Source organism: Magnolia sinica, chromosome 6 (assembly GCF_029962835.1).
Source record: "Magnolia sinica isolate HGM2019 chromosome 6, MsV1, whole genome shotgun sequence".
In the NCBI taxonomy this organism is placed as follows: domain Eukaryota; kingdom Viridiplantae; phylum Streptophyta; class Magnoliopsida; order Magnoliales; family Magnoliaceae; genus Magnolia; species Magnolia sinica.
The window spans coordinates 87950761-88022849 of NC_080578.1; the positions used below are offsets into that span (position 1 = coordinate 87950761).

General features: G+C 39.3%; 1 protein-coding gene and 1 long non-coding RNA gene across 2 annotated transcripts; one reads left to right on the plus strand and one right to left on the minus strand.

Moving 5' to 3' along the window:
- The first annotated feature begins 20744 nt into the window (after positions 1-20744).
- Positions 20745-22394, plus strand: LOC131250107 (protein HIGH CHLOROPHYLL FLUORESCENCE PHENOTYPE 173, chloroplastic-like). The gene is made up of 4 exons (XM_058250752.1): positions 20745-20763; positions 20885-21008; positions 21794-21907; positions 22123-22394. Exons 3-4 carry the CDS (start codon positions 21806-21808, stop codon positions 22276-22278), a joined length of 258 nt encoding a protein of 85 aa, XP_058106735.1. The 5' UTR covers positions 20745-20763; positions 20885-21008; positions 21794-21805; the 3' UTR covers positions 22279-22394.
- A 10346-nt stretch (positions 22395-32740) lies between these two features.
- On the minus strand, positions 32741-34153 carry LOC131250108 (uncharacterized). The gene is made up of 2 exons (XR_009173066.1): positions 34119-34153; positions 32741-32991 (listed from the first exon to the last, which is right to left on the minus strand). It is a non-coding gene; the product is annotated as an uncharacterized LOC131250108 (long non-coding RNA).
- Between the last annotated feature and the right edge of the window lie 37936 nt (positions 34154-72089).

A 72089-nucleotide genomic window follows, 5' to 3' on the forward strand; every position in this document is an offset into this window, starting at 1 on the left:
CCCCACCATGATGTGTGCTACACATCAACACTGTGCATTTGATGGGTCCCCTTTACATATGGGGTGTCGCCAAATATTAGCCATATACACAGCTCAGGTGGCCCACGCCACAGGAAATAGTGGGATTGAACACCTACCATTGAAACCCTTTTGGGTTGTCACAGAAGTTTTGGATCATTATGAAGTTTGTTTTTCCTCTTTATGCAGGTCCATGTGACCTTCTCAACAGTTGGATGACAGATAAACGTTATGGTGGGCCCCATGTGGGACCCACTGATGTAAGTGTTTTACGCACACTGTCCCCACATTTGGGAGTGGGAAGGCTGGTGTACCTCACTCCAGCCACATAGCTGCTGTAGTGGCGTCACCAAGTTCCATGGGTCCCACCTGTTTCATCCATGCCGTCCATCTATAAGACCCACCATGATGCATGTGTTGCATCCAAGCCGTCCAACCATTTTGAAAGCTCATTATAAGGCTTGAGACAAAAATAAGACATATCTATTTATCAAGTGGACCACACCTCTTAATTCAGGACTGTGTGACCATATGATTCGATTGGTTGGGAAATAAATGTTATGGTGGGCCTTGGGAATTTTGATGGTAGAAATCATTATCACCACTTATATTTGGGTGTGGCCCATTTGATGTACATGGGCCTAGTAGTGTATCCCATTTGATGTACATATGGCCCATGTGATGTGGCCCACTTGCCATATGAAGGCTCATTGTGATGTATTCAAGGCCCATGGGTTATGGCCCATTGCAATATACATAAGGCCCATTGATGCAGCCCACTTGATGAATATAAGGCCCATGTGATGCGACCCATTTGATGTATTTAAGGCCCAATGGGATGTATTTAGGTCCATTGCAATGTGTGATTTCACAGTGGTGTATATAATGATGTTTATAAAGGGTCGTGCCCTGGGAGTAATGATGGTTTAACATCCACATTGTAAGGATAATGTTAGTTAAATATCCACATTATGACTCTCCCTAGGGCCCATTGATAGGCCCATCTTCGTTATGAACAGAGTCTATCGCTATATAACATGTTTAGTATAATTCTATGATTCATACTCATACGCATCATATGTATGCTTGATATGAGAAGTGACTGATCATAGCATATGCCTTCGGGTAGATTGTTTATGGGCTCCCTGATAGGTGGAGTTGCCCTACATGAGCGTGCGGTCCGTACAGGATTTGCTGCATGATTAGAAGTGTGATTCATACACTTTGCATTTGTATGACATGATTATTGCACGCCCTATCGACATCAGGGTTGTGGCCTCCACAAGCACATTGTGGATGGCAGGTTCGAACATTGAAAATACTGTTTCTAGCATCGGAGCGCCATAGATGTCCCGAGGTGAAAATCCCTAAACCCAATGGTACCAGAGGATGGCTCCAACATCAAGACTGAGTGGATACATGAGCACGCGAGGGCCGTATACCAGTAGGTTGTGTCTCCCACTCTGTCGTGGTCAGTTGGAAAGGAGTATGACCTTACTCGCCTGAGTGAGGGGGTAATTTCTAGGTTGAGTTTAACCATCTTGAGGAATGGGTCCGCTATCGACGAGTCGGGCCCTATATTGGCAGGTGGATAGTGAGGTCTCTTCCACTCTCCCAATTGTGCATTCGGATAGGGGCGATAAGCTGACGTAGAGTGTACTAGCCCCCGGTGATTATCCCGAATGAGAACTGTACCGATATTTGCTGAGTTGTATGAGGATTTGGATGAGAATTGGCATGCTTGAGTTGCATCTCACATCGTATGGTCTCGATATGGCCGATAGCATTCATATCTTTCATCGCATAGCTTTGGTACGGCTGATTGCATTCATGTACCCATCAGCATGATTCCGCATTACTCTAGCATTGCATTCTAAGCACGTTCATACTACGCACACACTTACACCACCCTCTAAGCTTTCTATAAACTTATGCACGATTGATGGGTGCAGGTGACGCTAGGACGCAGCCGTAGCTTCGCCGCAGTAGGAGTGTGCAGACGAGCTTTGGGAGTTTCCGTTATTATCATTATCTTGTATTTCTCTTCATACACATTGTACTCAAAGTTTTTTATCATAATGGATTTTTTGAAGATGTTCTTGTGGTTATTGTTTGTGTGTTATGCTTTTGGTTATGCTCATTACGGATCAAATTGATGTTAAAAATCCTCCTTGTAGGATCCTAAGATCGGAACCTGGTGTATGGGTGCCGGGAGCCGAGAATGGGGTACTATGGAGGCTATCAACGTTGGATTCGGCGATCGAAAATTTTGTGAGCTCGATTTTCAAGTCTGGGGCGTGACAGGATACAACTCAGGGTCACACGCAACTGTCATCTACGCATCGTGAGTCATCGAAATTTGACTGAGAGGACCGCAGAAGCCTACGGAATGGTATGGGCTAGGATACGGGTCTCACAGTGGGTCAAGGTAACGAACTGATTTACTTGGAGAAATCGTTGCAAGGGCTCGAATTGATTTCAGGGCACTTATGTCTGTTCCGTGCTACCCATTTGGTAACCATTTTTCTTAAGCCAGAAAAATATTTCTTTGAGTAACTTCCAGACAATTTGGATGTGTCTTTGAGATTTGTTTTGGAAGTATCTTGAGGATTCTTGGATATATGACATTCCCATTTGTAGCGTCCTATCTTTCCACAATGATGGCATGACAATTTGATTGAATTTTTTTGGTTTGGAGTAGTTGAATTTGTCATCTCTGATGAGGTAGAGGAAGAGTCTGATTTATATCGTAGGCCTGTCATATTTTTGGAGTTTCTTCGCATGCCTTGAAGTTTCTCAAACTTTTCATTGCATTGAGTGAATTTTCAGGTGAGTTCTACTGTACAATCATAATTTTTTACTTCTAGTTTTAATTTTGTGTTTTCTCTTTTTAATTTCTCAACTTTTAGTTCTAGAAGTTCAAATTTCTTGATCAGATTATCAAAGGTTATACTTCTAACAGTGGTTCCTCTCCCATTTTTAATTCTCTCAAGATCAAGTTCATCTTCCTCATTCGGTTTCTTGGGAATGAATGCAGTGGTGGAGGCCATGAGTATCTTCAATGATTTTTTGTCTCCATCACTTTCTAACTCACTTGAATCTAAATTTGAGTTGTCAATATCATCCCAAGTGACTACCATAGCTTTCCCTTTAGACTTCTTTGTAGGACATTCCGTAGAGATGTGACCATATTTTCTATAGTTGTAGAATAGGAGCTCTTTGGACTTGTTGAAAGTTTTACTGTTTTGGTGCTTGTGGTCTAGTTGAACTCCTTTGTTATTGTATGGTCTCCCACTGCTCCTATTAAAGAATCTTTTAAACTTTTTTGTTATAAGGGCAACCTCCTCATCTCCATCTTCATTCTCACTATGTTCTTCCTCTATTGTAATCATGTTTTTAGAGGTTTTGAGAACATTATTTTTGAATTTTACAGGTGTTTTAAGATGTAGTTCAAATGTTTGTAGAGAACCAACCAGTTCTTCTACTTTCATCTCATCAATGTTCTTACATTCTTCTATGGTGGTTACTTTAGAGTTGAACCGTTCCAGAAGCGATCTTAGGATTTTCCTACAGATTTTAGGTACAGGAACTATTTCTCCAAGTCCACCGATGGAGTTGTATATGATATTCAGTTTTGCAAAGAACTCCATGAAGGTCTCATCTTCCTCCATTTTCAACTGTTCAAAGTGAGTTGTCAAGAATTGCAACCTTGATTTTTTCACTGTGCCGGTTCCTTCATCGGTTGTTTCCAATAGATCCCATGCTTCTTTTGAGGTTTTACTCATACTGATTTGATTGAATACCTCAGATACCGCACAGTAAATAACATTCATATCTCTTACTTTATATGTTTTAGTTTCTTTTTCAAAAACTATCCATTTCTCTTTTGGTTTGGGTTTGGTGATAGTTGTGCCATTATCTAGTACAATTTGTTCAGTTAGTGGTACATATCCATTCTCAACTATTTTCCAAACTTCTTGATCAAAGGATTGCAGAAAGTAACTCATTCTTTCCTTCCAATAAGCATACTTTGAACCATTGAAGATAAAAGGATGAGAAACTTTTGTTCCCTCTCCTTTAGCCATAATTCTATCTTCAGTTTAAAGATCTCCTCTAGGTTGTTAAACCCTTCAAGAGGAACTCGCTCCTATTAATTAAAATTGTAGTAGAACCGCTAGTACCGAAGTATGAAGTATGACTAATTGTCCTAGAGGGGAGTGAATAAGACTTTTTCAAAATTTGTTATCTATTAATAATAACATATGCCTAACTTTTACAAACAGAGAAGTAAGGCAAACTTTATGGCTTTCAAGCCAATAGAGGGTCCAATTCATATAGACTTATATAAGATGCATATGTAAAATCAAAGTCTATAAGGATAGTGTGTATCATGTGTGGGATGTGGCTTCTATCAATACTTATATATAAACTAAATCATGCATCAATGTGAACATATGATGAACATAAGTATAATTAGGTAAATGTACTCAAAACAATCCCAAACACAATCATGTATAGTGGCTCAGCTACTTGCCTACTTCACTCCCGGCGGACGCACTCTCTCCTAGAGTGTACTAGATTTCACTATTAAATGGTTTTAAATCAGGTTAACCGTGAACCTTCACAACCTACACAAGGTTAAACTGGGACACCTACATAAGATTCCTGGATGCCTACACAAGGCGACACGTCTTATCTAAGGACTCAACACTGGGAGCCTATATAAGGCAACCCAAGCCTACACAAGGCACAGCCTATGCAAGTCCACACGTCCTACACAAGGACACAACGTATTCTCCCATTGGAGGCCTACAACTAGGACTTAACGAGTTTGACACTCAAACTCTGAATCTCAATCCTACACAAGGAAATGGCTTCAAACACTTTAGACTCTTAGTACTTACAAAGTAAGGTCGTGAGTCCCATTCTCGCGCGCACAGTGTGAAGATCTTCAATGATGATGAAGAAACTTCAGCTCCCTTGCCGCTACCTGCTAATAATGCTTTCACGAAGTCTCTTAGGTTATGAGGTTTAAGGTGTTTGATCTTCTTTATTTAAATGATGGAATTTAAATAAGTAGAGAAGGTTCTCATGAGCTAGTCATTCAGAAGTTCTAAAGATAGTAGGATTAGTTGGAAACTTCAGGAATACTGGAGTTCATAATTCAATCAAAGCATATATGATATGAGTTAATGCTTAAGCAAGGGATTGAATGATGAACTCTAATGGGAAGGAGAGAGTGAGTAAGAGGGCAGATAGATCTTGGAATAATAAGCTCAAACTCTCTTAGATTCTAGCTCATTTTATCAAGAGCAACACTTGTGTATTTATAGAGTAAAATCCCAACGGTAAAAAAATGGGCAGAATTTTGAAATCGTCAATGTTATCGAAGAAAGTTCGATGATACCATCGAAGCATCTTCGATTACATCGACTCTCTACTTAATATATTCATTTGAGAGTAAAATAAATTCTAACTATTTTTAATCAAGTATCTTTCGATGATATCGATGTGCACTTCGATTCATTGAGGGACACTCGATCCCATCGAGAGTTTCTTTTGTTTATACACAAAGGTTGCTGGACAGTTTTGTCACATGTTCGATTCCATCGAGGAGCTCTTTGATCTATCGAAGTTTGAATTTTGATGATATCGAATGGTCTTTGATGAACTTGAACAAAATAGATTTTTCTTTGAAAAACTTGCTGGATAAAACTAAGTAAGTTTCGATTTTATCGAATGAACTTCGATGTTATTGATAGCTTACTCTTGATAACATCGAGGAGGCTTCAGTGTCATTGAGGAACACTTAGAGTATTTTCCGTTTCTTGGAAAAATTTCATGGTCCAAGTAATTGAGGGTCATTCGATATTATTGAAGAATGGACTTCGATGATATCGAATAGTAGTCGATGCTATTGAGATCTACAACATATCTTTTATTTTAATACTGGACAGAATGGGTGATCATTCGATGCTATCGAGTGATGTTCGGTGGATCGAAGACTCCCTCGATTGCAGTTCGATGCACTCGACCATGACTTGTGTTTTTTTAGGTTTTATTCCTTTCTTCCCTTTATACTCATGGTGTTATTTATACCAACTTTACCAGAAGATGTTTTAATTCATTTTAAAGGGTAAGTTGGGATTATGTGGGGTCATATACCTATTAGGGTTTGCTTGTGGGATGATGAGGCTATGGCTGACAGGTTTGATATTGAACATGGCTTTCATCTTTTGTTGAGGCTTGGTCATAATGTCATCTTCAAAGAGTTCACTTGAACTAACCAACTCAACATTCACGTACATTGACAAACAAAGGCACTTTCATTATCTGTGTCTATGATCGAACATTTACACGACGATCATAGAGATGAGTGGATCCTTAACATAGGATCTACATATCACATGACTCCTCATCGGAGTTGGTTCGTTAGTTATAGAGAGTGCAATGGTGGACAGGTCTTTATGGGCAATGACAATGCCTGTAATGTTGTGGCTATTGTACGGTGTGCATCAAAATTTTTGATGGGATGGAGCATACCTTGACTGATGTCAGGCACATTCCTGATATGAAGAAAACTTTGATTTCTCTCGGTGCACTCGAAGCTATAGGGTGCAAGTTTACCGGCATCAATGGTATCTTTAAAGTATCAAAAGGGGTACTTGTGGTTATGAGAGAGTAGAGGCACGGAAACCTTTAGGGGTTGATCGGAAGCACTTCAGTAGGTGGAGCGACAACAACTGTTGTGGATTCCACATCTACACGTATGTGGCATGCTCGTCTAGGCCACATGAGCGAGCGGGGCATGAAGGTACTCTTTAATCGATATTTGATTCTAGCTTTTAAGTATTCTTATTTAAATATATGCGAGCACTACCAAAAAATAGGGTAAAACCGACGGTTCGGTGATGGTTTCGCCGACGGCTAAAATCCATCAGTGAAACAAAATAATCCATCGCCAAAACAAGGTTTTTTAATGGTGGACAATCACTACTGTTTTCCTGTGGTGTGGACCACCTGAGATCTATATCAAGCTTGTTTTTAGGTATCAACCCTAAAATGATGTTGGGAAATGGATGAACGGCTGGGATAAAACATAAACATCATGGTGGGGCCCATAGAGCCTACCAGATCCAAAGCTCAAGAGGATATTTTTTATTTATTATACAATGATTGTGTGAGTTTTATATTTGATGTAAAATAGTGGTGACTTATTTACAACAATAGTGACAATGAGATGGTGTTATCCACACCATCTAAATAATGGGTCTACTTGTAAATGTCTAAAATTTATACTTTTTTCCTATATGATACTATCTTAATTATCTAGTGAATGGATATATATATATATATACATATATATATATATATATATATATATATATATATATATGGGGTTGTTAGTGTAGTTTATACATAAATGATGGAAAACTCACAATTGTCAGATTTGAAAGTAACATTTCATTTTAGAAGAGAATTTCCAAATCCATCTTTTGTGTAGAGGACGCTGCGTCTTCATTCAAACAAAAGCCGTTGGAGTTCCTCTTTTAACATTCATTTACGTTGCCACGAAGTTGCGATCGGGAGATTTTCAGGTACCTCGTTTCAAATTCCTCCTCTTTTTCTTTCTATAATTTATCATAGTAGAAGAAAATATCTGCGTTTTGGTGTAAATTTCCCGGAGATCAGTGATTTTTAGCGTTTCATATATGCCATTTGATTTTTTCATGGTTTTTGCATTTTCTTTCTTCCGAATTTTTTGGTTATCTCGAGTTCTTTTTTTTTTTTCTAGTAGATCATTGATGATTATAACGTTTCAGAAATTTTGGGGGTTCTGCTTGAAAATTTTCTACTTGAAAATTTTCTAAGTTAGGATCTTTTGCAGGAAGTTCCACGGATTTTCTACAATTTTCATGAAATTCATTTTTTTTTTTTTGTAGTTTCTTGGGTGATTCCTTGGGAAGATTGCTTCCTTAAGCATGTGTAGATCGAATTTTATGGTTTTTTTTTTTGCCTACAGGAAGGCAATTTCCTCTCTCTCTCTCTCTCTCTCTCTCTCTCTCTCTCTCTCTCTCTCTCTATATATATATATATATATATATATGAAAAAGGTACTATGCGCTCGACCTCACGATTAGCTCCCGTGAGGTTGAGCTGTGTGGGCCCCACCGTGATGCGTGTCGACCATCAACACTGTGCATTTGATGGGTACCCTCTAAATTAAGTATATGGAACTCAGGTGGGCCATACCATATAAAATCATGTGAAGACATATAAAAGTACTTGGTGGGGCCCATCTGAAATTTGGATGCATCTGAAACTTGGTCTGACCCCTCATCCAAGTGGGACACATAATGGATGGTCTGGATTTGTGAACCACATATCCGTGGGCCCAACAAATGATTATGAATGTTTTAATGGAGGGTAACCCCTCTCAACTTTTGTATGTGGTGTTGTCCACACAAGTCACTAATTGACTTGATTTTTAAGACCCAGGCCCACCTTGGTATGGTGCATCTGACTGATGGGGTTGATGGTCGACATACACACACACACACACACACACACACACACACACACACAGAATAAATTATTCGAATTCTGAGGTGATTTCTGTTTTTCATTTGAGGATAGATTATTAAGGAATGGGGGATCATCGAGTTTTGTGCGTTGACCGTCTCATAACACCTTCAACCTTAGAATCCATACTAGGGGCAGAAGTTCGGGAATCCTCTGGAGAAAGCTCTCGTGAGTGTGTGCCAAAATGGTTACATATCGGCCGATACATAACGGTAACGATGAGAACCGTTACCCATTTCAGGGCCGTCCGTTACGGGCGTAACGGCCGTTACTGATCCGTAACGGCTAGCCTGTAACGGTAAAAAACGGTAACTTTTTTTTTTACAATTTAAGCTCTGTTTTTGCTATTTTTTTGAAACTTCTTACTTCCAAACTATTTCTCACTCCTTTTACTACTAATTTCGACCAACCTTGGCTGGATATTTAAGGAAAAAACACATTATATTGTTGATTTTGTTGAATCAAAGCTTGGTGGGCCATTTTTCAGAAATTTGTCAAAAATATGTATTTATACTTTTTTTAATATGTTTTGTTGTTTTAATCATCTAATATGATGTGTTAATCATAGTAGAACATGTTAATATGCATTTTACATATTTGGGGTGCCATGTAATATTTTTTTAATATTTTTTCTATTTACGCATGAATTTTGACCCTTTTTTTAAAATTCAAAAAATCAATTTTTAATAGTTGTTTTGTTATTTTAATCATGTCATATGATGTGTTAATAATATTAGAACATTTTAATGTACATTCTACAGATTTGGGGTGCCATTTTATATATTTTTTATATTTTTTCTATTTACGCATTAATTTTGGCCCTTTTTTAAAAAATTCGAAAAATTAATTTTTAATGATTGTTTTGCTGTTTTAATCATGTCATATGATGTGTTAATCATATTAAAACATGTTAATGTGCATTTTACATATTTGGGGTACCATTTTATATTTTTTAAATATTTTTTTCTATTTACACATGAATTTTGCCCCTTTTTTAAAAAAATTCAAAAAATCAATTTTTAATGATTGTTTTGCTGTTTTAATCATGCCATTTGATGTGTTAATCATAGTAGAATATGTTAATGTATATTTTATAGATTTTGGGTGCCATTTTATATTTTTTAAATATTTTTTTCTATTTACGCATGAATTTTGGTCATTTTTTTTAAAATTCAAAAAATCAATTTTTAATGGTTGTATTACTGTTTTAATCATGCCATATGATGTGTTAATCATAGTAGAATATGTTAATATGCATTTTATAGATTTTGGGTTCCATTTTTTATATTTTTTATATTTTTTTCTATTTACGCATGAATTTTGGCCATTTTTTTAAATTCAAAAAATCAATTTTTAATGGTTGTTTTGCTGTTTTAATCATGTCATATGATGTGTTAATCATATTAGAACATGTTAATGTGTATTTTACAGATTTGGGGTGCCATTTTATAATTTTTTAATATTTTTTCTATTTACGCATTAATTATGGCCCTTTTTTTTTAATTCGAAAAATAATTTTTTAACGATTGTTTTACTGTTTTAATCATGCCATGTGATGTGTTAATCATAGTAGAACATGTTAATATGTATTTTACAGATTTGGGGTGTCATTTTATAATTTTTTTCTATTTTTGAATTAATAACTTTATGTTTTTATTTACTTATATTGGACAGGTTTTGCCTTGGAGCTTCTTAGGGTTTAGTTAGAATATAAACTCATTTTTATTAACATAGGTCATACACTCATACTCATATCTAATTATCTAGTATCTACCTAAACCTAAAGAAATGTCTAGGTCTGGCCAACAACAAGTAAGTGATGATATTGGATGGAAAAATTAAGAGAGGGTTGGTGGTACTAGGCACCAAATGAAGTGCAAGTATTGTGATAGACTAGTGACTGGTGGAATTACCCATCTCAAACAACATTTGGCAAATCGAAAGGGTCAAGTTGCGCCATGTAGTAGAGTACCGAAAGAGATAATGCTTTTAATGCAAGCTAGTCCGGATGAGTCGAAGGGTAAACGTGCTGCTATACAAAAGAAGAAAGATGATATTTTGGATGCAGCTCGACAAAAAGTGTTTGGTCCTAAATATATGGGCATTCGTGATGAAGATATTATTGATTTTGATGAAGATTCGGATCGAGAATTTACTATAACTAGGAGAGAGAGCTTGCGTCTAGGTCGTGAAGAGGAAGAACGTTGCCACATGTTTGGCACGCATGGGTCAGTGCGTGATACAGGGGGGTTAGTGGGAGTGGGAGTGGGAGTGCAACTGGAAGTGCAACTGCTTCTGCAGGTGGAGGTGGGGGGGTAGGTTTGGTGGGTTACGACGTATGTTTGGGAGCCGACGACAGACATCTTCACGTGATGCCCCTATACGTTTGGATGAAGAAGTAAATGAGCCTAGGAGACCCTCTATTGATCCAATCCTATTTAGGAAAGAATCAACTAAACAAAAGAAGATAAAACAAACGTGGAGTAGAACTTCTGTTGAGAAATTAGGTAGAGCAGCAGCAAAGTTATTTATATATGCCAACATACCTCTTAACCCAGCCAATTCTCCATATTGGCAGGTGGTAATTGATGTAGCAGCAGAAGCAGGTGAAGGAATAAAAGCTCCCACGGCTAAGGAGATTAGGGGAAATGGACAGATGCAGAGTATACGGATGTGAAAGCATACGTGGCTACCTTTAAACCTGTATGGCAAGTCAGAGGATGCACAATCATGTGTGATGGTTGGACTCGCCCAACCAGACGCAGCATGATTAACTTCATGGTATACTGCCACTTAGGAACTATATACCACAAGTCAATTGATGCCTCAGAGGCAACAAAAAATTCTACTTATATTAATGGACTAATGGATAAAGTTGTGGACGAGATTGAAAAGGAGAATATAGTGTAGATTGTGACAGATAATGAAACAACATATAAGCTTGTAGGACATATGTTGATAGATAAGAGAAAACATCTTTTTTGGTCACCATGTGCTACCCATTGTATTGATCTTATATTGGAAGATATTGGGAAGAAGAAGAATGTTAAGGAAATGGTTGAAAGGGCAAGGGAAGTGATGACATTTATTTACAACCATAATCAAGTAGTTACAATAATGAGAAAGTTCACGAAAGGACGAGAATTGTTGAGGCCTGCGGCGACTAAATTTGCAACAAACTTTATAGGATTAGAGAGTTTATTCCAACATAGGGAAGAGTTGAGTGAGATGTTCGCTTCCCGAGAATGGCTCAACACAACATGAGAAGAAGACATCAGGGACACTAGTCAAAGTTGCGAACACCATACAGGACAACAAATATTGAAAGAAGGTCAAGGCGATCCTAAAGGTGATGGAGCCACTAATGAGGGTACTCCGCCTTGTTGAATCCGATGAAGCACTTACCATGCCGATCCTGGGATGCTACAAGGAGGATTTTGTACATCAGTTTGATTCGTAATAAGCATAACCAAAGGCATAACCCACAAACAACAACCAAAAACTCCATCACATTTCCACTATAATCAAAAACTTTACAAGTACAATGAGCATAAGGGAAATACAATGAATATAGACAAAAAGAGCTCCAAAAGATCAGCCACGCGTCCAAGCCTCAGCGCTGCTGCGATCCAACGTCACCTGCACGCAACGGTCGTGCATAAGCTTATAGAAAGCTTAGAGGGTGGTGAAAGTGTATGCTCAAGGTGATAATGTAGTTATGCAGTATCAGAGTAATGCGGAACATGCTGATGAATGCTAAGAATCCCATTAGCCGTACCAAGGCCATGCAATGCAAAATGCAAGTCAAGCATACAAATCCTCATCTAAGTCCACATGTCAATACGGCTCAAATCTGGAATATCACCGGGGTCTAGTACACTCCAAGCCAGATTGCCGCCCCATCGCGCGCAATAAGGTGAGTAGAAAAGACCTCACTATCCGCTGCCAAAATCGGGCTCGGCTCGTCAATAGCGGACCCATTCCTCGAGCTGGTCAGACTCAGCCTAACATTGCCCCCTCCTCTCGGGCAGGCAAGGCCGCACCCCCTTCCAACCGACCACGACACAGTGGAAAGCGCAACTGTCTGGTAATCAGCACTCGGCGCTCATACACCCACTCGATCTAAACGTTGGAGCAACCTCCTGGTACCATAAGGGTTTAAGGACTTTCACCTGTGGATATCTATCGCACCCCATGTAAAATAATATTTTCGGTATCCAATCCTGCCAACTACGATATGTCTGTGGAGGCTACAGCCCTGATGTCGCTGGGGCGTACAGTAACCATATCACACAATGTGAATGCATGGATCACACTATCCAGTCATGCAATAATCCTGCGCGTATCGTGCGCTCATGTAGGGCAACCCCCCTGTACGGGAGCCCCTAAATAATCTGCCCAAAGGCATATGCTATGATCAGTCATTTCTCATATCAAGCATACGTATGATACATATGATCGTGAATCATGGGATTAAACATGTTATATGGGATGGATGATGTTCATAATGGAGGCGGGCCTAGACGGCCTACACATTACACATAGGGGCCTAACAATGGGCCCTCGGGAAAGGCATAATGCGGTCATTGAACCAACACTATGCTTACAATGTGGACGTCAAACCAACATTGCTCCCAAGGCACGACTGCCACAATTATCATTATATAAATCATATTGGGACTGCACATTGCAATGAACCTTAGGTATATCTCATTGGGCCTTCAATACATCAAATGGGCCGTATCACATGGGCCTTATATTCATTAAGTGGGCCACATTAATGGGCCACACCAATGGGCCTTATGTGCATTGCAATGGGCTATAACCGGTGGGCCTTAGAGTGCATCAAATGGGCCTGCTCACATGGGCCTTATATGTATTAAATGGGCCTCGCCAATTGGGCCCCATACATGCATCGAATGGGCCTACTCACATGGGCCTTATATGTATCAAATGGGCCTTGCCAGTTGGGCCCCATACATGCATCAAATGGGCCTCAACCCATTAGCCTCATTGCATCTTAATGGGCCTCGATCCATGGGCCCCTAATACATTAAAAGGGCCTCGACCCATGGGCCTTATATATACATCAAAGTGGGCCTCAACCATGGGTCACAAGTACTGAGGTGGGCCTCCCACCATCAATAAATTATATATAATATAATATATATACACATATATATATATATATATATATATATATATATATATATAACATATAATGTTATATATGATTTAATATTATATATATACATATAACATATAATATTATATATAATATAATATTATATATAAACATATATACACACACCAGCACACACACGCACCCACACACACACGCGCACACACACGCACAGTGGGCTCCACCGTCCAGGCGGACGGTGGAGATAAAACACATACATCTGTGTGGGCTCCATGTGGGGCCCACCGTAATGTTTATATTCCATCCAAACCCTTAATAAGGTCAAGCAGACCTAGATGAAGGGTGATAAAAATTTTCACCTTGATCCAAGACTTCTGTGGGCCCAAAAAGGGTTTCAAAGGTAAATGTTCAATCCCACTGTTTCATACGGTGTGGGCCACCTGCGTCTTAGATCAAGCTGATTTTTGGGGTGGGCCCACGTCAGGTAGGGGCCCACCATATGAACGGTTTAGATAGCATATGGCTGTACGGCGGCCAGTCCGCCCGCCCGCTGAGCGCAGGCAGCGCCTGCTGCGGCTCTGACACAGCAGCAGCAGCTGCTGTGTTCAATTTTTTTTTTTTTTATTTCTATTTTTTTTTGAGGATTTTCCTGGTGGGGTCCATATCCAAGCCATCCACTCCATCCAATGGCCTTCCATGGCCCTAGAAAAGTTAAACGAGCCCAATATTGGACCTGTTTCGGCGCATAAAAACAATAGGGAAGGTTTTAATGGTAAAGACCACCCTTTGCTACGGTATGGCCCGCCCGAAGGCCTGATTGGTCCCATATTTCGGCTCAACGCCTAAAAGGTGGTTGGGAAGGGAATGGATGGTATGGATTGAAAACATGCATCAAGGTGGGGCCTATATGAGTGGACCACCCCAAGGCTTGGGAAAAAGCTGATTTTTTTGTGTTTTCTTTCCAGCAACGTCCAGCGTCCCTGGACGCTGGACTTGCCATATAGCTAGGAGGTGGGCCTGCTTAGGTGGGCCACCAAGGGATGGATGGCAGGGTACTACACATATAAAGTGGGCCCCACTTTTAAATGGTTTGGATAAGGTACCTACCTCATGGTGGGGTCCATTCAAGTGGGCCACATAACCTCATCATCATAACAACAAAATAAAATAAAATAAAATAAATAAAAAGAAATAAAATAAAAGGGAGAGAGATAGAGAGTGGGACCGTTTGATGGAGGGACCCCGGCACTATGGGCCCTCCCTTGCACTAAATCATACATCAAGTGGGTCCCATTACATGTGGGGTCCATGGAATTGAAATCCAACGGTGGAGATCCTTTCTCCACTAAAATAGATGGTCTAGATGACCCTAAGCATACAAGAAAATAAACATCATGATGGGGTCCATGGAGAATGGCCCCATCATGGAATGATCATGATGATCCAAGTGGGCCATCGGCCACATCTTAGGGTCCAAAGTGAGATCCAAACCATTGATCGGTTGGCCTCACTTGGCCCATCAAGAAAAATATGAAAATCTACCCTATCAAGGCACCCACCACTTGATCTTCTTGCTCCCTTGGCTTCCTTAGCTCCTTGTGCTTCTCTTTGATGGAGGAAGATGAAAAATGGATGGTTGAGATGAGAGATGAAGGGGTAGGAAAGGTGGACCTCACAAATGAAGTTTTCTCACCATGGGGGACTCATACGTATGGTGCTCTCTCTTGGATTTGGATTTTTGAAAAAATGAATAAGAGAGATAGTTGTAAAGGGAGAGAGAGAGAGAGAGAAAGAGATGGGTGATGGAGTGATGGGGGATGGTTTGGGTTGAAAATTGTAAAAGGAGGTATGGTTGATGTTGAAAATGGGAAAAAGAGGAGTGGTGAGGTGGAAAGAGGGTAGACTTTTGTAAAAGGTGGAGATGGGTTGTTGTACTTGAGGTATGGGATGCTTTAATGGTTGATTGATGGGACTAATTGTAGAGATTCCCTCGAAATCCGCAACGCGCGGTGTTTCTTCGGAATAAACGCTGATCGGCATCTTCTTACCTGGGTATCGGTTCGGTGCGCAAGTCACGGCGTTGGAACCGCGGCGACGACGCGGTCGCTATGATATAACTTTCGGACCAAGCCGACGTCGGTGCGCGGGACCTGGCTTAGGATCGTGCGCAAACACCAAATACGGCTCAACACAAAACATGGGAAGAAGACATCAGGAACACCGGTTGAAGTTGCGAACACCATACGGGATAACAAATATTGGAAGAAGGTCAAGGCGATCCTAAAGGTGATGGAGCCACTAATGAGGGTACTCCGTCTTGTTGAATCCGATGAAGCACCTACCATGGGCTTCCTATATGATGCCATGGATAAGGCAAAGTTTGCAATTCAACGTGATTGTAGAAGTTGGGAGACTTATTGGAAGATGATCGACAAGAGATGGACAAAACAACTCCATCACGATCTTCATGCAGCAGGTTACTACCTAAATCCTAGGTATAGATATGCCCAATCATTTGTTGCGGATGATGAAGTTCGTGTCGGGCTAAAAAATGTGATAAAGAAATTAGAGCCTGACTTAGATCTGCAAATAAAGGCATTAAATGAATTAGATACATTTGAAAATCGCCTTGGTAGCTTTGGAGATGCTCTTGCACAACATGCAGTATCTAGATTGCAACCGGCCGAATGGTGGATTAATTTCGGAGAGAGTACGAAGGCTCTCCAAAAAATTACAGTAAAAGTTTTGAGCCAGACAACATCTTCCTCTAGCTGCGAAAGGAATTGGAGTTGTTTTGCGCTCATTCATTCAAAGAATAAGAATAGATTGCAGACTAGAACATTAGATAGACTTGTCTTCATGCACTACAATATAAAACTAAGAATGCGACGACATCATAAGAGCATTACAGCTACTGATGACGGAAACTACTGTCTAATAAACTTGGACAATATTTATGATGAGGATGACCCACTTCTACCTTGGTTGAAAATAAGGAAAAAGCAAATTGAAGAGGATAGTGAAGAATTGGAAATTGATGACCCAGAAATACGCAGAGTGCAACAAGAAAGTCGTGCAGATGTGTTGGACTCAGTAAGAGGGGCAGCGTTTATGCCACGTACGGATACGGCTCAAGATTAACAAAAGAGTATGAGCAGTGGTAGCGTGACCGTGTCGGATGATGACGATGACCCTCTGCCCCTGGTGCTGGCACTTCTGGTGTTGCTCAGCTCCCTATACAGCCGTTTACAGATCACGATGTCGATGAACATCGATGAGGCGGTACACAAGGTCGGACTTATGAGTGTACCGAGTCACGATACGGCCAGCAGGAGGTGGGTACATCTAGTGGTGCACCGGGTCCGGGAGGTCCGGAACATCAGTAGGCTCATAGTCTTAGTTATTATGATGGATATTCTTATGGTCAATTGGATTATGATGGTTATACTGAGCCTGTTCCATCACATTCATGTTGGAGTAGCCCTCCCGATCAATATCCATATGATTATAGATATCCAAATCCAAATCTAAGTTACTCATCACAGCAGACGCACTCTCAATCTCAAGATTCTCAACTGCCTGAGTATGGCTATTCGACGGGCACTGGTGGATATCCTTACTCGGGGTCGAAGTCGTTGCCTAATCAGGATCGGTCATCCTCTGGTTTCGTTGATCTAGTATTTCCTTCTGGCACTGGATATTATGAATATGCAACACCTACACCTATTGGACAACCTCAGCCTGATGATGACGATGATGATGACGATGACGATGATGTGGAGGTCGAGCAACCACAAAAAAGCAGATTGCATTTTGGTGGTGACTTGTGATTGTAAGTATATATTTGTATTAAGGTAAGTATTTGCAGCAGACAGCTCACAACAATATTATTGCAAGAAGCCAAGCACACACTTGACACTGCCGAACTTGTATTTAAAATAGCTCCCCTGACAACCAATCAAGTAATCCTTAATCAAGTTGCAGGGGAGTATATCAGACACTACTAAATTTTTTTTTTAATATTCTTGACTTGAGGTTGACAGGTCCTAGACAGGAATCACAGTCATATCCACATGTATGTTTGAGAAATTCCTCAAAAATAATTGCAAACACCTAATGTAAGATATTTTCATATTACATTCATTCTAATATATCTATCATTGATAGTAGACAATTAGAAAATTAAATATATGAATTTTGTAGTCAAATTCAGGTTATCTGGTTCATAAATTCATCAGACATTCCGATACAACTTCTCACCAAAGCGTGGACCGTTACACCATCATAAACATGTTCCAATTTATAAATGAATGCATATTTGGAATGCTTAGAATATTCTGGATTTAATCCATATTTTTTCATATTTTTTGGCAAAAAAAAAAAATTTGCGCCGTTACAGGCCGTTACGCCCCCATATCACCGTCACGCCCCCGTATTCGTATTGGTTTTGGAGGACACCGTTATGCCAACCGATACCGATACGAGACACCTTGCGTGAGAATGGTCCAGTCCCTTCAGGTTCTTCTATGCCAGGGGTATCTTGGAGATGATAAGAATGTGGAGGAACGTGATGTCTCTGAGGAAGAAGAGCCACTTATTCAGACCACGGAATGCCTCATTTGCCAAGAGGACCATGTCAAGAACTTGGAGACCCCTTGTGCATGTAGTGACAGTTTGAAGGTCCATTTCTCTTAACATTCTTTACTGCAGTGACATTGCATTGTATGGGCATTCATATCTTTTCATTATCTTCGGTGTCATCGGTCATTGCTAGATTGTTGAATAAAACTTTTGTAATTCAGGAAATGATTGTCGCAACTTCTAAATCTGGGATTTGTGCATTGAAAGAAACAAGCTTTGTTCTATTTGTTGGATAACGGCATTCATATGCTCAACTATGTTTTTTTCTTTTTAAAACCATTGGTCATATATCCCAATCATTTGTTAGGAAATTCAGCTAGAAGGTGCTAGTGTGCCATTTGGATTGATATTCTAAGCATTGCAACTTGTAAGCTTGCGCTCGCACATTTGGTTTTAGACCTGGGTTAATGTTCTGCATGCTTGATGTTTTAACGGCTGCGGATAAAGGGTCCCTTGTTATTAAAAAAAAACATAAAGCCGTATCTCCCTCTCTCTCTGCCTCTCCCTCTCGCCGTATCTCCCTCTCCACTGCATCTCGCTCGCCTTCCCTCTCCCTCTCCCTATCGCACGCTCTCCTTCTCCCTCTCTCTCTCTCCCTCTCCCTCTCACTCTCGCGTGCTCTCCCTCTCCATCTCCCTCCTTCTCTCTGCCTCTCCGGCCCTCTCCCTCTTGCGCGCTCTCCCTCTCCCTCTCCCTCTCCGCTCGCTGTCCTCTCACTCTTTGAAGTTTCAAGTGTTCCTTCATCTCCATGGCGGAGATCGGAGGAGTTGGTAAAAAATAAAAAAAAACCCTAGATCTCTTTTGCTCGCTTTTTGTGAGATCTCGATCTTCCTTCGATTCCATCATAAGCAGGTGATTTTCCCATCTATGCCCTAATTTTTCTATTTTCTGCACTGGATCTTCTGTAGATGCGTTTTCTTGATGCGATTTCCAACTTGAGGCTATTTTCTATGCACTGAGGGTTTCTGTATTTGATTTTGCAGAATTGACAACTGGAAACGTGAACATATACGGCAGTTCCTGAGAGAGAAGGTGAAGCTGGTGCATCAGCAAGCTAAGATTTGAATCTCAGGTTCCGTTTCTCCTCTCTTAATTGCTATATAGGAGTCTCTATCCTATTTGATTTAGTTTCAATAATTAGATTTACTCAAATTTTCAAATTTGCAATTATGATGTTGGGGTGTAGCATCTTAGCTTTCCATTTCATTATGGAATATAATTGCGTAGATTTTCTACTTGGGATGATGCCACTCTTGCTTCAAACCGCTGTGATTTCTCCAAGGTCGTTAATGTCTTTTCTTGTTTCCTACTTCTCCAAGGTCAAACTGTTGTGATTTTCCTGTTACCTTGACATATTGGTTGACGAGACTTGAGACTTGAGAGAGGGAAAATGCTAAATCGGTGGTTTGGAAGAAGGCTTTAGAATCTAGAGGCTTAAAAATTAGTAGAAGTAAGATTGATTAATTGGAATGCAACTTCATTAGGAGTTATAGAGGGGCAGGTTTGGTTAAAAATGATGACCATGAAATTCCTCAAACTGACCTGATTTGTTACCTTGGTTCTATTATTAAAAAAATGGAGAGATTGATGAGCATGCTCCCACTGGAATTCAAGTTGGTGGTGGGAGAAGTGGGGACATACCCATGGATTGCTGCGTGACTGCCACATGACCATGGTGTGAAAAATTGTCCCATGCAACAAGATGTCCCCTGACCAGTTTCAATTGGAAGCCTAGGAACCAGTCTGAGGTGGATGTCTGCTATGCATAATGTATGCGACTCGGTCCGACTTGTTCCGAATCAGAATGAGTTTTTCCTTATCTGGACGTGTTGGTTCTAAGTCTGGTGAGCCATAATTGATTTTGGTCCAATTGTTGAGTGTCCATGAGTACTATAGATAAGGCAAAATGAGTAGAGTATGAGTGTTATGGATAAGGGAATGTTGAGAATGAAATGGATGTGTGAGAAAATTGGGAAGGATAGAATTAAGAATAGAGTCATCGAAAGTAGCGTAGGAGTAGTCTCAATAGAGATAAGTAGATGGAGAGTAGATTGAGACAACTTCTATAAGGAGAGAACCTCAATTATGGTTGAAGGGCCTGGATACAGATGAGAGGAACGCCTAGAAGGACTTGGATTGAGCTAGTGAGAAGAAATACAAATGCTTGCTCACGCACTGAGAATAGGGCCTTGATATGTTGGCGACACATGATTTGTAAAGTTGATCCCAAATATTTGGGACAAGGCTGTGGTTGTGTTCGTGGTGGTGATATAATGATGACTTGATAGAACCTTGTCCTAACTATTTGGTGTCAACACCGTGAACACGACAATAGTGGTGATGATGGTGGTTAATATAAATGACCCAGTCACTCCCAGGTTTCATTTGTGCACTAATACTTCTCATGAACTTAAATGTTTCTCTTTAAGTGTAAATGCTTGAAACTGATATGCCATACTACATTGTCGCCCTTTCATATTATTGTTTCATCGATTTCAGGTTCATACATGTGAGCTCTGCGGGAGTTACTCAGCCTGACAGGCCTGGACTTGATTTAAGCAAACAACCTCCCGCCGTCCGCTTGAATAAGGAGTTGGACTTCATTCTCACATTCAAATTGAAGGTTTTGAACTGTCACCATGCTACACTTCTTTTTATCCATTAGCATGTGAAATGTGTTGCTTATGCCTGATGAAGAGTAAAATTGTAGCATTTTGAATTCAGAGTTTGTTAACAGATACACAAACAAGTTCATTGGAACTAATTGAGTGCCTTTCTTTACCCTAGATCTTGCATTTGTGGACTAACTGAATAAAAATTGAGCTAACTTGACTAAATTTTACTTCCCAAATAATAGCCTAAAGAATTAACTCCATTTCTCTCTAAAGAGGATGTTTATTAATTTACAGATGTATCATGTTACACGCAGTAGAGATTGCATTGAGTGTTAACTCCACTTTTATAGGTAATGACCCCATTTTTCGAATTGGGACCCAATATGATATTTAAGACTTGTCCTCTATGGAGAATTTTGGAATAGCTCCATCCACTATTGGATGCACCATAGGAATGATTTTGATGACCAAAAGGTTACCCCCAATATTGACATTGCAGTTTATTGGGCCATGCAAATGCCAATCAGACATAGGCGTAGATTTCCTCAAATTTACATTGGTTTTGCTTTTACTTAGATGTCAACTATTGTATGCATATAAACTTCATAATGAGATGGGAACAAAGGTATGTGATGAAATGAATTTGAAGGAGATCAAGAAACATCTGACTGAACGAACATCAATTAAGTGAGCAGTTTTAATAGAAAAACTAGTGCATTTTGTAAAGCATATATATTGTTAGATTTGATGGGATAGCTAGGCTAGGCGTGACCCTGTGCTTCAACTTCTTCAGAGGGAGGATTTGATGCGGGAAAGTAGAATTCCATATACAATTGTAAGGCCTTGTGCGCTTACTGAAGAGCCTGCTGGAGCCGATCTCATTTTTGACAAGGGAGATAATATAACGGTATTCATTCTCATCTCAGTTTTTTTTTTCTCATTCGTCTTATAGTTTTCTGGTGGTTATTGACTGTTCTTTCCTATATGTGGTGAAGTCAAGTTATCAATTACTTTCCATATATTCTCAATAGCATGCTTGAACAGATTTGTCACTTGCAGCAATCATAGGTCTATACCCAGCGGTTTCTGACCAGAGCATTCCTAATCATGTGATGAATACAGGGGAAGATATCGAGGGAAGAAGTTGCTCGTATATGTATTGCTGCTCTTGAAAGCCCATATGCACGCAACAAGACATTCGAGGTTATAAATTCGTCCACTTTTGGCAATTTTTGTCATGAGATATGGAGTATCATGTGCATTATTTGTTGGTTTTAGCAAAATAGATGCCATCTATCTCTCTAACAAAATTAAACTAACTTTATTAACTCTTGTAACTTAAACATGGTCATTTATTGGTGCTAGACTTGGATACAAGGTGTTGGACACGGGCATCCTAGAATGCCTGACATATTAACACATCCATGCAGTTATATGTTGAATGTTTGTTGTTATTTGAATTACTCATGAAACTGGGTCCTTACTCATGCCTCAGTGGTAGACTCACAAGAGTTTCAACACGAGGTCATGGGTTCGAGTACCCATTTTTGCAGCATTTAAACTCTTTTATTCTCTTTGAATAAAGCTCTTTATTGATAAAATGTTTAGAGATTCAAGAAAGAGAGATTGATCAGGATCCAAGAATCAAGTGGGCCCCACTAAAGGAAAAGGTGAGTAGAGAAATTCAAGCATGTATGCAAGTCAGTGGTTTATAACTGTTTTCTCATACTCTTTCCCTTTCCCCTTGGCTCTTCGAATTTGGGACCTCTTTCTTTATGAGGTTAGTGTCTAATTGTTCATCTTATATGATTTTTTGTTCCCTGTTTTATCTTCCACAATGCCATTTTAGGGTCTGAAGTAAGACTGATATTAAAGGGGCATGGAATTGCCCCCCCTTTTTTTTTCCTTTCAAACCGTAGGTTCCTTATAAATACCAAAATGTCACTAAGACCATATTCAATGGAAAAATAATAATAATAATAACATTAAGGTAATTTAAATGATGATTGCAATGCGCCATTTGGTCCCCAACATGGGTAGAGAGATAATGTCAGGTAGGCAGCCAATTGTTGAACTTTTGCTAGTCATGAGAATTCCTGTTTTGATAATATAAAATGTTGTTGAAGTGCTATAGTCTCTGCACCTCTTGTTGTGTCTGTGTTACACGTTCTAGTACGTGTCAACATGTGTGTGCTAGTGGTTGACATGTCTATGCCCCTTACTGATCTATATGCATGCAGATATTAGTGTATGCAGTGTTTTAACACCCAGATCAGATTGGACAGTTGAGCTGGTTTGGACTGGACCTGACCACTAAAATAGGCCTTGTCACTAAAATTCTGTTTTGGGAAAGAAACCATTCAAAGTTCAAACTGTCTGGATGAAACAGCCAAACTCTATTAATTTATGATGTGATGGTGTCATGGGTTGGACTAGCAGTTGTACCCAGCTTTGCAAGAGGTTCGGGTAAAATCCTTTTCCTATATTTTACTTTACGCTCCACATTCATTCAACTCTCCCTACATTTCTGCTTCCACTATTTTGGTTAGTAACTTGATATTTGGCCACCGGCTGATTGTTTTGTAATTGAAGAGGATTACAAGAAACTTAAAATCTGGCACAAAGGAACATTACCCCATCAAACGGATTGATACTGCTTACAAATGTTCTGGTAGGGTTTCTATCTCATGTCAAAATGGATACGAAAATTTCTATCTTATGTCAAAATGGATACGAACATTACCCAATGCAAATATCACTATTATAACACTTGGCCTAAAAAAATCATTGTAAAAACCAACATGAACATTATAATAGTACAGTGGTGCAATGTCTGCCACGAGTAGATCCCAGTTGAGTTGCATGCAGATACAAATGCAAATGTATATGCATTCAAGGCCCTTGTGTATGAGATCTGTACCAATCATCGGGTAAGCTATAACTTCGGGTATAGCAACAAGAAGATTTTACGAGAAAGAAAACTAAAGATTGCAGTAGAGGCTATACTGAGAAATTTCAAAGATCTGATCATAATCTCATTAATTATAGAGGTCCTGCAAAAACTTGTTAATGCATATTGCAACATCTGCTAGCCCCAAAACCCAGGGAAGGCAACTGCATGTACCCAGGGAGTGGTTTTAGCACATCTGCAGAGGCATCCCCAATCTAGAAATGGGATACATCTGCTAGCCCCAAAACCCAGGGAAGGCAACTGCATGTACCATATTGCCTTCAGAGATAGAGCGCTATTACGCCCATCAAAATTGCAACATGCACCTGCATGCGTCATTGCCTGTCCAAAAGCAGAAAATCTTGCCCTAACCAAACCTGCAGTATGCTCCTGTGCTCTCCACATGGACATGTGTTTGACTTTTGGTCTGTTTTTCTGAGGGTGGAAGCTGTGATCACCCGATAGAGGATTCTCGTGTTTTTCCACACGGCAGGAACCCTGCTAGTTCCTGCCCCAAAACAGCCTCCTCTGCTCTTGTTTCTCATCACATCACACTCCTACGTGTGTCATGTGGACGGTATGATATCTAGAAGTGGATACTGAAACAGCCTCGAATATGGGAACGGGGATACAATTCTCTTCTCAAGAATCCAAGATATGGATATGGGTAATATCCCGTTTGTAACATGATATTCATATTTAGTACTGTGATGAAATATTTGACCCAATTCTACTAACTCCTAGTTTTATTAAGAAGGCTAAGACCTTGTTTGGGAGATGCCTAAAGGTGAGTTCATCCCATTTTTGTTAACAGTAATTATGTACTAGAGATCAAGATCTCTAATACATGATGAGTTCATGTCAATAGTAATCATGCATTAGAGCACCTCTCCACACTTTCACCTTCCAAATGGCAACTATCCCCATACAGGCCCTATATTTGCCATGCTTAGTGATGTTCCTCCAAAGAACGTTCTCCACATCCATCCAGTCACATGCACCATCCATACACATCATTCTTTGAATGAAGTTTCTCTGGTTTCCTGAGAATCAGTGGCTTTCTTTGGGATATGAACTAATGGCTTGCATGTCGTGGCCAGGAATGTAAGTGTTCCCACCAAATTAGTATAACCCCATAACTGGTTTTTTTTTTAAATTAATTTATTTTTTTTGTTTTTAATTTTCTGAATGTTGCCATAACATGTGATAATGTGGACTTATGCATGTGAATGTTTACTTATTTGTTACAAATCTTAATTATTCCAAGTAGTTCAGATGTGAAATTTGGCGGCAAGCACAACGCATATATACATGCAATAGATGTATGATGGGAAACCCTTCCCATGCACCTAGTTGGATTCAGACACATGGGAGGTCCACACCATCTGGACTGTGCGTTTGGACCAGCCCACTCTTCTTGATCTTCCATTGGCTGCTGGGTGCCTACTATCGTTTTCCGTTGGTCCCATGCTTTCAAGCTTGAGGATGATAATTCTCATGGATTATGCATCTATTTCCTTGTGTCTGTGTGCATCTGTATGTCTTCGCATGTTTGCCACTGTTGGAGATATGCTTCTCTATTATACAGTTTCATATATGAAGCTTGACTTGCAGGCAGAAAGAACGCAGAGGAAGGGGGGAATGATAATGTGCGCGACAGTACTTGTCATCCTCTGCTTCATTATGTTGGTGCTTCTGGTTCTCAAGATGATATTCTTGTGATCCTGTGTAATATCAATCTGAATCCGATCTCGAATGGAGCCTTAGTTTCAGCCTACCCTACAGCTTTACATACTTGGGTGGCAGATGCATTGGAACCACGAGAAGGGGGCTCAACATGCAATTTGCTGGACCAGGTAACGGTCAGTTGCAAGAATCGCAAAAGCGGATGGCTGTTCTATAAACACATGGAGTTCATATTCACCCTTCCATTGGCCAGTGAGTGTTGTAGCGGGGAAAGCTGATTCGGCGAGTCAGGTTTTGAAAATGTAAACAAGATTCTCGTACAATCATCAACTCCAAAACTAGAAAAACCAAGAGCAAGCAAACAGGGATCCTAAGACAACTAATCCAAGGCCAAAGGCCCACAACTAGCAACAAAGCAATCCAAAGAGACTGTTCCCTGAGCATGAAGGCAGGCTCAACAAGCTAGCTGAATCAAATCTCATAAGAGCTCTCGGTTTCTGACATTTTTCGGCTCATGCCTAAATGATCATGTATGCCTTTTTTGTATATACAGGTACTCATAAGAGCTCTGTGAGGAATCCGCTGAGAATCCTAAAAATACAACTCTTTACATATTTGTAGTGGGATTCCATCGCTATGTTCTTGAATTATTTAGTGGTTTTGCTTGATTAATCTATAGAAAAAAAAAAAAAAAAAAAAAAAAAACTAGGATGTGGGTTACCTTTTCTTTTCTTCTTTTTTTTTTTAAAAAAACTTTTTGATAAGAAAAATTTGTCTATTGCTACGGATTGTCGGTGGCCATGATCCAACTATGTTTTTTTCTTTTTAAAACCATTGGTCATATATCCCAATCATTTGTTAGGAAATTCAGCTAGAAGGTGCTAGTGTGCCATTTGGATTGATATTCTAAGCATTGCAACTTGTAAGCTTGCGCTCGCACATTTGGTTTTAGACCTGGGTTAATGTTCTGCATGCTTGATGTTTTGTTTGTCCCAAGATGGTGTAATTTGGGTTCCTTCTTGGCATATGGATTGATAGGGCTGTCAATGGGTCCGTCTTGGGGTTGGCTTCGGCCTATATTTTGATCTATTCTAGCTGGGCCTATGGCCAAGCCAATTCAAAAGTTTGATTTCAGTTGGCCCGATCCCGGTCCATTGGTAGCCCTATGGATTAACTCCCTTAGCAAAGGCAGAGGCTGGGATACATTACCTTTTATGGTTGTTACTTAGCGGAGGGAGGGGTTGTCAATAGTAATTGTGAATAACATCTCTCTCTCTCTCTCTCTCTCTCTCTCTCTCTCTCTCTCTCCATCTACTTCTCTCTGTGAAAGAGTTGGCATGCATTTAATGGTTCTATCAATGGTTTGATAGAACCATAAACTATGTGAGTAGAAGCTTTCTTTGCTGTAAATTTCCCATTTTATCTAATTATTGCGATTATGCTATTTTCTTTTTAGGAAAATGTTTTTTGAAACTGTATAGTGGGGTCAAGAAGAAGATATTGGTTTCATGAACTTCAGACACTGCGGGTGTGTTTGGGCATCTGGACAAGTTTGAATTTGGGACGCTCCCAAGTCATTTAAACTGGTCTCTGAAAATTTTGCCATTTGGGTTGGTGGGTTTTTCTTTTCTTCTTTTTTGTTCTTTTTGAATCTCATACTAAAAAAGCTGCATCTTCGATCCACATCATGAGGGGGGGCGTTTCTCGCAGGATTTGTTGTGCTACACTGGTTTTTATGGGGAGAATGCCGGCTTCACTCATATTAAGAAGTCCACTCGAACTTGCCTTAAGATTTTATTTTTAAAAAAATTTATTTTATGATTAATAATCTAACCGATGAGCTGAAGCACATATTTTCAATTGACGTTCATCTTTGCAGAATTTTTTATGTTTTAATTGAGTTTCAAAATGGTAGCTACTTGTGTAGAAGTTATAATCACTTATTAATGGTTTGAATGTAGATGGACCTTGACTGAACTAAAGATGAAGTGTTGGTAGAATCATTAATTGGTTGGGCATTGGTCAAGAAGCTGTGGCAAGGCTACATTCCTCGTATTCAAGCAAGGCTACATTCCCGTATTTAATGGGCAATTTGTGGATTCGACATCAGGTCTGTCCTTCATATCATGGAATTAGTTGAGCTCAATCTGGATGTTCCTTTGTTATTCGTAACTACGAATCTAACCCATACAATAAGAGCTTTTATTGCATATAATTTATTTCCTTACATATTTTGTAAAAGAAGTATTGTAGATGATTTGTTCACCTCTATCTGTGGTCAGATGTGTATGTGCCTGACCTCTGACCTGTGCATCAGGTCTGCCCTATTGGATATGGTGGAGGATTTGTGCAAATCCAAAACCGTGTAAGGATCCTATGAGCCAGCTGTGCATAACGTGTGAGAATCGTGTTTGCAAGCTGTGAAGAAAAGATTTTTTTTCTAAGTTTAGTTTATTAGCTGTGTGAAGATAATGGTAGATATTTTTTGAATTTTTTCTTTCTTTAGCTGCCCTTAAGAAGCATCTAGATAGGGATTTTTTTGTCTTTTCACGTAAGGAGAAAAGCCTATAAATGGCACTAGTGTAAACGTTTCTAAGTATTCCAATACAGCCGTTCAAGGCTCTTCTTCTTCTTTCAGTTTTTAAAGCTTTCTGATTTTTGTGGTGGCTGCAGCCACTCGTCAGCAAAAGGTGGGTTTACAACCCAACAAAGTGGTATTAGAGCTACTGATCCTTGGGCCTCATCAGCCGTGAGGAGCTGCTGATCCTTGCGCCTCATCAGCCGTGAGAAGGAGGTCCTGCACCTCTACCGGTTTTGGGTGTCTGCAAATACCCAACAACAAAACCAGCAAGAAAAGTTTCAAAAAAAAAGGAGCTTCCCAGTAAAAAGTTTTCTAGCAAGTTTTCAGATTTTTTTTCCAAATCTGTTTTTTCAAAAATCAGATTGCAAAAAAAAATCTGTTTTTCAAAAAAAAAAAAACTGTTTTAAAAAAATCAGATTGCAGCAGAGAAAAAAATCAGTTTAAAAAAAAAAAAATCAGATTGAAAAAATTTGTTTTAAAAAAAAAATCAGATTGCAGTGAAAAAAAATCTGTTTTTTTTTTTTAAAATCAGATTGCAAAAAACCAAAGAATCTGTCCACGACTCCACTATTTCAGCCAAAAAATGAAATCAACCATTTTTTTCAAAAATAGGAAAAAATGGCCAACACCATCCAACCGCAAGTTCCTAAGTTGTCAAAGGACAACTATTAAAAATGGTGCATCCAAATGAAGGCATTGTTCAGGTCACAAGAACTATGGGAGATCGTCACCGATGGGTATGAAGAACCCACTATGGAAGAAGAAGCCGCCTTCACCAATGAAGAAAAGATCGCTCTAAAAAATCAAAGGAAGAGAGACAATAAGGCTTTGTTTCTCCTCTATCAAGGGTTGGATGAATCCACCTTCAAAAAGATTGCTGAAGCAATATCAAGCAAGCAAGCATGGGATACCCTTGGCACCATCTTCAAGGGTGTAGATCGAGTGAAGCGGGTTCGCCTTCAAACATTAAGAGTCGAGTTTGAAGTGACTCATATGAAGGAAGGTGAGAATATTACTGATTATTTTTCATGTTTACTTGTAATTGTCAATAATTTGAAAAGAAATGGTGAAAAGATTGAAGATGTCCGAGTTATTGAAAAGATACTTCGATCCCTCACAACCAAGTTTGAGCATGTGGTTGTGGCAATCGAAGAATCAAAAGATATTGAGAAACTCTCTATTGAGGAGTTGATGGGATCGTTGCAAGTTCATGAGCAACAAATGCAGAAGAATGCCAGTTCCATGCCTATGAAACAAGCTTTAGAGTCAAGATTGACTCTGAATAATAATAATGGTGGACGTAGAAGTTCACAACGTGGTGGACGTTTTGCTAACAATCGTGCAAGAGGCAGAGGGCACGAATACCAACAAAGCCATGGCCAAAACCAGCAGAAAAATGCCAATTTTCGTGGAAGAGGAAATGGTAGAGGTAGATCTATGTGTGGATGAGGAAGTACAAAGAACATCTAATGCTATAACTGCAACAAGCTTGGCCACTATGCATCTGATTGTTGGAGCAAGCTGGTGACTCAAGACGAGCTATCCAACTATGTTGAAGCATCAGGCCATGAATAAGAAAGCTCCACACTTCTCCTAGCACAAGAGAAAGGTAGTGATCAGTAAGATGTATGGTATCTCGACACAGGTGCAAGTAATCATATGTGCGGCAATAAGAAACTCTCTGTGGAACTCACAGAAGGAGTTCATGGCAATGTAACGTTTGGAGACTCATCAAAAATGCCTATGAAAGGTAAAGGTAAAATCTAAATCTTTCAGAAGAATGGTGTTCCAAACTATATCTCCAATGTGTACTACGTGCCTAACATGAAAAGTAACATACTGAGTCTCGGACAACTCCTCGAAAAAGGGTATGTCATACACATGGAGAACTCTTCTCTTTCCATTAGAGATATGCATGGACGTTTAATTGTAAAAGTCCAGATGGCGAAGAATCGTATGTTTCCTCTCCATATAAACACAATGCTTGAGAAGTGTTTTTATGAAAAAGCAAAGAATGATTCCTGGATGTGGCATCTTCGCTTTGGCCAACTAAATTTCAGTGGCCTAAAACTTCTGTCCTCATTAAGCATGGTGCATGGCTTGCCTACTATTGAAGCTCCAGAACATGTGTGTGAGGTGTGCACACTTGGGAAATAACAAAGGAACTCCTTTCCAAGTGGAGTATCCCGAAGAGTAAGAGAACCGTTGCGGTTGGTTCACACTGACATCTGTGGACCATTAGATCCAATCTCTCTTGGAGGTAATAAATACTTTATTACCTTCATTGACGATTTCAGTAGAAAATTATGGGTGTATGTAATCAAAGAGAAGTCTGCTACTTTTACTATTTTAAAAAATTTTAAGGCCCTTGTTGAAAAAGAAAGTGGTCTTAAAATCAAAACCCTTCGATTGACAGACGTGGGGAGTACACCTCAAATGTTTTTCGAGAATATTACAGGGAACATGGCATTAAGCAACAACATACTGTAGCGTACACGCCACAACAAAATGGAATTGCGGAACGGAAGAACTGCACCATCCTCGATATGACGAGGACCATGCTGAAGGAGAAAAGTCTGCCAAAGAATTTCTGGGCAGAGGCAGTTGCATGTACTACCTATCTACTCAATAGGTGTCCGACTAAGAGTGTCAGATTCCAGACACTGCAAGAAGCATAGAGTGGATACAAGCCGAGCGTGGCACACCTTAAGATGTATGGGTGTGTCGCCTACGCTCAAGTTCCAGAAGCAAGAAGGAAAAAGCTTGATGATCGTGGCGAGAAGTGCATCTTCATCGGCTACAGCGAAGAGTCAAAGGCATACAAGCTCTACAACCCACTAACCAATAAGCTGGTGGTGAGTAGAGATGTGGTATTTTGTGAGGAAGAAGCATGGAAATGGAACGAGGGAAACTCAGCCAAAGAAAAGCAAGTCGAGGTCGAAGAATAAGAAGAAGAGAGATATGAGAAGCAAGAGCAAACCCTACATCACCCCCTTCGGATCGCAGAAGTCCAGGAGTACACTCCATCTCTTCTGGAAGTACTTCATCAAATCAGAATTCATCCAGCACATCTTCATCCGATTCTCCTTCACCCTTGGCTCCTATTAAAATGAGAAGCCTCAACGACATCTATGCAGAAACTGAGGAAGTGAATTTACTCTGCCTGTATGCGGACCACGAGCTTCTCACATTTGTAAGTGCTATAGTTTATATCCCTGTCTGTTGTCAAATTTGTGATGACAAAATCACTGTTATGTTATATATAACTTGCTTAAGTGAAGCTCTTTCAAGGATCAACATTCATGAACAAGCTAAGCTCACAACAAGCAAAGCTCACAAGTACAAGGATCAATCTTGAATGAAAGAACTGCTCACAAGACAAGACTCAAGATCTTGAATGAAAGAACTGCTCACAAGACAAGACTCAAGCTGCAAGACTTCAAGAAGAGTTCAAGGCAGTTTGTACACTTTCAAGATTGAGCTACATCAAGGTTTAATCTACATCAAGACTTCAAGACTGATACTTCAAGGTCTCTTGTTCCTAATGTTTCAATGTCCATACTTCATGGTTGAGGTTTGATTGACCATAGGTTGACCTTAGAAGTAGGTCATTTCGGATACATAAACCGAATGTTTATTTTACATGTGATTGGTCTGTTCTTCGACTAGTCCTAGGCCTTCTTCGACTAGTCCTAGACTTGCTTTGACCAGTCTAAGATATTCCTCGACCAGTCGTGAGTTTGTTACAAATTCCGGATAAAATCTATTAGCCTTCGACTAGTCCAGGAATCTGTTCGACCAGTCGTAGGAACAGTGTCGACTGATCTTGACCGGTCGTACAATCTTCGACTCGATGTCCAGCGAAGATTTAGGTTCCAGCGAAGATTTTCAGGACCTACGACCAGTCAAAGGAAACCTACGACCAGTCGTAGGTGACCTACGACCAGTCGTAGAACGGTCAAAGCTTATCCCGCCTAATCTTTCAAATATCTGTTATGACTTCGACTAGTCGAAGAGCACTCTAGACCAGTCGAAGACCCCATCTTCTCACCTATAAATAGTGCACGAATCTCAGAAGAAATGATCGAATTAATTAAAGTATTCAAGCCAATCTTCGTCGAACTTCTGAGAGATAATTCTGTGCTCCATCTAAGCTAAGTGTGCTTATTTAATATTCTTCTTTCCTTAGCTTTATTTTAATTGATTTTGTTTTAGCTATTCCAATCTGATTTGATAAGAGGAATTATTATTCCCTTTCTTTGGAATCAAAATCAATTAAGGCAAGCCTTATTTGGTTTAATTTAAAATCTATTAGAACTAGAACCATTGTAATCGAGTACTGGACATTGAACTTGGACATTCAATCTCTCATTATATGTAACGCCCCAGTTTTCAGGACCCGAGTATATGACCCGTGTCCCAAAAACCCGAGTGTTAGCTTTAAAGGATGGTCGAATTCGAGTGTACATTTTTTTTTTCCTTCATCAGAGTAAGCAAATGAGCGTAGTGTGGACAAATCGACATAAAGGAAAATTTCATTATCATTCAAATTTACAAGAAGCTGCCCATAATGACTTATACAAACTAATGTCTCTAAATTTAACAAGTACAAGATTTACAAGAATTTAATACATGAAGAATAACGGAAAGCATATAAATGTCAACAACAAGATCACGCAACTCCTCCAGGTAAATACAGCCATGCATCCCTGGCGATCGTACCCTGCTCCTCATCAAGTCTGAACATACATATCACTAAAGCCACCTGTATTACCTGTACGGTTGTATATTTGATGGATGAGTGGCCAACTCAGTGTGAATTCCCCTCAAGATTACACACCGCCGCATTAGGTAAGAGATAGTATAAAACATCCAGACAACCAAAACAGAGTAAATGCAGTCTTATTAGGTGCATGGATGCATGAATGCAATCATCGACCCGGGTAAATCATCCGGACGGTCGGTGCCCCAGGAAAAACATCCAGACAGGCAATGGGGTCGTCACCCAGGGATGTGACTAGTCATCAGCGCAACACGCGGCGTAATCGTATGGGCATGAGTAATCCAAGTCATCATCATAAATCGATCGGCTGGTCATTAGCGCAACACGCAGTGTAATCGTATGGGCATAATGATCCAAGCCGTTGTAGTATGCTATGCGTGCATGATTTGCCAGCCCGTTATTAGTCCAATTGCAATCAGCCATTTTAGAATAAGCTCACGGTCACTACGGGGAGCGCAGGGCCCAGCGTAAGCCGACAGCTCGGGCATAGTGTCCCATTACCACCATCCCCGGCTCATGAGGCTACCATCTTAGGATGTTTAATGGAAACCCATCGACTAGTGGCCAATCATATTATAGTATATGGGGCTTACCATCGCGTGGTTGCACGGTATAAAACATCGAACCCATACAGGAAAAATACCAGAACAAAGCCACATAGGGCGATATCAAACAAGCCACATAGGGCAATTATCAAAATAGGCCTCATAGGGCGAGTATCAAAACCATGCGATAAAAGACCATCCTTGAAAACTATTGGACACAACAACCCTGGATGGTAGGCCCACATTAATGATCCATTTAGACCACCACTCAATAACCACTAAGTCGAAGGTCCATTTTAATCACAACCAGTCGGGTTACATCCCAAGTATGGGTGTACATTTATAGGTGGGGGTTTTCCACTAATGTACCAGTTTAAAGTCCATAAGCAATACACAAATAATCCACAAGCATGAACAAATATACAGGATGAACATTAAGCAGGCAATATAGCAATTCAATTTCCACCAGCTAACACATGTGATTATAAGAGAGAGATATCAATTATAATTTTTAATAAAAACTATAACTTAAGCTAATGAGAAGATGGAAAGCTCAAGGGGAAGAATCATCACCTTATACTTGGAATCGCCTACTAGTGTCGCAAAGCGCTTGCGCCTGTAGAATTGAATCCTAACACAATTCATGAACTTGTACCATTAGATCCACGTTCTATGTACTACCTAGGTTTAAGATCATGGTCTAGGGTTTTGAATTTACTTATCTCGGGGTTTTAACATAGAATTAGGGTTCCATCCCAGGGTTTAGTTAAATGCTTAGATCCTAGGATTTGAATCCAAGATTATTATTAATGTTATTATTATTATAATTATTATGGTACAATGGGTTAATTATTAGGTATAATAGGAGTATTAATTCAGCAATATTAACGATGGTTCGTGAGTTCATGTTCAAATGTACTGACATTACCTAATATTCTTATGGTTACTGATAATCTCTCAAATAATTCAAGTAATAATAATAGAATATTTACTAATGATACTATAATAGGGATTAATACTTAATAATTATGTTAACGAGTATTATACTAATCCCAAAAGGACAATGACAAATAGTTTCTAATGCTAATAGCCCTAGGCAATCCACAGTGAGTCTAGTCATGATAGTAAGTATTATGGTCTACCATGAATTACGAGCTTCCATAACTAGATCTAGACATAGGACTCTATCTAGGTTTAGGGTTTGAAATCTAACTTATATAATTAATTGTAATAATATTAGAATGAAGTAAAATAATCAGTAACTGTCCACTTATATATACTAACAATACTAACATTATAATCAATGACAAAATAAGAATAGCATTAATAACGATAATTGTTAATATCAAGCTTTTGTAATTTATTATTAGCAACGTTATCCTACTAGCGGCTAATCATATTGTAATAATTGTAGTAATGCTAATGAAGATGATAAATCATGGAGCTTACTTAGGGAGAGGAAGTTTACTCACATAGATTGACTTGGTAGTTCAACTCATCCTCCATTCAAGCCATGGACCCACCCCGTGACTTGACTCAGCTGAGTCGACCCAACTCGACCTCAGCAAGGCCTGGACTAGGCCCAAGCATTATCTAGCCTAGCTGAACTCGACCCTGACTCGGTTCCAACCGAGTCGACTCGGCCCTTCTTCAAGTTTCTCATCTTTCCTCTCTCTCTTTTTCTTCTTCTTCCCTATCTTTTCTTTTTCTGCTTTCTTCTTCCCTCTCTTCCTACTAGAACCTAGCTAGACCCAGACCAGTTCCCTGGTCAACTCGTCCCAGCTGACTCAGTGAGTCAACCCATAGCTCAGACCCAAACTCTCTCTTTCCTCCTCCTCCTCCCTTTTCTTCTCCACTCTTTTCCTTCTTCTTTCTTTTCTCTTTTCTTCCTTCTTCCCAGCTGCTGGAAACACCCAACAAAACTCGCCAACTCGGCCTGACTCGACCGGGACAGCCCCAGTCGCCTCTCTCACAAATCTCCTTCCTCCTTCCTTCTTCCCTCTTCCTGCTTCTCTCTTCTCCTTCTTTTCTGCTTCTAGACAGTCCAGATGTGGCTGGACCCATCGCAGGGGTGGCCCAACATGACAGACTCAGTCCGCAGTTGGCCCGAGTAGCTCGGTGCAATGGCTAGTGCGGCACTAGCTCGAGTCCGCCTAACTCCTCTCTCTCTCTCTCTCGTTCTTTCTTTCTTTCTTTTTTCTTCTCATCTGCACCGGTTGACAACTACTAGACCAGACCGCACCCAATAGCCTTGGTCCAGTGGCACCAGCAGCACCGTTGAATGAAGAAAACGGTCGGGGAAGATGGTGCGGCTCTAATGGTGGATCAAAATCCGGCAGCTCTTTCCTCATTCCACCTGCTGTGGACCGATCTAATGGACCCCAGTAAGCTTGGAGAATAGAAGAAATGAAGCTCAGATGAGCTTTTCTCGATGGGTTCGGAGGTGGAAGGGAAATGGCCGGTTTCATGGTTGTGGCTGCGAAAATGGAGGGTGAGCTACTGTTCCTCGATCCGCACGCCTTATATGCTTGCCCTGATCCCTTCTAAACCGTCGGATCAATAGCAAGTGGCCAGGATCTCCTCTAGCTGAAATCACCTCCCAAATAGTGGGTGGAAACCAAAACAATCCCTGGTTTTGCAAGGAACGCCCTAAGCAAATGGATGGCTGAGATTTTCCCAGACAAACGGTCGGGATACGCTGAATTAAAGGGCTGGGATTGGAGAGGGGAGAGAGCACACGGATCGCTCTCGTGGCAAGGAGGACAGTTGCCATTTTTGGAAATGTGTTTTTGCAGGGCCGTTTTGCAGCGATGTTTGTGTGTCCAAACATGCATGAAAATCTGATGTGAACTTGGGTTTTGGTCTCACATGTGTCCTCTGTCGGATGGACGGTTTGGATCATCAAGGTGGGGACCATATGGTGGGCCGCAGTGCATTACAAACGGACGCCGTCCGCTACTGACGAAAATGCAAAGAGAGAGAGAGAGAAATCTCTCTTTATTTGGAAAATTCGGTCAAAGGAGCTCTGACCGCTCCTGCTGGTACGGTGCACATCCAGCACGTTGGCTAAGGTGCACATGCACCCTTAGTGTGGGGTCCATCGTGATGTTTCAACCAATCCACTCCGTCCAGCTGATTCCTTGACCCATCTAAGACCACAAACTCGAGAATGAGGCTGATCTAAAGCTAAGTTGGGCCATAATCTCAACTATGAAGCTCTAATTGAGGATTCCTGTTGAGTTGGTGGTCGGACCGTTCTGAAATTGAACATCAATGGTTAAAATGGTCCCAGAAATTTATCAGATGACTGGTTCCACCTATATTTTGATGTTAGGGTATTAGTTGTTATTATTAGAATAAGTTTTAATGTTTTCCATTATTATTATTATTATCATTTTTTTTTTATTATTATTTTCATATGTGTGCACTGTCAATCATGTTGTGGGTCCTGCTACATAGGTTATTAAGATTATGTATCTCATGATTTTATGACATTGGACGTTTAATTATTACTATTATTATTATCTACACATTGTTAGCTATTTATTCTTTTTGTTTATTTATTTATTATCATTATTGCTATTATTATTATTATTATTTTAAATTATGAATGTGGGGCCTACCTCTAGTCAAAAATATTCCTCCAGGTGAGTAGACCACTACGAGTTTATGTGCCTCGTTCTTTAACTAATTTTTAACAATCAAGTGAGTCGCGCCAAGTGAACATCCACTTATCAACTCTCAACATCCTAATGATTCCAAAAATCCAACGGTTGACTCATCCCTAGTTATTAACAGCCCTAGGCATCCTGAGAAGCATTTAGGTGGGATCTGGTAGCCGTGATTTGGCCCGTGTTTCCCCAAGGAGGGATAATCCGATGGGATGTGGTAACCTGATGAATGGTGGGCCTTGTGACTTAGATCCCCAAATTACTCTGTGATTTAATTGTACTAGGTAGGTGTGTATATCCATAGTCCAAAATCAGATGGCTGAAAGGTCATTCGGGATCCAGGGCATGTTGAACTAAACTCTTAAAGGTCTTGTTGTCATAGTCAAGGTTAACGGTTAAGGTGGATAGATTTTGGGCGATTATTTAAAAACTAGGTTAGCGTTCATACTAAGTTAGGTTATACAGTAATACTCGAGTACTGAAAATACGGGGTGTTACACTCACAGAGCGCGAATTAGCAGAATTTCAACTGGATTGTAGCTAGAACAGTTACTAGAAATCGCACAGAGAAGTTGAAAGACTTGTTATATTGGTTATCTGAGGAAAGCCAGGAAAACTCAGAAGTGGGTTTTTTTAATTGTGTAAGCCCACATACAAAGACACAATTGTAAGGGTTTTGGGTGAACCTAGGAAAACCTATTTTTAGTGAACGCTAATATCCCCTGTGTGAGGATATTAGGAGTGGAGTAGCTTTTTGTGTGGCTGTTGTTTAACAGTTCGTGAACACACAGGCGAACCACTATAAACCCTTGTGTTTGATTGATTTATTCTTCTAATTTTTAATTATTCTTTTGTGGGATGTATGTATGGTGGTGAATGTTGTAATCATTTAATTCAAGCTTTGTGAGAATGTTGTAATAGTGTAGAATTTATTTTCAGTTATTCCTTTATCAGCTTGAATTTCAATTTCATTTGAAAGTTGTTCCAGCAAGGTTGCCCTGCCATTTTTATGGTGCACGGCTGTCCCTAGAACAATACATTTTTTATTACAAGTCATTTCAATTCAGTTTATATTTATTTTTGTATTCCTCTTCGATTTGAGACTTGATACAAAGACCTTTCTAGAAATAAGGTTGTCCTACCATAAACTCTGGTTTTTGGTGTAAGGTTGTCCTTAGAACAACGTTTGTATCAACCTCTCAAGATCTGAATTTTGAGGTCATTTTAATTTACTGCATTGTGATTTACTTTGGCTATCATTTTCATTTTAGTTCTGCTGTTATAAGATTATTTGGCATTGTCCTATTCACCCCCCCTTTAGGACATATAGCTTGGCCTTTTCAAGTGGTATCAGAGCCTAATAGCTCCTTTTTAATTTTTGGATTTAATTCCTGAGCTAACGATTTAAGCTATTTAAGATGTCAAATTTTGATAGCCTTTCAGTCACAAGGCCTCCGCCCTTTGATGGCTCCAACTATGCTTATTGGAAAGCCAGAATGAGGATCTTCCTCAAATCAATGGATGAAAATGTGTGGCAAGCCACAGTGACTGAATGGAATCCTCCTATCATGGAAGTTACTGGGGTTGATGGTTCAAAATCAATGAAAGTAACACCATATTACCAATGGACCACACTTCAGAAAAGTGAGAGTAGTGCAAATGCTAAAGCACTAAATGCTATTACTTGCGCACTATCACCGGATGAGTTCAAAAGAATCATTTCCTGTGATACTGCAAAGCAAGCTTGGGATATATTAGAAATGACACACGAGGGTACTACAATTGTCAAAAAATCTAAAGTCCAACTCCTCACAACCAGATTTGAAGAAATTCATATGGAGGAAAATGAAATGTTTATGGACTTTTACACTAGATTGAATGACATTGTAAACTCAATGTGGGGTCTTGGCGATAAAATCCCAGAAAGTAAAGTATGTGCAAAAATACTACGCTCACTTCCTGAACGGTTCAATTCTAAAGTAACCGCGATCCAGGAACTTTGTGATACGGATAATATGAGGGTAGAAGAACTAGTTGGTTCACTACAAACCTACGAGTTAAACTTTAAAGCTCTTAAAGGAAAATCTATCGCACTAAAATCTTCTAAATGTAATTCAGAAGAAAATTCTGATTCAGAAGATGATATGGCTCTTTTAGCTAAAAAATTTTACAAGATTTTTAAAAGCAAGAAAAGGGTTGATTTTCAAAAATCAAATGACAAAAAGAAGTTTAGACCCAAATCTCAAAAATCTTTGAAAGATAGTCAATGTTACAACTGTCTAGAATATGGGCACTTAGCAAATAGATGTCCTAAAAAGGACAAACCCAAGAAGAAGGGTATGTTGGCTACATGGGATGAATCATCTGATTCTGAAGGTTCTTCTGAATAAGATTCTGAAACTGAGTCGGGCAATGAGGTTAAAGCTCTTATGACTCTAGCCAAATTCACATTTTCAGATAATGACTCTACAAGTGAAGAAAATCTGAATAGTGAATGTGAAAATGAAGATGATCTTCAAGATGCTTACAATGCCCTATATAAGGAAAGTTGTAAAATTGCTGTCAAACTTAAAATTCAAAAAGAAAAGTTTTCTAAACTCAAAAATTGTTTTGAATCACTTGTCTTAGAAAAATCACAAATTTTAGATTGTTTTGAAAAATCAAAATGCGATTTGGAATTCAAAAACTCACTAATTGTTGATTTAAAATCTGAAATTGAGAATCTTAAAACTGAAGTATCTTCTCTTCTGAGTCTAAAGGACACACGGAAATATGCCCAAGGTGATCCAAAGTTAGAGAAACTTTTATCCGGATCAAAAAAATGTGGCGATCGATCCGGGTTGGGCTATGATAAAAATTTATCTCCTAAACAAAAGTATACTCCTCCTATGTTTGTTAAAGGAGAGTCCTCAAACTCAAAAGGGAAAAGTACTTATCAAGATTTTTCTAAAAATTCAAAAACTTTTCAAAAACCTAGAAACAGCCATGTCAACTTTAATCAGAAATGAAATCCACTAGCTGAAAAGATAGTTGATTTACTCAAGGAGCTCTTAAAATCTAACTCTACAGGTCATTCCTACAAATATACACAAAAGAAGACCAACTATCTTCCTAAACCCAAAACAGTTATGAAATGGGTTCCTAAAGTCACCTGCTTGGTTGCTCACACTGCTTTCAAAGCAACAAGTCATTCAAAGTCGTACCTAGACAGTGGATGCTCCAGGCATATGACAGGTGACAAAGCTTTATTCACCGATCTGAAAGATATGACTGATGGTTCAGTCACATTTGGTGATGGTAGCAACTGCAAGATTATAGGCCAAGGTAGATTCAACTTTTTAATCTTCTGATGTTTAAAAATGTTTTATACGTTGAAGGCCTAAAGCACAACTTGCTTAGTATATCACAAATATGTGATAATAACCATAATGTTCGGTTTTCTAATCAAAGCTGTGAAATACTAAACAATAAGGGTTCTGTAATATTAACTGGACGTAGAACGTCTAAAAATTGCTATATTATTAGTGAATCCAGCTCATCTAATCAAACATGTTACATGGTCCATACAGACGAGACTGACTTATGGCACAAATGTCTTAGACATGTACATTATCGAAATTTATATCAATTGAGCAAACGAGAACTTGTAAGAGGTTTACCCAAACTTCATAAATTAGATAAAATATGTGGTGAGTGCCAGATAGACAAACAAACAAAGAACTCACACAAAAAGGTGAATTCAAATACCACATCTAGACCACTCGAACTTCTCCACATGGATCTGATAGGACCTACCAGAACAGAAAGTCGTGGTGGGAAAAAGTATATCCTGGTAATAGTTGATGACTTTACCAGATTCACTTGGGTAGTCTTCTTAAGGGATAAATCTGAAACCCTTGAAGAAGTAAGAAAAGTTCTCAAAAGGATTCAAACTGAAAAATCTTCTCAAATCAGTAAAATTCGTAGTGATCATGGATCTGAATTTGAGAATAGCAATTTTGAGAAGTTCTGTACCGACCAAGGAATATTACATGAATTCATAGCTCCCAAAACTCCACAACAAAATGGAATTGTTGAAAGAAAGAATAGGGTGCTTCAAGAAATGGCTAATGTCATGTTGAATAGCATGAAGCTCTCTAAAAATCTTTGGGCTGAAGCAGTCAACACAGCTTGCTATATTATTAACCGAGTCTACACTAGCAAAGATAAAAATAAAACGGCTTACGAATTGTGGTTCAATAAAAAGCCTACTGTTAAATACTTTCGAGTTTTTGGCAGCAAGTGCTATATTTTACGTGATCGTGAAAATTTGAGAAAATTCGATACAAAGAGTGATGAAGGGATCTTTCTAGGATATTCCTTAAACAGTCGAGCTTATAGGGTCCTAAACAAAAGGACTGGTGTGATTCAAGAATCCATTAATGTTGTCATTGATGATCATTTAAACACACCAATTTCTAATTCAGATAATGATGAAGTACTAATCATTGATAAACCCGATACTTCATCGAATCAGACTGATTCTGAGTTGAGGACTGTTAAAGATCATCCAACCACTCAAATTCTTGGAAACCCTCTCACCGGTGTTCGCACCCGTAGACAACTTGAGGATATATGTAATTATGTATGTTTTACATCCCAAATTGAACCATCTAACGTAAAAGAAGCTCTGGCTGATGAGAACTGGATTGTTGCGATGCAAGATGAACTCAACCAATTCGTAAGAAATGATGTTTGGTATCTCGTACCAAGACCTAAAGATAAACACATCATTGGAACAAAATGGATTTTCAAAAATAAGTCTGACGAATGTGGAAATATAATTAGAAACAAGGCTAGACTAGTGGTACAAGGTTATACTCAAATTGAAGGAATTGATTTTGATGAAACCTTTGCACCAGTAGCACGTCTTGAATCTATCAGACTATTTATATCCATTGCATGTTTTAGAAAGATAAAGATCTATCAGATGGATGTAAAAAGTGCTTTTCTAAATGGCGATTTACATGAAGAAGTCTATGTTGAACAGCCAATGGGATTTGAAGATTCCAAAAATACTGATCATGTATATCGGCTTAAAAAGGCACTTTATGGATTAAAACAAGCACCTAGGGCATGGTATGAGAAACTAACAAAATTTCTTTTAAGTCATAATTTTCAAATGGGATCTGTTGATAAAACTCTGTTTGTTAAGAAACATAATGATCATATCTTAATGGTGCAGATTTATGTTGATGATATTATTTATGGATCAACTTGTACTGACTTGACTACCGAGTTTGCAGATTTGATGAAATCGCAGTTCGAAATGAGCATGGTTGGGGAATTGACTTATTTCCTTGGATTGCAAGTAAAGTAACAACCTGAAGGAATATTCATTTCTTAATCTACGTATGCCTTGAATCTAATCAAGAGATTTGGATTTGAGAATGGCAAGAATTTTGATACTCCTATGAGTACTACCCTGAAACTATCAAAAGACTCTAATGGTAAAAATGTTAACTCAAAACTTTATCGGAGTATGATTGGTAGTTTGTTATATTTAACTGCTAGTAGACCTGATATTTCTCTAAGTGTTGGTATTTGCGCAAGATATCAATCGATCCAAAAGTATCTCACTTGATTCTTTGTCAAGCGAATTATTAGATATGTCGCAAGTATTCTGTAAATCTTAGTCTCTGGTATCCTCATGAAACCAATGTCCAATTAGTTGGGTACTTGTGCTGACTGGGGTGGTAATCTAGATGATAGAAAATCAACCGGTGGTGGTTGTTTTTTTGAAAATTGTCTAGTTTCCTGGTTTAGTAAGAAACAAAATTCTATATCACTTTCAAGAGCTATATAGCTGGTAATGCATGTACACAGCTTGTTTGGATGCAACGAATGCTAAGTGATTATGGAATTAAACAGGATTCTATGTTATTACATTGTGATAATTCCAGTGCGATAAATATTTCAAAAAATGCTATTCAGCATTCTCGTACTAAGCATATTGACATTAGATTTCATTATATAAGGGAATTAGTAGAAGAAAAAGTTATATCTCTAGAATATATTCCTACTGAAGATCAACGTGCTGATATTTTCACAAAACCTCTTGATAAAAGCAGGTTCAAAAAGATGAAATTTGATCTTGGCATGTGCATTTTAAATTGATAATTTATGCCTTCTTGTATAATATTGTATATATTTGCTAAATTGAATTTCAATTTTTGTTTAAATTGCAAGAAAATTAAATTTTTTGGGGTTTACTCGACCAGTCGTGAGTATACACGACCAGTCGTACTACGACCGGTCGTAGATACCCACGACCAGTCGTGGAACACGGGGTTCACTTCAAATTGGGAATTTTTCACTTTCTTCCTCATTTCTTCTTTTTTCTCCTTGGAGCCGAACTTTGACTTGTCGAACCCATCCTTCAAGTTCTTCAAGGTTAGTGTTCCAAATCCCATTTTTCTTGCATATTTGTACTTAGATTGTTTCCTTTTCTCTCTTGAAGCTTTCTATTTTGAAAATCTTTGAGATTTGAGGTTTAGATTTTGAAAAATCTGTTTTGAGCAAACCCACTTCTCAATCCTTTGCAACTTCTTTATTCCTTTAAATCCTTATTGTAAATGGCTTCTAGAGGTAGAAAAACTACTTCACGTGGTCCTTCTTCTTCCTCCAGATCGACCGCTATCTCTAAGCGTCATCTTCTTGTTCCTAATGATGATTCATCATATGTTAGGGACATTAGATCACGTAATGTTATTGTTGAACATCCTGTTGATATCAATCACATTGCACCTTTTGACATCCTTCCTATACTTGAAGCTGTAGGTTGGATTAACTTATTACATTGGGGTGGGCCTGCATACCGGTCCATTGCCCAATCCATGTTTACATGTATTAGTGCATTTTCATAGGATAATTTAACTTTTTAAATTTCTACTAGAGAAGGGCCATTTGACGTTGATCGTCATTTAATTTCAGCCCTTATGAAAATTCCTGTGAATGATGAGGGTATTCCTATCCATAATTTAACCGATAAACCCTCAATGGCTGAAAAATGCATGCTCACTAGAGACTTGTGCAATATGGATGTTCAATGGACTCAAAAAAGGAATGCGCTCCCCGCAAGGTATTTGTTACCCAAATACAGAATTCTCCACAGAATCTTTGTGTCTAATCTGTATCCTCGTTTGGGTAATAAATCTGACTTGACTTCGTTTATAGTTCGTGTTATCCATGCTATCTCAAATGATACTCAGATTTGTTTGCCATCCTTAATCTGTCATTTCATTATTCAGTTTCGACTCCATCCTAGTCATAGTGACATTCCTTTTGCCTACTTTATGACTGTATTGGCTACTCATATGTTAGTCGATATGCCTGTTGATGAGGCACCTATCCATCATCTGATCTTCAACAATACAAATATCAATAAGATGAAGTTGGATCTGCTTCCTGAACAAGGTGGTGGTGGTGGTGGTGGTCCTGATGAAGCTGGTGTTGATATTAATATGGATGACATTTTTGAGAAACTGGATTCTGACTCAGCAAATGATCCAGATTTTGTACCATCTGATGTTGATGCACGTCTAAGTGCACTAGAGGGTAAAGTTGAGAATATTAATGTTAAGTTGGAAAACATGTCTGTGGCTCATGATTTGCAATTCAAGTACATGCACAAATATCTTAAGCACTTGAACAAAGGCATGCACCAACTTGACCCTTCTATTCTTGCTCCTTCATCAAGTTCTAGTTCTGACTAGTTTTTATGAGACTTCTGGTCTGTAATAACTTTATTACTTAGCACTTGTTTGCTTGAGTTTGAGTTGGATTTTATGCTGGATATTTGTTCTTGATGTAATATTTATGCTGGATATATGTGATGCTATCATGAGTATCTCTATAACTCTTTTGCTATACTCTCTTACTTCCTCAGGTTTCCTCTTATGACTTCCTTTATTTAGTTCTCCTTTGTCATATTGTGACAAAAAGGGGGAGAATGGTTTGTTCTTAATGTGATTATGAGAGGAGTAGCATTGGTTATGTTACTCAGGGGGAGTGGGGAGTCAAGGGGAGTATATGTATCTTGAGTATATGTTTGATCTTGTTGAATGAAACTGATTGAAACTGGTTGAATGTTGCATATTGAATATTGATTTGCAGGTATTAACCAGTTGTTTTACTCTTGTTTATCTTGATTATGTGTTTTGTCACTAATTTGACAAAGGGGGAGATTGTAAGTGCTATAGTTTATATCCCTGTCTGTTGTCAAAATTGTGATGACAAAATCACTGTTATGTTATATATAACTTGCTTAAGTGAAGCTCTTTTAAGGATCAACATTCATGAACAAGCTAAGCTCACAACAAGCAAAGCTCACAAGTACAAGGATCAATCTTGAATGAAAGAACTGCTCACAAGACAAGACTCAAGATCTTGAATGAAAGAACTGCTCACAAGACAAGACTCAAGCTGCAAGACTTCAAGAAGAGTTCAAGGCAGTTTGTACACTTTCAAGATTGAGCTACATCAAGGTTTAATCTACATCAAGACTTCAAGACTGATACTTCAAGGTCTCTTGTTCCTAATGTTTCAATGTCCATACTTCATGGTTGAGGTTTGATTGACCATAGGTTGACCTTAGAAGTAGGTCATTTCGGATACATAAACCGAATGTTTATTTTACATGTGATTGGTCTGTTCTTCGACTAGTCTTAGGCCTTCTTCGACTAGTCCTAGACTTGCTTCGACCAGTCTAAGATATTCCTCGACTAGTCGTGAGTTTATTACAAATTCCGGATAAAATCTGTTAGCCTTCGACTAGTCCAGGAATCTGTTCGACCAGTCGTAGGAACAGTGTCGACTAATCTTCGACCAGTCGTACAATCTTCGACTCGAAGTCCAACGAAGAATTGCAGGACCTACGACCAGTCGAAGGAAACCTACGACCAGTCGTAGGTGACCTACGACCAGTCGTAGGAGAGCTTCGACCAGTCGTAGAACGGTCAAAGCTTATCCCGCCTAATATTTCAAATATCTGTTATGGCTTCGACTAGTCGTAGAGCACTCTAGACCAGTCGAAGACCCGATCTTCTCACCTATAATAAGTGCACGAATCTCAGAAGAAATCATCGAATTAATTAAAGTATTCAAGCTAATCTTCGTCGAACTTCTGAGAGATAATTCTGTGCTCCATCTAAGCTAAGTGTGCTTATTTAATATTCTTCTTTCCTTAGCTTTATTTTAATTGATTTTGTTTTTGCTATTCCAATCTGATTTGAAAAGAGGAATTATTATTCCCTTTCTTTGGAATCAAAATCAATTAAGGTAAGCCCTATTTGGTTTAATTTAAAATCTATTAGATCTAGAATCATTGTAATTGAGTACTGGACATTGAACTTGGACATTCAATCATCTACTTTGATTTGGTTCTACCGGGCTGCTACAACGAAGAAGATATTCAGGTATTTTACATATTGTAAATTCCTTTCTATTATTTTGGTTTCTTTCAAGATTTGCCAGAAAAATCTTGTTATATTGGTTATCTGAGGAAAGCCAGGAAAACTCAGAAGTGGGGTTTTTTTAATTGTGTAAGCCCACATACAAAGACACAATTGTAAGGGTTTTGGGTGAACCTGGGAAAACCTATTTTTAGTGAACACTAATATCCCCTGTGTGAGGATATTAGGAGTGGAGTAGCTTTTTGTGTGGCTGTTGTTTAACAGTTGGTGAACACACAGGCGAACCACTATAAACCCTTGTGTTTGATTGATTTATTCTTCTAATTTTTAATTATTCTTTTGTGGGATGTATGTATGGTGGTGAATGTTGTAATCATTTAATTCAAGCTTTGTGAGAATGTTGTAATAGTTTAGAATTTATTTTCAGCTATTCCTTTATCAGCTTGAATTTCAATTTCATTTGAAAGTTGTTCCAGCAAGGTTGCCCTGCCATTTTTATGGTGTATGGCTGTCCCTAGAACAATACATTTTTTATTACAAGTCATTTCAATTCAGTTTATATTTATTTTTATATTCCTCTTCGATTTGAGACTTGATACAAAGACCTTTCTAGAAATAAGGTTGTCCTACCATAAACTCTGGTTTTTGGTGTAAGGTTGTCCTTAGAACAACGTTTGTATCAACCTCTCAAGATCTGAATTTTGAGATCATTTTAATTTACTGCATTGTGATTTACTTTGGCTATCATTTTCATTTTATTTCCGCTGTTATAAGATTTATTTGGCATTGTCCTATTCACCCCCCCTCTAGGACATATAGCTTGGCCTTTTCAACATTCGAGGAGGCTGTGAATGAAGAATGTTGGAGAAAGGCTATGGAAGAAGAGATTCATGCCATCGTGAAGAATCGAACATGGGAGTTGACCTCACTCCCCAAAAGCTAGAAGACCATTAGTCTCAAATGGGTGTACAAAATCAAGCGGAATGCCGATGGTAAGATCGAACGATATAAGGCAAGGCTCGTAGAAAAATGCTACAAACAGAAATATGGGGTAGACTATGAAGAAGTTTTCACCCCAGTTGCTCGCCTTGACACTGTAAGAATGATTATCTCCCTTGCAGCTCATCACAGTTGGATGATCTACCAACTGGATGTAAAATCCGCATTCCTAAATGGGGTACTCGAAGAAGAAGTATACGTTGATCATCCTGAAGGCTTTGTCATGCAAGGGGAGAAACACAAAGTGTATCGGCTGAAGAAAGCCCTGTATGGGTTGAAGCAAGCTCCCCGTGCTTGGAATGCACAGATCGATGGTTATCTTCAAGGGAATGGTTTCGTCAAATGTCTGTATGAGTATGTCGTCTACACAAAAAAAATGCCCGTGGTGATATGCTTATCTCTTATTTATATGTTGATGATCTGTTGTTCACTGGGAACAACCAAGCGATGTTTGAAGAATTCAAGCAAGCTATGTTTAAAGAATTCGAGATGACTGATGGTGGATTGATGTCTTTTTTCTTGGGCATTGAAGTGAAGCAACAAGTCAACAGCATTTACATATCTTAGAAGAAGTACACAAAGGAACTTCTTGAGAAGTTTCAGATGTTCGACTTTAAAGCTGTAAATACACCTATTACAACAGGCCTGAAGCTCACAAAAAATGGAGAAGGAAGAAACGTGGACTCAACCCTATTCAAGAGCCTAATCGGAAGCTAAAGGTACCTCACAATCACTAGGCCAGATATTGTCTACAGTGTTGGGCTTCTAAGCCGGTATATGGAAGCCCCAAAAGAGTCACACTGGCTAGCTGCAAAATGAGTACTGAGGTATATCAAAGGGACCATTGAATTCGGTCTCTTTTATCCATACGATAATGAAGCAATGTTGTATGGATACTCAGACAGTGATTGGGGAGGTGACCAAGATGAGAAGAGCACCACTGGCTATGTATTTTATCTCGGAACAACTGCTTTCATATGGAATTCAAAGAAGCAGAGTGTGGTCGCCCTGTCCACATGTGAAGCTGAGTACGTAGCAGCTTCATCCACTGTATGTGAGGCGATCTGGCTAAGGAATCTACTAAAGGAGCTGAAGCATCCACAGGAGGAATCCACTGTTATATATGTGGACAACAAGTCGGCAATCGAACTGCCAAAAATCCAGTTCAACATGGAAGGAGCAAGCACATCGACACAAGATATCACTTTCTTAGAGATCAAGTAAAGCAGAAATTGGTAAAGTTAGAATACTGTCACACCACTGAGCAAGTGGCAGATATCTTCACCAAAGCATTGCCGACTAACACATTCAGGAGACTTAGATCAATGCTTGGAATGAAGCCAGTTTTGGTTTGAAGGGGAGTGTTAGATACGGTGGAGGATTTGTGCAAATCCAAAACCGTGTAAGGATCCTATGAGCCAGCTGTGCATAGCGTGTGAGAATCGTGTCTGCAAGCTGTGAAGATAAGATTTTTTTCTAAGTTAGTTTATTAGCTGTGTGAAGATAATGGTAGATATTTTTTGGATTTTTTCTCTGGATTTTTTCTTTCTTTAGCTGCCCTTAAGAAGCATCTAGATAGGGATATTTTTTGTCTTTTCACGTAAGGAGAAAAGCCTATAAATGGCACCAGTGTAATCGTTTCTAAGTATTCCAATACAGCAGTTTAAGGCTCTTCTTCTTCTTTCAGTTTTTAAAGCTTTCTGATTTTTGTGGTGGCTGCAGCCACTCGTCAGCAAAAGGTGGGGTTTACAACCCAACATGCCCCACTGTGTATATGACCTGGCTTAAATCAGGCAGCTCCTCTTATCAGGCAGGCAGCAGGCCACATGTTGTATGAGTTGCAATGAGTATGGACTGTTGTCATTCTTCTAAAACCATCAACAGCTTTTTGACAGCCTACCTGATGAGCTGACTGTCCTCTTCTTTGGGACAGATCAGCTAACTGCATGATGCCTGGCTTGGATGTCCAACACAAGTGCTCGGTTGGCACATGCAATCATGTGTAATGCCAAGCTTTGATAACAATAATTGTTGGATGTTGATTCATCATGCGTAATGCCAAGATTTGACTGTTGTCATTCTTCTAAAACCATTAGACACAATAGGCCACTTGGTTTTAGATACTTGTTTCCTCTCTTAGCAAGCAAAGACTTGGAATTCCATTTTAATTAGGTGAGCTTATGTACATTCTTATAACGTGGACTGCAGGAGCTGCTAAACATTCTTATAACAATTCTTGTAGTGTGTGAGTACCAGCCCTATGATCAACAACTAACTTGAATTGATGTAGGATTTAGTGCTTCATGGGCTTGCTAGAGTGTGTGCGTGATTGATGGAAAAAAATAATTGCATGCGACTGGTGCTGTCAATTATTTAGTATTGATGCTAATACGATGAATGATGTAGTTACGGAAGCATGGGCTGCACATGTACAGCAACCTGCATGTCAGCAAACTCTTTTTTTTCCCCTCCTAATGAGGACCCTATAGTTGGATCTGCTTTATTTTTGATGAGGTTCATCAACAATGGCTGCCGCTTGAATCTTGGATCTGCTTTATTTTTTGTCCTATGTCCTAATTCTGGTTGGCAAAACTGATGGAAGAGTTTCTTTCATCATGGCACACACACACAATTGCAACTTTGGTACCTTACCTAACCCAATTTTTTGTAAATTGGTCTAAGCTGGTGGAACTGTGACTCATTTTTTAAACATGTTTGAAAATTGAACCTAGACCTGTCTAAATGAGTTAGGGCCTGTTTGTTTTTTCAAAGCAAAAGTAAATACCGTGAAATGGGTAATTATTACCGTTTCACAACGTTTGAAAATTCATAGGAATTTGTGCATTTCACACTGGTTCAATTGAGATAGTTTTAATTTTTGAACCACACAATAATGTATATCATATATCTGTTTTGTCCATCTATTTTACTACAATATTTTGAAGCATGAGATAAAAAATAAAGCAAATACAACACCCAGGTGGCCCACACCAAAAGAAACAGTGGCCCCACAAAGTTTTTAACGGTAAGTATTTGATTCCCTTTTTCGTATGGTGTGGTCCACTTGAGTTTTGGATATACCTCAATTTTTTGCTCATACTATAAATTCAAATGGCATAATGGATGAATGGTGTGGATGAGAGAAATGCATCACAGTGGGACCCATATATATTTTGTAATGTTTTCGATTTCTGTGTCAAAAAAGTAAGTAGTCAAATCAGGTATGCAGTAAATACATAGGAAAATAATTATTACTCTTTTACGAGGTATTCGCCAGTGCACTGGAAAATTAAACAGGCCCTTAGAGACCCTTGGCTAGCCACAAATCCAGTTACCCTGTGGACAACCCAAGTGAGCTTCGTGTATTATGTCTTGATATCTTCACAAGTTCGCATTTTCTTTTTCTTTTTTGTTCTGTTTGCCTTGTGCGGATTCATATTTTTATAGATGTATATGAAGTTTCCTATTAATTGTTGTGGGGCTTTTTGGTGTATGGGTTGTTGTCCATCACAAAACATACTCTCCGTGTGTGTGTCAAAAGGAATTCTCAAAGACACCTCTGCTTGGGGGCTGGTTTGGTACACAATGGCAAATTTGAGAGAGCTTCCTTTGTTTATAAGAGTGAATGTTCTACCTCATAATGATCAGTGTTTCAAATATCGATACTATCGGCCGGTATATCGGCTGATATTATCGGTATCGCACCACTGCGAGATGATACACTTGCGATAACCCCTGGAAGATACCAAAAAATTCCAAATCCAGATATTGGCCGATATCGCACGATTTCCTCTCCATTATTGTCGAACATCAATGCGCGGACAGTCATGGGTGGATTACAGGGGAATCACGAGTTCCACTATAGCTAACCACCCACAAACACCATAAAAATTGGATTCGAGAAATGGAGAATAAAAAAAAATTGAATTAGAAAAAAAAAGAAATCGGAGAGTACCTGGCTGTAGCGGTGATCGGAGGTGGGCCATTCGATACGTAAGTACGATTTTATTGCCATTTTCTTTAACTTCCCTCTTTCTCGGAGATTTCGGCGAGGAATCAGGCCGGATCAACGAACCGTTCCTTTCGGAACGAGATTTGAGGGGACGAACTTGCGTGAAAGATGGATCGGATTGAGTGGATGGAGCCGTGGAGGTGAAAATGGGAGAGGGAAAGTGAAAAGAGGGGCACGATGGGGAAACCGGGTTGCATACTGAGTTACTCAGTACGCTCTTATCGTACTGAGTAAACTCTGTAGGGCCCATTGTGTCACGCCCCAAACTTGGAAAACGGGCTCACAAAATTTCCGATCGCCGAATCCGGTGCCGACAGCCTCCGTAGTGCCCCATTCTCGGATTCCGGCACTCTCATGCCAGGTTCCGATCCTGGGATCCTACAAGGAGGATTTTCAGTATAAATTTTTTTTTATGGAACATAACCACAAGTACGGCCTATCAATGGGCCCTAGGGAGAGTCGTAATGCAGACATTTAACCAACATTATACTTGCAATGTGGACGTCAAACCAACATTGCTCCCAAGGCATAGCTTGCCACAAACCATGGAGAAATCACGCATTGCAATGGACCCTAAGGACAACCCGTTGGGCCTCAATCCATGGGCCTTAGGTACATCAAATGGGCCGTATCACATGGGCCTTACATTCATCAAATGAGCCACATTAATGGGCCTTACCAACGGGCCTTATGTACATTGCAATGGGCTATAACCCATGTGCCTTAGAATATATCAGAATGGGCCTAATTACATGGGCTTTATGTATCTCAAATGGACCACACCAATTGGGCCCCATATGTAGATCAAATGGGCCTCATAACACGGGCCTTATAAATGCCAAGGTGGGCCTTAAAAATGGCCACAAATACATACAAACCTACATATATATATATATATATATATATATATATATATATATATATATATATATATATATATATATAAATCATGCCCCCAAAGGATCAACCGATCCTCACTTCAAATGATAGTGGTAGGACCCACTTGAACCACATATCTGACTCATTCTCTAGCTCATGCCTTAAAATGAGCTTGCAAAATGGATTGACGGTTGGGGATGCAATGCAAGCATCATGGTGGGGTCCACTCATTGTGAAGTATATAGTTCATCCACGCTGTCCATCCGTTTTTCCAGATCATTTTAGGGGTTGAGCCCAAAAATAAAGTATATCAAAATCTCAAGTAGACCATACCAAAGGAAACAGTGGAAGTATTGATTTCCACCGTTGAAATATTTATAAGGCCCCCAATGATGTTTATTTGTCATCCAAACTGTTCATAATATCACAAAGAGATGGATGAATGGAAAAAACAAATATCATCTTGATCTAAAACTTCTGTGGGCCCCCAAGAACTTTTCAACGATAAACTTCAATTCAAACTGTTTCAGGTGGTGTGGTCCACTTGAGCTTTGGATATGATTAATTTTTCTTTTAAAGCCGTGAAATTATATGAGAAAATATAAAACGTATGGACGGATTTGATAAAATGCATGAATGACAGTGGGCCCCACAGAGTTTACTCAGTACACAGTGCGCAATCCGCTTTAGCGGATGGAAATAGGATTGCGTACTAGTTACTCAGTATGCTTTTATCGTACTGAGTAAACTCAGTTGGGTCCACCTTGAATGTATGCGGTTTATCCAATCCGTCCATAAGTTGTTTAAGCTAATTTTATATGTTGAGCCTAAAATTGAAGCATATACAAAGCTCAAGTGAACCATACCACTGGAAACAGTGGGAATAGTGATTTCAACCGTTGAAATCTTTCTAGTGCCCAAAGTGATATTGATTTCTCATCCAACATGTTCATAAGATAAAAAAGACTTGGATGAAGTGAAATAAAAAAATATCAGGTTGATCCAAAACTTTGGTAGCCCCTAGAAATTTTCAATGGTAGACACTCATTGCACACTATTTCTTGTGGTGTGGTCTATTTGATCTTTGGATATACTTTATTTTTGGTATATGGAACTGAAATTAACTTTTAAAATTGATGGATAGTGTGGATCAAATAGATAAATCACGATGGATCCCACAGAGTTTACTCAGTATGCTTAGCATACTGAGTTACTCAGTACGCAATCCGCTTCCCTGCGGATGGGGTAAATGCTTTCCACTGTTGAAACCTTTCTCATCTGATTTCTATGGTGTGGTCCACTCAAGCTTTGGATCCAACCCATTTTTTGGCTCATGCTATAAAATGATCTCTTCAAATGTATGGACGGTGTAGATAGAAAAAATACATCATGGTGGGGCCCACATAACTTGGTGAAGTCTCGTGCCTCCGTCACTGACGGGCGGTCACGTCAGATTAAGTACGCTCTTATCTTACTGAGTAAACTCTGTTGGGCCCACCATGATTACACATGGTTTATCCATGCCGTCCATCCATTTTTACTGATAATTTTAGGCGTTGAGCCCAAAATTGAACCATATCCACAACTCAAGTGGACCACATTACAGGAAACAATGTTGAATGAACGTTGACCATTAAAAACGTTATGGGAATCATAAAAGCTTTAGAACAACCTGATATTTATTTTTTCCCTTTATCTAGGTCTTTAGGACCCAATTAACAGATTGTATGTCAAATAAACAGTACAGTGGGCCTTAGGAGGATTTTAATGGTGGATATCCAATCATTATTGTTTTCCTTTAGTGTGGTCCACCTGTGATTTATATCCCTATAATTTTTTGTATCAGTCCCTAAAATGATCTGTAGAAATGGATGAAACAAATACATTATGGTGGGGCCCATAAAGCACTGACCACCAGCCATGAGGCCAGTGTCAGGGGGAGTAGCCAATCCATCTCCTGCGCGACGATACTGATGGGTTGCGTAGCCAGACTGCCTGCTGAAGTGACGCACCAAGTTCTGTGGGGCCCACCATGATGTATGTGTTATATCTACACCGTCCATACATTTGGGTATATCATTTTAAGGCATGAGACAAAGAATGAGTCAGATCCACTGTTTTCTGGCTACACACCGTCCTAAAATTTTTAATGGTGGGCGTCACTCTCTCCACTGTTTTTTGTGGTCGGGTCCACTCGAGCTTTGGATCTGACTCATTCTTTTTCTCATGGCTTAAAATGATATCTCTAAATGGATGGACAGTGTGGACACAACACATACATCATGGTGGGCCCCACAGAACTTAGTGTGTCACATGGTGCCTCATTTCACACGGTTTCCTGTTGTGTGGTCCACTTGAGATTTGAATATTCTTCATTGTGGGGCTGAAGCCCTGAAATTATATGGTAAAACAGATGGACGGATTGGATAAAATACATAAATTACAGTGGGCCCCACAGAGTTTATTCAGTACGCAGTTTGATTCCCCCGCCACCCGCATTTAGCAAATGGCCCACAACAGCGCATCTGAAAAAAGCTATGTGGGGCCCTCAGTGATGATCATGTACCATCCATACATCTGCTATCCAGCCTCATCATTCAATTTTATTTTAAAAAAAAATTTATTTATCTCTCGCCATTTCTCATCACTGTGTCTACTCCGTTTGATTTAAATTATGATATGCTAAGTATTCAATCTTGAGTAATTTATAAATGCCTAATTACTAACCTGATTAACGGCTTTGATTAAAGGTCCACATCATGGTGGCCCCTAATTACTAACCTATTGTTGGCATCAAATCTCATTGTTTCATGTGGTGTGGCCCATTTGAGTGGTGGATCTATCTGATTTTGTCTCTATCCAATCTCAATGGATAGATAAAATATTATTTTACAGATAAAATATGTCGAGAGGAAGAAGAGGGAGGGAGACGACCTAAAATATGGTGGACGTACGGTCGGCCCATTCCCGATAGTTGATCCGGGAGTATTTGTGATTTATGTGGCCATGTATCGAGGAGTGGTGGGGTAACCCGCCTAAAAGAGCATTTAGTAGGAGGGTATCACAATGTTGTGGATTGCACTAAGTGCCCACAAGATGTGCGAGAACAGATGAAGACCATATTGAAAAAAAAAATGTGAAGTCAAAAGATGAACGACATGCGCGGGAGAGGGAGATTAGGGAGGAGTTGGGGCGGCCACTATATGCAGGTGAGGATGATGTTGTGGATCTCAATAATGATAATGATCCTGAATACAGATGCGCAATTTAAGAGTCTATACGGGATCAGTGGGAGAGGGATCAGAATAGGAGGTGGGACACAACTAGGCCTAGATTTGAGGGGTCTATTCATAACGGTGGTGGGGGGAGTGGAGCAGGGGGGAGTGTTAGGGGTGGATGATCGAGGGAGGGTAGTAAGCGGGGAGGAATATGGGGCATGGGCAGGAGTAGTAGCATGCGGGTGCTGGATCTACCTTTAGATCCGACGATGTACAAAGATGCAAGAGGGACACTAGAAAATAAAGGAGATGTTTAGTGGAGGGGATGTGAAGAAAAAAGTTGAAAATTTTATATCAATTTTTTTTATATACGATCAAATCCTCGCAAATGCCACAGCAAGTCCGCACTTCAAAAATATGATAAGTGAAGTGCAGCTTGGGGGTGAGGGTGTCCAGTCACCCACACCCGCATAGATCATGGGGAAATACTTGGATGATGAACATACAGAAATGAAGACATACGTTGATTCATGTCGGCAGTCATGGGAGATGTACAACTACACCATCATGTGTGACAGTTAGACAAGATGTTGATTATAAATTTTATGGTCTATTCTAAGGGACAGGTGGTGTTCCTAAAGAGTATAGATGCGAGTAGTAAGATTAAGGATTTTGACTACATTTTCAAACTAATACACAACGTTATGCAAGATGTTGGGAGGAAAAATATTGTGCAGTTTATTACAGATAATGGGAGTGCATTTGTTAAGGTGGGGAAGGATATTTAAAGCAGGTATCATATGTATTGGACCCCCTGCGTAGTCCATTGCATGGATCTCATGCTAGAGGGGATCGGGGTAGGCCGTCAATGAAGACTGTAATTACTAATGCATGACTCATCACAAACTTTGTATACATCCACCGATGGTTATTAGCCGCAATGTGCAAAAGGTATGGCGGGGATATAGTGCGCCCCGGAGTGACGTGATCCATCACAAATTATATTGCTTTAAGTAGCCTTTACACAAACAGGGATTATGAGAGCTTTTCGCCTCTTATGATTACGTATAATGGAAAAAGAGGTTGACGAAAGTAACCTATAGAATCGAGGAGCTGGTGATGGGAAATTCATTTTGGGATAAAGTGCGTGGTGTTGTGGGTATTCTAGAGCCCATTTATGTGGTGTTGAGGATGGTGGACAATGAGACAAATCTGTCGATGGGGTCGTTGTATCCGTCTATACAGCTGATGAACGAGGCCATCATAGTTAAAGTTTCCAATGCATATAAGTGGGTGCATGCAATAATAGACGACCATTGGGAAATGACGCTTTCTCACCCACTACATCAGGCTAGTAAGTACGTATATGGATTTTTTTTACCATATGCAATAATAAACGAGGGTTGTATTGATGTGTATATGTTGGTTTTCAGCGTATTTCCTGAATCTCAAATACCACTACAGCCGGAACCTCTTCGAAGATAATTCATTAAAGAGGGCTGTGCATGAGGTGTACGATCACTTATTCCCTGACTGTCTAGGGAAAGGCACCTTTGGTAGTGAGGTAAATATGTTCTGCACTTACATTCTCCTTATCTTCATCTCAATCATTAAATACTTATTTTGATTGTTATACGTCATCAACAGATTGTTAAATTCCGCGACGCGGTTGGAATGTATGGGTGTCACCCTACAGTGAAGTCAAGGAACGCCATGATGGCATGTGAGTCACTATAGTAAACTTAACTTTTATGTTATTTTAGAAAATTTAGGATAATGAAAGAATCTTATGATATGCAGGTAAATGGTGGTCCATGTATGGGACTGACTGCGAGGTTTTACAACAACTGGCTGTCCGTGTGCTTGCACAAATGGTGTCCTCATCACCCTGTGAAAGGAATTGGAGTACATTCTCCCTCATACATACAAATAAACGTAATAGAATAGGGTATGAGAGGCTTCAAAAGCTAGTGTATTGTCACTACAATATGAAGTTACGAGAGAGGCCGCTCTGCTCGGAAGGAAGAAGAAAAGCGCAGGAAGACCCACTAGGCCTGATGATGGTCAGACAGCATGCATATGCTAAGGATGCGGAGGATGATCCAGTTTACCAGTGGGTTAGGTCGGATGACTTAGATACCTCGGATGGGCGATCAGAGCCACATATTGCGGCAGAAGTAGAGACACAAGGGATTGATGTTGACACACATGTGTAGTGGCAGAGGTCTCCTGATGAGGCATTCGACCCCTTGACGAGGAGTCCGGAGGGCAGCCTGTGGCAATCACTATTATGCAGGACACGTGGCGGGGAAACATTGTCTGACATCAAGACTGAGTCAGAAAGTGATGCGGGAAATGAGTCCAGTGATGATGATGATGGCGATAAGGGTGACGATAACTCTGATGACAGTAAGGATGATGATGATGGTGGTGGTGGTGGTGGTGGTAGCGACGGGGATGGTGGCGACGCGGGTGAGAGTCAGGATAAGAGACCTCTTAGCCCTTTTACCTAGGAGGAGAATTTTGATCACACGGGACCCTGACCATAGTTCTCGTCCAAGAGAACCACGACCTCATCTTGTTTACAATAATACATACACGCGTCAAAATCTACTGCAGAAGAAGACTTATGAACTTTTAGATTTTGAGAAGGGGCTGCTGGCAAAATGCATGAGAGACACAAGCGTTTGTGGCGGGCAAGGTGGCTCTAGATTTGAATCACGGACGAGGGAGGGGAACTCGAGTTACAGGCCACAACATGAATCTGGATCACAAACACTGGAGAGTAGCTCAAGTTCTGTGCCACAGTATGGACATGGATATGGACTTAGTGGATATGCGACGAATGACTCCAGCAGTTACGACACATCATTTTTCAACCCTGGTCAGGAGTTCACTTCTGCATATGGGCAAGGATATGAGCAGCAGTATGGATATAACCAACAATATGGATACCAAGGAGCTTCATATGTGTCATTCCCAGATCCATATCAGTTACAGACTGTGACGATTACGGAGTACCCATGGATGGACGTATTGATTCAGTTCGGAGAGGATGAGTACCAGCGTTATGTCAGGGAGTATCTTAACCGGTACCACTCTACTATGACTTGGGCATAATATTGTCGATTTGTGGAGCAGCAGTACTATGCCCAGCCCCGTCGAAATGGAGATGATGATTACGAGCCACCACGCAACTCTATATGGGTCTAGACCACAACTAGTCATCATCATTGATATGTATATTTCTCAAATTTTACTTCTTCAGTTCTTCTTTTGCTTTTCAATGAATTGGTTGTGTTTTCATATATGACTATGATATATTTATAAATATCATGCATTCAATTTAAATATAGTTGCATTAGTTCAGTTAAACATTGCATAACTTAGGACCCTATACAAAGGAAATTTATTATGTGCATCTTTTTTTTTGAGATGTTATGATTTAAAAGTGTATATTAAAGGCCTTTTTAACAATCCCCAAAGTTTCATTAAAAAATTCGACCATTTTCCTAATGTTTCCCCATATTTCCCAAAAAGTGCAATAAACTATGCAATACAAACGATATATCCTGTGCGATAACCGATACGTATCTGTATCCCAAGGGTGCGATACCGATATTTCAGACACTAATAATGATCACGATGATGTTGCTGCTTGTATTGTCAGGCTTCGGTCTGCCACAACCCAAACATATGGTATATCAAGAGAGAAGTAGCAACTTCACCACTGTTTTAGATGAAACACACCATAATTTGATTAATTATCCTTTAATTAAACAAAAAGAGGAACATTTCATATTTTATTTACTCTGTTTTCTTTATTTTCTTCTTAGAGATACAAATTGGGGATTGCATATCAACCACTTAATTCAAGCGTGGCAAATGTGGCTAAGGAGTTCTGTAGTGCGACAAGGTAGAGAAAGAAGGGCTGGACTGGTATGTTAGTTTCACACCATTTAAAAATGGTGGCGGCTCTTCCAATGTTACATATGGCATAGTTGTATTGCTATCCGGACCGTGCAAATCAATGACGTAACTGTGGATAGATCATAACAAAACCATTGCACCGACAAGATGGTAAACCATCTTATTTTTCATTTGAATTTGGATCACTCACTATTTTACTTTTAACCATTCATTTGTTAGCCATTGATTGGATGATTAGGATTGTTTGATCAGTGTCATGTTTACAGATTGGTCCTGAGGAGGATCCATGCCTGCCAAACAGTGGACACCCGAGGCCTTTTTATGATGGGTTGCTTACATCATCATTTGCTAGTGATGTTAGAGCCCATGGTTCTCCAAACAGTATGCACGTGCTGTCTTTATTTATTCTTGGGCTGCCTTTGGATGCACTAAACAAACAACAAAATCTATGCTTGGAATATTTCATAATAAGAAAGGAACCAAAACTACAGTCATATTCCTCTTAAGTCCAACGTGGAGTGTAGTTTTTCAAGGTGAGAATTATGTTAATTGCAATTTGTCAGAAATCTTTTATATGCTTTCTCTTCATTGATATTTTTTTTAATAGGGAGATGACTCGGTAGTGCTGGAAGATGGTATAGCCATCTTTGGGATAACTCATTTACCCGTCTGTTCCATGTCTTTTAAGCCACTTCCTACAAAATCTCCATTTGCATTGCACGTGCCATATCTACTGGCCATTTCGCCCTGCTGAGATTTTACTTTTTGCACGCTGTAAACTGTAGTATTCTGAGCTGTTTATATCAACTGCTATTAAAAAGTAAAATCAGAGAATTGATTTTGAAACTTTGATTAGCCCAGTATCTGCAATTTCATAGGACGACCATAAATAGTGTATATCTTCATTGTTGGAGGATCTTAACCACTAATATCAATTTCATGAATGACAACTAGCATTCACCATATATGAGTTGCCGCTATTTTATTTTTTTTTATGTTTATTTTTATTTGTTATGTAGCCTTGTTATGGTGATTCCATTAAGTATAGATTGGCTCGGCCTAAATTTTTTGAATGGATTTATGGCATCAGTTAGCCTCTTGTACACAATCCGTTCTCAAAGCAACTGGTGTATTCCTGTAGTCATAGAGGGCTGTCAATGGGCCAGACTTGTTCTTTTTTTGGGTTGGCCTTGGCACAGCCCATGGAGGCATGGACAGCCATGGTCATAAATTAGTGAGGAAGCAAGCTGCTGTTACTGGTTTTGCATTTCCAAAATTAGTTCTTAGGCATGATGCCCAGCCATGGGCTCAGACGCATACATGGAAAGCAGGATTACGACTACTCAAATCTAGTACATGGTATCCCTCTGATAATTTAAGTGTTTATCCACTCTCAAAGGGCCTTGCTGTTATTATCAAGACAACTATTTGAACATGTTGTCAGTTTTCTTTCTTTCTACTTGGTGGAACTGACTGCATGCTGAATTACAGAAGCCAATGGTGGATGAAAGTGATGATGAAGTGGCTGATCTTGATGATGAGGATTCTCATGCTCACGGAACCACTAATGCCGCAGAGGAGCATGACTCTGATGGTGATATTGTTGAATCTGATATTGAGCTTGAGGGCGACATTGTAGAAGCTGACAATGATCCTCCACAGAAGGTGATTTTAATGGATTATTTGCTTTGAATATCAAATATTTCGGAGCACTTTTACGGGCTCATATATTTAACACAGGCTTGAATATCAAGTATTTATTTCTTCATGCTGTTTTTTATTGTTTATTCTTCCCTGCAGATGGGAGATCCTTCTTCTGAGGTAACTGAAGAAAGCCGCGATGCTTCTCAAGCAGCCAAAGGGAAAGCCATGGAAGCTATTTCACAAGGTATGTCACCGAATCACATTCTAACACTGGATATTGTGGATCTCATGATTCTGTATTATCAGGTAACTTATATGAGGCTATTGAGCATCTTACAGAAGCAATTTTGCTCAACCCAACATCGGCAATTATGTATGCAACTAGAGGTAAAACTTGATCCACGATTTCTGAGCATCTTGATGGTTTATTAGGGATTTTACATTTCCCCATTGCCTACCATTTCACATTTCTTTTTCTCGCAATGTTTGATGATTTGTATACCAAGAAAATAATTATCCTTATTAAATATGGATAGACCACTCATCTATTGGGCCAAACCTGCGTGATGAAAAATTGATGGCTGGATTTTTCTTTTTGTGACTGGTGGCATGTTGTCTCTCTGTCTCTTCTAATCTTGTCCTGATTAAATCGCATCAGTTTTTCTCTCTCGTTTTCTTTTAACATGGGAGATTATCACTTGTAGCCATGTTAATGTGTCGGGCGTGTATTTCACCTGATCCGTGAAATAGGTGGGCCTTATCACTGACTTTTATGCTTGATGAGTGATTTGGCTTGATTTCTGTGCAGCCACTCATGCCATGCATGTCTACCTTGTTGGGTTGCTATTGATTGTTATCTTTGAATGTTCTTTTGGGGAATTGGGTTTTACTTGTGCGGCATTGTAAGGTTTTAACAATACCAGATGTTGGTATTAAAACCATTATTCTTTTGTTAGTGGGATTCTGAGGGTGTGTTTGGATGCACAGAATCCATGGCAAAAGAATGGAAAAACAATATCCAATGATGATTTTCATTAGAATGGTTAAAATGGTTAAGCATGGATTCTAATTTTGAGTTCTTGTTGGGATAGGAAGTGGAAATCTCATATTTCCTCTCACAATAGTCACGTAGTTTATTGTGCCAAGAGTCCAAATTATGGATGAGGGCGATGATTGCTGGGTGGAATTCACCCCTTGCTATCTAGACAACACAGATTGTCATATCAAAGGAAAGCCTTTTTCCATTTTTTGGCATGGAATCCATGGTTTCCAAACATGGCACACCGCATATGTGGTTGTCTGATTTGCATTTCTTTTTTTTTTTTCCTGGTGGGGTGTGGTAGAAAGCTAGTGTCCAGCTTCCTTTTTTGTGTACATGGAACTGTTTTGTTTTCTATTGTTGTTAATCTGGGTATCTGTGAATTTAACCATTTTGGTGAAGAAAACTTCTTTCACAGTTTAAGCCTTTTGTTGAGTTTGTTTCTGGCTTCATCTAGAATACTCTTGTAATTGTCATTGTTTTGTGATTGCAGTTTATTTGCTCTGTTTTGTAAGTCATCATGGGAAAGGAGAAGGTTCACATTAACATTGTCGTCATTGGTCATGTCGACTCCGGCAAGGTCGACCACAACTGGTCATCTTATCTACAAGTTTGGTGGAATTGATAAGCGTGTGATTGAGAGGTTTGAGAAGGAAGCTGCTGAGATGAACAAGAGGTCATTCAAGTATGCATGGGTTCTTGATAAGCTCAAGGCTGAGCGGGAGTGTGGTATCACTATTGATATTGCCTTGTGGAAATTTGAAACCACAGAGTACTATTGCACCGTCATTGATGCCCCTGGTCATTGTGACTTCATCAAGAACATGATTACTGGAAGGTTGCAGGCTTACTGTGCTGTCCTTATCATTGATTCCACCACTGGTGGTTTTGAAGCAGGTATCTCCAAGGATGGCCAGACCTGTGAGCACGCATTGCTTGCCTTCACCCTTGGAGTCAAGCAGATGATCTGCTGTTGCAACAAGGTAATTGTGGATTCTTTATCTAGCATCTCTTGTGATATGGACTGCTTGTTTTCATTTGTGCTAATACTGAGAAGGTTGCTCTTCATTAATAAAATAATGTCTCATGTTATAGATGATTGCTTCTTTTGCATATTAGTGTCACTTTTTTTTATCTGAGTTTTGCATCTCTTCTTTCTAGTTTCTTTAATAAGGTTCTCTTCTTTGCATTTGTACGTTCCTTGTGTTTTCATTGAAATCTAATACTGAGAAGGTTGCTCTTCATTAATAAACGAATGACTTATGATATAGATGATTGCTTCTTTTGCATATTAGTGTCACTTTTTTTTATCTGAGTTCTGCATCTCTTATCCTTTCTAGTATCTTTAATAAGGTTCTCTTCTTTGCATTTGTTCCTTGTGTTTTCATTGAAATCTAATACTGAGAAGGTTGCTCTTCATTAATAAAAGAATGTCTTATGATATAGATGATTGCTTCTTTTGCATATTAGTGTCGCTTTTTTATATGAGTTCTGCATCTCTTATCCTTTCTAGTATCTTTAATAAGGTTTTCTTCTTTGCATTTGTTCCTTGTGTTTTCATTGAAATCTATTCGCTGCTTTTTAAACCAGTTCTGTAGGAACCTTGTGTATGGGCAATGGTTTCAATGCTTTATGATGCATTGCATTGCTGTTATCTTGTTGTAGCATTTGCATGGGATGGGGAATATCTTTTTCATACTTATTTTGTTTGCATGGGCATTGATGCTATAGCCATACTTATTTTGTTTACATAGTCACAATCTTTTTTAACACAGATGCCACATAAACGTGAAGGCCCACTTAAAATTGATTTCATCCTATTTTATTTAACAGTAATTATGTGTTAGAAATCACAATTATGATCACGGGTTTGTCAAGATTATTTTTAATCCTTGCCAAGATCTCTAATACATAGTTATTGTTAACTAAGATAAGACGAACTCATTTTTAAGTCCAAACAATTTCAAAAAAATAAAAAAACGTCTTTCAAATTTTCATGTGATCCAATTTTGTTGAATGTCCCTAGAGCAGTCAAGGTTGTAGGCTCCATTTTGGCAGGTATGGTCATGGGCACATGCACTTCAAGCAAGGCCTTCTATTGTGTAGACTTACCTTCTCAAATAGGTTGGTTCGTTCAGGGCTTTGGAGAAATGGGTCTATCTAGAAATGGATGTGTGCGTTGATCAACGCACACATCCATTTCTAGATAGACCCATTTCTCCAAAGCCCTGAACGAACCAACCTATTTGAAAGGGTAAGTTTACACAATCAATGCACACATATCAACGCACACATCTATTTCTAGATATACTCATTTCTCCAGCCCTGAACAAACCAACCTATTTGTGAAGGCAAGTCTACACGATCAACGCACACATCTTTTATGGATATACCCATTTCTCCAAAGCCCTGAACGAACCAACCTATTTGAGAAGTCTATACAATAGAAAAGCAAGAAATATATCATCCAAATTCTATGGAAGATATATTATAGATATTTCATTTTATTTTTAAATTAATGAGAATTGCCGATAGTTAAAACCGTCCAAAACACCGATAGTTTTGGTTTTGACCATCCCTTTAATGTCGGAAACGCCCTACTGACGCACACTTTACCAACGGACCTTGCGACAGCTAAAAGCTGTCGGAGAAGGTCGTTGCCGACAGTTTTTAAACACCAGTGTTGCCCCTTCTTTTTTTTTTTGGCAATGAAGCATTATATATATGGTAAATCTAGAAAATATATATGTAAGAGAGTGCTTGATTATGCGCACTTTGACGTATGGGGGCCATCACCAGAGGTTTCCGTTGGAGGGTCATCATGGTTTGTATCATTCATTAATGATTACTCACAGAAAGTTTGGGTTTACTTTATGAAATGTAAATCTGAAGTTTTCACCATATTTAGACATGAAACGACCATTTCCACCATAAGTTGGAATTCTAGGAACCTACGCGTAAGACATGATTTGTCACGGGCACATCTCAGAGCCATTAATTTCATTTTTTTTCTTACCTATTGACTTTTTTCTTTTTTCTTCAATTGTTGTTTCTGTTTTGGTAGTAATTTGAGCAATCTAACAAGTATATTCATTTTCCAATTCTTTTGACATGTTTCAACCAAATTTTACCTAGATTCATGTATTTTTTTTCTAAATCAGTGAGTCTCCATCTCATGTAAGAAAATTGATGGAATCAAAGCCCGATACTTACCATCGATATTATATAAGAATCATCGACGCTTCATTTGGTTGTCAGCGACTTAAAGAAAAGAGCACCACCAAATAAAAATCGTTAGTTTTAGCGTCACATTTGTCGGTGCTAACTCAAATTGCGTCAGCAATAGTTCCCGAAATCTGGAAAAAAATAAAAATAAAATAAAAATCCCTATAAGATTGTTTGTTCTGAAACCGAGTCTAACTAATTTCTGCAGATTTCCCATCTTTGGAGGTATTTGACCGCTTATATTATTTTTGTAAAGGTGCGAGACATGGATATTTGTAAGCAGGGGTGAGTTCAGATGGGATTTTTCCAGTGAGTTGATTGTTATGTAGTGTAAGATAAGTCAGTTTGGTTCAATTGGTGAATTAATAAGGATGTATTTCGCTTGTTATTGCATTTATGAAGATGTTGAGCTTGGGAACGTGAGTAAGGTTGGCTAGAGAAAGAGGTAATACACCTAAAAGCTGCTTTAGTCCTAATTTTGTATTACACTAACAGGTAGGTATTATTGTTATAATTATAATTTCTGAAAATACCACGGTTGAATGATATGTACATGCATGAGGGCGCGAAATTATTCTCTAAATTGGATCTAAGGACCGGCTACCATCAAATTCAAATACGGTCGTGTGATGAGTGGTCGTGCGGCTACATGGGGTCCCCAAGACTATCACTTTTGACTGTGATACGAAGTTCATTAGCCACTTCTGGCGGACTTTGTGGAACCGGTTTGGTACACGACTTAAGTTTAGCAATGCCTACCACCCACAAACTGACGAGCAGACTGAAGTTGTAAATTGCACGTTGGGAAACCTCCTTCAATGTATTTCATGAGAAAAGCCGAAGTAGTGAGATTTAGCCTTATCTCAAGCGGAGTTTGCATTCAATAACATGGTAAACCATTCAACAGGGAAGTCCCCATTCCAGGTTACTTATGGCTGAGTTCCTTACCCGTCCCTTTGCCCAAGTGTTAAGGGTCAAATATTGCATATTACCCCTCATTTATTTCTTAGTTTTACAAACATAATATGGCTTAATGGTATAGTTTACATGTGTTTGTATTGTAAGGTGAATTTAAGAGCTTGAATTGAAAAGAATGTTAACAGCATGGATTTAGTACTTAAAAGTCACCAAGGCAAAGAATGGACCTTCGGAGACCAAGATTGAAGATTTCAAGGTCCTAACATCCAAGAAAAACAAGTAGAGAAGGAAGGAAGTCGAAAGAATAAGCACAGAAATCACAAAGACTGTGCCATCGAGAACTGTTCGATGACATCGAAGATCCGTTCGATGACATCGAACACTGGTCGATGACATCAAATTTATGAGGAAAAATCGAGTTGGTTGCTAGACATATTGGGTGCTTTTCTTGATCAATCGAAGATATGTTCGATGACTTGAAGGAAGGTGTTTGATGACATCGAAGATTGCTTGATGGCATCGAATTTAATGAAGAAATTAAAGCAACTCGCTGGACTGTTTCAAACACATTCTTGATGACTTGAAGGCCTGTTTGATGAATCGATGCTTCGCTCGATGATATAGAAGGACGATTCGATGACACAGAGATTTAGGCAGTACGAAAGAAGAAAAGGTGCGACTTCCGGATTCAAACCCCTTTGATGACATCGAAGGGTGATCGATGACATCGAAGGCGTTATGCAGACTGTGTAAATTTGATCCAATTTTGCGATTTTGCGGAATTTAGTTTATAAATAGTGGTTTCCTAAGTCTTTTTAGGCGAACTAGGGTTTGGAGAAGTAGAGTAAAAGGGCGGAACCGCTTCCCAAGAGTTCTTCTTCCCTTCTTGGTTTTTCATGTTTTCTTTTAAGACTATAGATCCAATCATGTCTATGGTTGGCTAGATCCCTTAGCTAGGGATAAGGGGTGAAGCTCGTAGTATGGTTGAGATGTTTACTTTGTTTTGATTCATGTTTATTTGAACTCTTTTGATTCTAGTTTGATATTTAAGGAATACTTTTAGTGTTTAATGGTTTGTTATGACTGAAATTACAATGGATCTGCAATAACTTGAAGTATCTTCTTCTTCTGCTTGGAGATTATGAAGTTAGTACATCCTGGTGTTCTCCATCGTGGAATCACTTCCAATCCTTACAACTTTCATCCATTGAGAATTATGTCAAAGGAAGTTCAGAGATTTGACAAATCTCTCCTTTGTTCAATTGGATAAGATAGGACTCCGATTCCAGTTGAATCTATTGAATCATGCAAGGTAATTTTCTAATTGCTATAAGTGGATCCCTGAAAACCTTAGTTCCTACCTTTAATTTTCTCAAGTTTTTAAACGAATCTCTTACAATTACTCTCTACACTTCCAGATTTAGGTTTAAATCTTTTCCTAATCTTGATTCTAATTACCCTTAGAATACACACGAGATTAGTCCTCATGGATTCGACCTCGGTCTTACCAAGATCATTACTACATCGCGACCCTACACTTGGGGTTGTGAACACCGCTCCCAGGTATGAGCGTTGCAACAAAACATAAGGCAAATAAGATCATGGGCATTCATGCGGAGGTACAAGACAAGTTACATTGCTCGAACGACAATTATAAGGAGCAAGCCAACAAGTATCGGCGACAAAAGGTGTTCGAGGTAGGCGACCAAGTTATGGTCCATCTACATAAGGAGAGATATTCGACCGGGATGTACAACAAGTTGAAGAACAAGAAAAATGAACTAGTACCGATCCTTCGAAAGATCAATGATAACACTTAAGTTGTTGATCTTCTAGGCGACATGGAGATCTCACGGACTTTCAACGCCACGAATCTGACCGAGTATCATTGAACCAAAGTAGGACGAAAATTCGATGACGAGTTCAAGTGGAGAAGATTGATGTAGAGCAGGTCGCAGATAATTTCATGGCTAAGATGAACCAGAAAAGGCCCGATCAGAGACAGAGATGATCTAGACCGTCAGAACTTAAAATGGATGTATCTCGCAAATCGAATGAGTTATCGGACGTAGAATATATGATTTTGGGGTAGGACAAGCTAATTTAGCCACCCAACCCCGCTATGCCGCTTGCGCAAGCCGAATTTGCGAAATATCATTAGATCGACAGTTGTCTCCTGTTTTAATTCAGTTTTTACTATAAATAGTAAGTTTTAGTTTGATTATAACTCTTCATCTTTTGCAGTGTGGTCCACTTGATCTTTAGATTTGTTTTATTTTTCAGCTCGAGCATTAAGACTATCTTGCCAAATGGATGTATGGTTTGGATATAACACATACCTCATGATGATACCCACATAACTTGCTGACGTCAATACACCAGCTATATAGCTGGTGTGTGGTAGACCCGCCAATCCGCTTCCACCACACCACGGGAGCGGATTAGGTGAAACCCCAACCTCAGACAAGGAGGTGTGGCACTTGCTGTATTGCCCACCTTGATGTGTGTATTCTGTATCCACCCAGTCCATCTGTTTTTCCCTTTCATTTCAGGGCATGCTTCCAAAATTTTAAAAGATCATATTATCAGATGAACCATACTTCAGAAAACAGTGGTAATTAATTACATACCATTAAAAACTTCCTAAGGAGCACCTTAATGTTTCGGTAGTTTTGTGTACCATCCAATCCTTTGATAAGTTCACACAATCCTGAATAAATTAAGGGAAAAAACAAATATATATCATCTCCTTTGAAAACTGTTAATGGTAAATCACCACCTTGTTCCTATGGTATGGTAATCCTATGGTATGGTACACCTAATAATTGTATGTGCTTCATGTTTGGGATAATGCCCTAAAATGATCTAAAAATGAATAGACAGGGTAAGGGCTGCACCGTCTTGGGTGGAGCCGGGGTCCCACCTAATCGGCTCCCCTGCCTGACACTGCAAGCAATGGATTTAACGTCCGAAATTTATGTGGGCCTCATGATGATGTATTTCTTAGATCCACACCGTGTATCTATTTTTTTCAGATCATTCTAGGAAACAAGCTCAAAACTAAAGAAGATTTAGACCTAAAGTGGACCACACCACTGAAAATAGAGGAAATTGATGTTACCATTGAAAACTTCTTGGGGGTACATAAAGCTATGATCAAGATGATATTTATATTTGAACTTCATCGAGGTATTATGTGATCTTATGAAGAGGTTAGATGAAAAATAAGCCCAAGGGTTGGCATTAGTAGAGTTTCAACAGTAGTTTGTACAATCCCCACCCTTTTTTTCCGGTGTGATATACTTGAGCTTTGTAAATATCTTATTTTTGAGCTCATGCTCTAGAATTATCCAAGAAAATTGATGGACGGTGTAGATCTAACATAAAAATTACAGTGGAATTCAGAAGAGTTTCACACGTTAAAAGTTATATTGTGTGGATAGCAACCTATTTGGTGGAGAGAAATCGAGCCGGCGTACGGTTCACATTCCTCCCATTTTGATAAAAGTCCAAATCATGGTATTACAAGGAAAAGGACTCAACGGATGCTCCGTGTAACTGGGAGGAGCCATTTGGGTGGATTCCCGTGGGTCCACTAGTCAACTTACATCTATTTTGAAAGCTCATTTCACGGTAGGATCCAAAAAATGAAGATCCAAATCTTAGGTGGACTATATCACAAGAAATAATTGTAATTGAATCCCCATCATTAAAAACTTTACGAGGGCCACTGGAATTTTAATTTTTCATCCAACGTGTGGATAAAATTAGAAAGACCTGGATGAAGAGACCACAAAAATATCAACTTCATCCAAAACTTTTGTGGCCCACAGTAAGTTTTAAATGACTGATTATCACTGTTTCCTATATTATAATTCACTCAAGATTTGGATCTGCTTCAATTTTGGGATCTTGCCTTAAAGTGAATTTTCAAAACAGATGAACGGTGTGGATTTAAGGCACATATATCACAGTGGGCCCCACGGTCAGGGATCCCACCCACCCAGGTGGATCCGGGTATCCACCGAAGCGGCGCGGGTTGCGGGAACTCTCCGTTGCCGACGGATTTCCTGCCTTTCGCAGAAGTTGCTGTGCTGGGCCCACTGCAATGTTTGTGATAAATCCACCCGTACATTTTAAGAGATAAAAAGAATATATAAATCTAAAACTCAAATAGGCCACATAGGATGGAAATTTTGGTTGCATGCCCTAAAATGAGTTAACATAACGGTGGGCCCCACAAGTGCTGTTTCGTGAAAACAGAAATCAGCTGATTCCACCTTTATTATTGGTACACTTCAGTGTCACATCAGCAGTTTTTTTAATATATTAAAAGAAAATTACATAAAATCTAGCGGAAACGTTAACTTCTAACTACAGCATAGCAAGGAATATTAGCTGCGATTTAGGATGAGTGATGTCCGTGTGATTCTCACCATGGTCAGATGACATACAAATTCAATGTATACATTTAGATGGGTCCCACTCACATTGGGGGATCCGGAGTTGTCGGGCTCATTCTTTTACCCTTGGATCACACGTGCCATAGTACACAGCACTAGTGTTGGTACCGTGTTCTACTAAAAATAAAAAAACCTTTGTCGGCTTCACCATGACTGGGGCTTCACCATGATTCCACTCGTCCGCTCTCTATGAATAAACAACAATAGCCTTTGTTTAGAATAGCTTCTGTTCCAAACCATCTTTCTTTCCACTTATGAATTCAAATTCAGGTGACTACACAACAGCACCCATGTCCTTCGTTGAAGAAGTCTCGAATACATTGTCCCATCATTGAAGAAGTCTCAAATACATCGTCCCATGATGAATTCGATTTATCAGTCGCTGTTGAAGATGAATTTGACATGTTAACTGCCGTTGAAGATGACTTGTGCGTCGCTGTTGAAGATGAATTCAACATGTTAGCCGATAACTCAGACACGCTATTGGATAATGAACTTTGGATAATGAACTCACTTGCCCGTCGATGAATCATCCTACATGGTCCGCCATGGAAATATCACACGATTTTATTGGCCTAGAACCTATGAAAAATTGGATGAAATACCATCTGAAGTCCAAGTGCCCATTCTATTCATGGAAATTCAGTTAAAAGAATGCTGCAGGAGGTCAGATGTATGGGGACATCGATCCGTGCCTGACATGGAAGTTTGCAGGGTGGTGAAGATGTGGGAAAAGCTTCAGTATTTCTTGCAAACCGAGATGTGTAAAAGCTGTTTTGCTGGGATTGTTTGCAACATGTAATGGCACATCCACGATGGATGTTGGTTAGGGTTTTGAAAATCTTGCTGATTGTACGTACCATAGATAGTCACTGTACTACATTGTACTATGTCGTACTGCACTACCCATAGTTAGTCACTGTACTACATTGTATTATGTCGTACTACACTACCAATTATAGGCCTGTGCACATGTATTTATACTAGACATTTTCAATAGAATAGATATGGAGTTTGCAATCTATCATGGTATCAAAGCCATAGGGAGATACGACTCCCTTTCCTAATCCTGGGATCAGGATTCAATACCCTTT

Excerpts from the sequence above, each read along its gene's own strand:
- LOC131250107 (XM_058250752.1), top strand. The coding sequence starts at position 21,806 with ATGCGGGAAAGTAGAATTCCATATACAATTGTAAGGCCTTGTGCGCTT. Across the intron at positions 21,908-22,122 it reads ACAAGGGAGATAATATAACG|GGGAAGATATCGAGGGAAGA; the intron begins GTATTCATTCTC and ends TGATGAATACAG.